The sequence below is a fragment of the Solanum verrucosum genome, unplaced genomic scaffold, assembly GCF_900185275.1.
Source record: "Solanum verrucosum unplaced genomic scaffold, falcon-dt-bn FXZP01000234.1, whole genome shotgun sequence".
In the NCBI taxonomy this organism is placed as follows: domain Eukaryota; kingdom Viridiplantae; phylum Streptophyta; class Magnoliopsida; order Solanales; family Solanaceae; genus Solanum; species Solanum verrucosum.
The window spans coordinates 1,165,045-1,237,133 of record NW_026020440.1 but is presented as its reverse complement, the minus strand read 5'-3'; the positions used below and the strand labels follow the sequence as shown (position 1 = coordinate 1,237,133).

The following is a 72,089-nucleotide window of genomic DNA, read 5'->3' as shown; positions in this document are numbered from 1 at the left end:
TTTTGATTTGATAATTCGATAATCGGTGAATCAAACTTCGATTCGATATGGTATTTGGTAATATCATATTGAATTTGTAGCCGATAGTATTACAAAGTTAATATTATTGCTCCAATTATTTTTATTTTTCTATGTAGATTCACGATATAATAGAAGATCAGAAACTAAGAAGAATAAAGAAAAATAAATTGACACAACTAAAAGACATATATATTTAGGTTGTTTATGTTTAGCATTTAACTTTTTCTTTGAACTTATACTAATTAGTTATGAACATATTGATATATGACCTTCATTAAGTAAATAATTTGGTATTCGAAAAATATCGAATACCAAATGATTCTAATGTCTCATCCAAACCCAAACCGAAATACCATAATTCTAAAATATTACTCCCCAATATCATATTAAATATCGAATTACCAAATATCAAATTATTAAGAAATTCAATTTGATTCGATAATTTAATTTTCGATATTTTATATCCAACCTTACTCCTCCTCTTGCCTTAAATATAGTGATTTCTCATGATAGCAATTCAAAGTGAGAATCTTAGCAAATAAACCTTGAAATGCAAATGTCAAATATCAGGAATATGACTTCTGATAGTCTAAAGTGTTTCACTTTAGCAAAGTTAAAGGGGATTAGAAAGGAGAAAATTACGTGGTTAAGTAAGTATATATCAGTTAGTTAGTTATCCTAACTATAGTTTTAATTAATTACCATTCGTAACGAACATTTAGTGATGATTACGTGGGCTGGGGTTTCGAGTTAGTATAATTCAGAATATGTATAATATAATTTGTTTAATTTTGTATAATGTAATTTGTATAACTGTTGAAAGTTCAGATGTTTGTGTTATATAAATTTGTTATTTCGAGTTTATACAAAAATAACTCAATTATACAAACATACCCGCAAATTATACAAACATACCCACAAATTATACAAACTCACCCGCGAATTATACAAACTCGTGAATTATACAAATGAAACAACTTAAATCGTAGCTCCAACCTGTAAATATGCAAACTATAGCTATAGATCATAATTAAGTTTATTGTAATGACTATTTGCGAAAATTCCTCCTAATTTTAGCCCAAAACTCAAAATTGATTGTCATTTGGGCTTCTTATTTAAAGAGAAAAGTGGCCCAAACTCCAGATAGACCTAATCATCTAAGCCCATTATCTAACTAAAAACGAGCCGTTTCTACCCTAAGCCCAGAGGGCTTTAGCGAATTAGGAACAGGGCCTTAAACCCTAACCCTAATTGTTGAGGCAAACACCTATATATACCTTTCAATAACTCAATAAATTCATCATCTTCATTCTCTCCTACAATTGTGTTTATGCTGAGTTGTTTGTGATTTTTGATTGATTTCTTCTTTAGATTCCTTTGATTTTTCTCTGTTGTTGAAATGAAATTTATGAATTAGTAGGCTATGATGCTCAAAATCTACCTATTTGCTGAAAGGAGAATTTCTCCGTCTGTGATTATACATTTAACCAATGGATCCTTCTGAGCCTACTCATATTTTTCGAAATTTTTGTTTTCTTTTATCGATTTCTAGTTTTTTCAAAGTTTGTTGGATTGTTCTGAACCATTGAAGTGACGAAATCCGATTCAGGAAAGTTTATATGTCGACCTAAAAAATCATTCAGACTACAATTATCTGATCAATGGTTCAGTTCATTTTCTTTTTTTTTTATAATTCATTTTACATGTTTTAGATCTAAGATTTGATGAAATTTTATTATTTTTTCTGATAAAGGACTTAATTTAAGTAAAAAATGTTGAATATTTTTGTTAAAATTTCTTGTTTATGCTATGAATCATTGAAGGGATGATATCCGATTCAGGAAAGTTTATATGTCGACCCAAAAAATCATTCAGACTACAATTATCTGATCAATGGTTCACCTTATTTTGTAACTTTGTTTGCTTCTTTTATTATGATTTCAAGAAAATGATAATATTAATTATTACTGCATTTTTGCTCTTTGATATACCACCATGATATGCAACAATTTTGGAATGAAAGTAGATATCAAATATGGTTCAACTTGCAGATGCAAGTTAAATTATAGGAATGTGAAAAACCAAAAGTTTTTGTTCAAAGTCATAACGGGACTAATAAGTTTTTGCTAATCAATGTTAATAGTTTGAAAAACTATAACAATTGTTATCTAATTTTGATATAAGAAAATGGACATCAGGCTATATAAAATCAAATGTTAATAAAATTTTATGATTCAAATTTTAAGCTGAAATCAATGAAATGATAATATGACAATTTCTTCACATTACTTATTTATGTAGATTAAATAATCTTCTTACATTTATATAGTCAATAATATGTAAGTGCATCAATTGTACTAGTACTTTTATTCATTTTCATGAAATTGAAGTTCAGTAAACAATGAAATTGCTTCAAGACCTTTTAAATCTAGGGTAATACTAAATAATTAAAAAAAATTAAAAGTGTATAATATCTATTTTATTTTAAAATAAATTGATTATTTTTTCATTTTTTAATTAAAAAGTATTAAAATTTAAAAAAATAAAAATATTTAAAAAGGTAAGACATCATAAGTAAAATATTATTCTAATCAAATTTTCTGACCAAAAGACTTTCCTTAAATTTATTAAAGTTTTTTATATAACTTAAGCTTTTCAGTTAAATATAATAATCATTCATTTTATATATTTAAGTATTTTATTTATTGTCTGAATGAAGTAGGTCTCATTGCATCTTGAGAATATATTTTTACTTAATAATGTCACGACTTTTATGCCTTGAGGTACAAAATTCATGTCACATTTTTTAACGAGAATCTAAATTAGATAATTCACCCACATGTAATTTTTAGTTGCTAGCCATACCTCCTCTAAAAGTTAGGACATCTAACATTTACCTTCAACCTTATTTGGGGATCTGTTTTTGTGTGTTGTAGAGCAATAAAATTATATGTGAACACATTAAGTTTTTAGATTGAAATTATTTGATTCCTTGACACTGAACCAATTGTGATGGGAAAACCTTGTTAGCTATGATTACATTTAAATAAATTTATCTCATAATAAATTTTATTTGAGAGTTTTTTTTCATAATCAATGAACTAATTATAATTGGAGACATAGAATTTTTGTTAAACCAACCAACATTATCAATATAATTTTATGATTTGAAATTGTGTTCTTAATTTAACAATTCAAACAATCTTACAAAAAATAATTTGTAAGTTGATAATAAGCGCACATATGACTATACCGTAGATTCATCTATTAAATCATAATAGTAAACGATCTACATGGTAGGTGAATAAGTCCATATTCACCTTTTTATAAGTTCCAATTAATTTCAGGGGATACAGTTCAAACCTTAGCTGATATAATGATCATTTTATCATGAAAACAAGTAACACAAAGAGAATTCTTAAAGAATCTTTCATTTCTTCAACATAAGCCACATGAATTCTCAATTTCTATCGCATCATATTTGAATCAGAATGCCAATGAATATCTAGTAAACTTCTAGTTTATTTTTGCATATGATTCTGTCACTCATGCTCATATTTGTATACAACAAACAAGAGGAAAAATGGATAATCTTATACATAAATATTTATAACCACTTCGATTGTAGTAATTGAAAATATTAAAATCTTTTCATAATTTATAGTCTCAATATAAAAAATAATTCTTTTCAATTTCTCACCTAACTTTAAAAGTTTCTTTTGAGACTTGTTACAACCCCAATATTATGAACAATTTAATTCATCTGGATAGTAACAAATTAGCCCTTTTGAAATTCTCAATTCATTTTTGTACTACCACATATTTCACAACACCATTCTTATGGTGACCATCTTCTTCAAGGAGAAAGCTATTATTCTTGTCATGGTTAAATCATTACATGCAAGACTTATTTTTTTGACAACCAATGACAAATTAGTATTGTCACACAACAATATTTATTTTGGTCATGACCACAAACTATATAGAAAAGAATTATTTCTTTCTTTTGTCCTTCGATAGGTCATAGTAAAATATATCACAATATTCGTATAGCCATTAAAGTATATGACCAAATTATCATTTATGTCAAAATATTTCTTTTCAACCTCTCAAACCTCCCGTAGAGGTGAGATGTGACATTTATCCAACCATACATGAACATGTCATTATCCATACGAACACAAGTCATATTTTCTTTAAGAAATAGTACAAATGCTCCATAAGTTTTTATTAGAAATTTATTGTCATGCTTTGGCATTATCAAATTTATGTGACCACCTCAACATCACTTTAAAATGTCAAATGTACTACCACTTTATACTCTTTTATTTTGATGGAGGATTTATAAAAAATTTCAAATTGGATTGCACCAATAACAATTTGCCCAATAACATCTGATACCACTTTAATAACCAAAAATTACCTTCACATTTGAAGGACCATCTTAAGAACTCATAATGTTCTTTCTTTTAATTACCACGATGATGATCATTAACATTTTACCACATTAATATTCATACATTCAACCACTTGTCATTTTTCAGACATATTATGCTTGCTACCATATTCACATAAGAGAATAGAGCAAATCAATTGGGTAGATTTCATGACTTTTAGTCAAAAATATTATTTTTTTTGCCTTAACATCATCATATCATCACTATGGCGCATTAGAACTTAAACCCAACGTCTTATCTATATAAAGAAGCCTTAGCTCATAAATCAATGGGACTTGAACCCAACATATTATTATCATGACGCTCCAAGACTTTAACTCGATGTCTTACTCACTTGATGCATGATATTTGAATTCGCCGTCTTACCCTCAATCAATGTCTTAATAAATCAATTGTGTTACTCAAAAAACAGATATCGAAAATCATAAATATAATCTGAAACTTAAAAGATAAGAAAAATGAAAAAAATTAATTAATTAGAACAACATGTTGGAACCATATAAAAGTCCCAAGTTAAAATAAATTAAAACTTTTTTCTACAATGAGACAAATGAGACCAACAACCATCTTTTTCTACACTGTAGAGTCACAGGTCAACTGTGGTCTCTGTTTTTTAGGCTCACTGGTAATAGCTGGACGATGCCAGAACATACTGCTGACCTGTTGAGTTGTTGAATCAGGAGAGGAGGCAGTAAAAGCAAAAAAAAAGTGATGGAGAATTATTCCAGCTTGCATATGGTGGTCAGTATGAAAGGAAAGAAATGGAAGATGCTATGAGAACAAATCAAACTCCATACAGAAAGTCAAAGAAAATTACATTGCATATTTGTATTTGTAGTGTAAATAAAAATGTATAGAGGTGGTAGAGCAACTAGGAGATATGTTAGGATCTTTGTAATTAGCCTTCCTAGCCCCTCTATGCACGAATTTTTGGAGGTCACCAACATATCCTTAATGCTAAGGAATACAACATTACTAATTTTTAAAAAAAATAAAAAATCCTTCCCAATATTGTTACGAAGATTAACTTAATTTACTAACCATTTTAAAATAACCACAATACAAACTTTGTCAGTACAAATAATATATTAATAACTCAACAAATAAATGTTAAGATAATGAAAAATAAAGAGGTACAAAAGTAACCAATAATGATGATCCAATCAATATGTATATGCCACATAACTCAATAACTTATCTTTTTCGAGTAAGCAACTAATTTGGAAAAATTACATACCTTACCTTTACTTTTCAGGAGGAGAAATGAAACTGAATTCAACTTTTTGGAGTACTATATACCAAAAAAATGTAGAGTACACTTACCAAAGTCATCATGAAAAATTTCAATATAATTACATACCTATCACGAGTGGAAAAAATCAAGTTGAAACTAAATTTGAAAAACTGGAGAATCATGTTGATAACGTATTATAAAACTAAAGCAAAATAAGACAAGAAATATAGAAGATAAAAGCAATAGAAATAAAGAAACGAGAGTTGCGAGCATTTTTTATTCTTCCAAGTATTCAAGTGTATCCAATATGAAGTCTTATGCCTCTATTTATAGTGTTACATAGAGGCATACAAAATGTTTGACATAAACATGACATTAACCATGAATATAAATGAGGAGATTATGGGGGTGTAAAGTTCCAAGAATGATGGTCATAAAGGTGGAGGTTATCTACATAATGGAGGAAAGTAATGGAGATAATTGGTGAGAGTAGCTTTTTGGTAATAGTAGACATCCACACCATAATATTTTATAACATAAATATATTATTTCAAATACTTATAAAATCATTATCTTCGGCAATCCACCTACCTCTATTTTACTATTCATTTTTTATATTTGGAGAGTAAAATAGAGAATGGACACTCTGTGTAGCTTTGATTTATTTTTGAGTCGGAATTTCTTTATTGATTATACAGAATGTGGATGTATACATGCACATTTTAAGTGTATACAAGTCCCCGACTTGTGCTCTCCACCAATTTGTGGTACGAGTCTGGCATGGATCGCCCTAGGCACAGCTGGATACACACATGAACAATATTTGGTGCTGCCTCTATGATTAATTTTTCTGCTTCTTCTGCAACTTTTATCGCATCCCTAGAAAATTAAGAAGTAGCCCAAGTAAAATCAATGACACAGACATCTGATACTTCATGTTAAGTGTACTGCTATTAAGTGAAGTGTTTTGAGCTATGTTGCTCGGACTCTTCAAAAATTAATGTTGACGGGTGTGTGTCGGATCCTCCAAAAACTGTGTATATTTGAAGGATCTGACACGGGTGCGGCAACATTTTTGGAGAGTCCGAGCAACTTAGGTTTTGAGTGGTTATACCTAATCAAGAGATCGGGAGGCATAGAAACTTCCACTTGAAGTAAAACCTGTCCTTGCAGTAGATGTGGAGTCACACGCTCAACAATCATCTTCTGAAAACCAATAAAAAGTACCTCATGTCAACAAGCAGGACGGAATGGAAACTCACTAAACTGTGTATGTAACAAAAGGTATATGTAACAAAAGAAGGCGACTTACGACAACTGAAGTGCATCAAGGGATCCAAGAGAAACTACGTGCACACTATATTATCAAAATTGAAAATGCTAAACCTTCTATTTGGGAAAAGGAACAAAAAGAAAATCTACAAAGAGATAGAAACCTGAGAAAAGTTTGTAGATAAAATGTTGCGAACTATATTTTCAATGTCTGCATCCATTGTGTTAGCAGTTCTCTGTTGAGACACAACAGCGGGTGGAATGTGTATAGTTGATGGTTCTACAAGTTGGAATGAACAATGTTAGCTAGCAAGGAAGCATCAACAATAAAGAAAAAGTTGACCCTGCAAATTGCTGTCAATATCTTTTCGTAATGACAAGATTGCATATGCCCGTGGATCACGAGATAATGGTAAACTACGCTGACAACTTGATCTTCAGGTTCCTCAACTACCCCACTGAACATCCAGAAGAAGTGGAATAACCAACCATGTTCAGCATTCTGGGTTTTCATAACGTTTTCTGTTTTCTATTTTAAGGCTGTCATTTGTTTAGCATTTCGTAACACTACTATAAGCAATTCTAAGCCTACATTAACATGTGTAGATGTGAGTAGACTCAACAGTACCTATGTGAATGAAGACTTCAGCTATTTCGGGATGTAATCGCTGGATTTCGCGGCTGACGTTTTCCCCGATCTCATGCGCAGCACTTACACTAGAAAAGGGGTCAACCTGCATATAGGAGGTGCATTTAAATCTGCCTGACATCCTCACGAATAAATAACTTGATAGGGAAATATCCCTATGATGAACTACTTAACATGACATGCATACTACCTCAACTATGACATCAAGATAGAGATATGAACCAGCCCTCCTTCCTCTCAGGTGACTACAACCCTGCAGAGGTCAAACAATATGTTTATTCATTGATATCATTCTCAGATATACAGAAAACATTGACCAACAAAGAAATATGCCGGAGGAACATGTGCATAATGCACAAAAACAATAAGATGTTGTGTTAAATATTAAGTTTCCCAAATGTTAATAGAGTACAAGAAAGAAGAGTAAATCACATGAAATATTGTGATAGAGGAGATGACAAATTTAGTCAATTGCATAATGTGGAACAGTGTCTGAAGGATTGAAGTGGAGTACTCCAACCAAACCTTCAACAAATATTTCTAAAATATCTCATAAGCACACATGATTAGGTTCTTGTACTCAAATATTGCTTCTTTCTAATAACAATATAAATTCACATAAGTATCAATCAGGTAAAATGTTGCTTGCTCACAAAAGAAACTACAATGAACAGTATTTTTTTTCTACTAGGAATACACAATTTGGTGCACTTAGATAAGGGCTTCATTAATCTCATATTGGTTGATTTGACCCTGAAAACTCTATTGTTTAACATATTTCTATGTCATCCTCACGAACGCGGGATGCTTTGTGCACCGGAATGCCATAATTGAGGTAGAAACTATTAAGGGGTAAATAAGTAGCACAGGATGACAAATAGATGCAAGAAAGGAATTGCTGACAGCAGTATCAACATCAAAAGACACAAAACTAAGTTGATAAAGTATTACATGAATGAAAGTCGAGGAACAGAAATAACATCGACTTCCTGGCAGGAAGAATAACTTGCCTCAACTCCGTCAACTTGTAGAATTGTGTGCTTGAAAGGCTCCAGGATATGCGAAGGAATAGCAGCATCAACCAATTCCAAGACACTATAATTTAGAAATGAGTAAAATATGAAAAAAGGATTGAGACAATGGTCAAGTTAAAGACTGGTAGCCTCCAAATAAAGCAGATGGGATAACATTAATCTTTGAAACACTATTTTACCAATTGGCGACCAATCGACCACTTACTAAGGATATCCATAAACTTGCAAATGGTGAGTTGAAAATCTTTCTAGAGTGTCTAGTACATAATAAATTAAGACCAGCTGACCAAAAGATAAACAACTAGTAAATCTAGAATATCAATAACAACAATAACATACCCAGTGTAGCCTCACAAGTGGGGTCTGGGACATCTAAAATCAATATTACGTGCAAATTTATACTCGACTCAAGGACAACCACTTCCACAATTTAGTGCCCACTGAAGTGCAAGGGGAGATTGATCCTACTTTCTTTTAAGAAAACACATGCTTTTCACTGAGAGCAGATCCAGAGACTTGACACATTACACACACTCACCCAACAACAACCCTTAGCCTTAGACACTCACACTACTCCAACAAAAGGGGTAAAGAATGAATGATTTATTCTTCTTTGTTCAAGTGCCCAACCAACAATGAGGAGATGAAGGATTCAGTTTATCATCCATTTCCGTCCCCAAACATAGGCTAAGTTCTATACAAGTTTATCAAAAGAAGATGATGACCAGGAAGACAAATTCAAAATAGCTAAGCAATTGGAAGACATGCCTCTGATATCCAGTTTCAAGTCCAGCCTTCATGATCATGCCTGCAACAGCCAGCCCAGCAAGTGGATCCAGGATCCTCACTCCAAGGATAGAACCACCTAATTTCATGAAGAATTCAACTTAAGAAGTGATGCATCTTCTAATCAACAATATCCAAAGTTCATTGAGTTGATAAGCTAATACCGATTTATTTCAATTCAAAAGCTTGTTTGACTTCTACGAACTTTTAGATAAATTGACTTTGAACAACTGACTTGGATTCGATTTTAAGAAATATCTCACTCAACTGCTCATAAAATATCATTGACTACACTTGAGCTTTAGGTTATGGAGGTCTTCTCTTCCCTTTTCAGGCATAGACTAAACACTAAAGCTTCTTTTATCCCTTATGTCCTGAGAGATCCTTTATCGTTTTATGTTCTATTTAAATATGTTATATATATAATGTCATTTTCCCCCTTCCTTGAAAGGGTAAGACACAGGTACTTGGTTCGCTTATAAGAGAGCTCTGGAACGATCTCAGAACTCTCTCTAGATTAGTATGTAAACTACAGAGGTCTCGACATATATCTCTTAAATTGAGGACGAATGACACAGGTTATGTACAATTGTTAGTTTGCTCTTAACCCCCTTTTGTGATCTTCTCAGTCAGCACCTTAAGCAAGCAGAATCTAGAGAGATATGTTGGTATTATATGAAGCTCTGGATTACTAAAAGTATAAAACAAAGGACATCCATCATGATCCTCTAATTTTTATTCATACTAGATCCTTGTAAAATTCAGAGGACATAATAATCTCTTATTATTTTTAAATATGGGTGGTGCACGGTAAGCTTGCCCGTACCTTGACTAATCAACTGGACGCCTGTCCACGGCCCACAAGTACATCTTATCAAGATAACTAGGCCTAGCAACACTGTACATACAATATCTTGGCATTTGGGTACAAGTACCATTGTTAGAGTTTAAAATAGCATTGCACCCCTCCCCAAGACCAAAACTTTTAGATTAAGAACTAACAAGGGCAAAAATTGCCAACAAGGTTAATGAGATGAATCGGTAGACCAAGTTCATGATCTAGATTCCTCCTACAAATGAACATAATGACACCAAACAAAAGGGAAAAATTTACCACCAGCTTAAAGTTCAATCTGTCAATCATACTAGCAATGAAAGTATAATCTGTTCTAGATTAACCAAAATAATAGTAATCACTATACATACTTTTTAGTCTGAAGGATTTTATATTATTGCATTTCAAAGGTACGACAGGAAAATAATATTTATGCCCTAACAACTAAAGATAGATATCTCAAACATCGAAGGCCCATGATGAAGTGTCTAGGGAGGTCATCTGGAGGTGTTAGGAGGCTAGAGGTGTGTCTATGTCTTACATTAAGGCAATTAAAGACATGTACGATGGAGCCAAGACCCTAAAAACAGTGAGAGGTGAATCGAAACACTTTCCTATCATGATGGGGTTGCACCAGGGCTCAACCCTCAGCCCATTCTTGATTGTCTTAGTGATGGATGAATTGACATGACATATTCAAGGGGAGGTACTGTTGTGTATGTTATTTGCACATGACATAGTGTTGATGACGAGACGCGTGGTGGAGTTAACAGTAGGTTGGAAGTTTGGAGGCTGACCCTTGAGTCTAAAGATATCGATGCACAAGTCATACCCAAAATAAAAGAAGAAGCTTCAAATATCTTGAGTCTATAATTCAAAGGAGACTGGGAGATTGATGATGATGTCACTCATCTTATTGGAGCAAGGTGGATGAAATGGAGGCTCACATACGAAGTACTGTTCGATAAGAATGTGTTGCCAATGCTTAAGGGTAAGTTCCACAGAGTGATGGTTAGACCAGCTTTGTTGTATGGGGTGGAGTGTTGGCCCATCAAGAATGCCCACATTTAAAATGTGAGTGTTGCAGAGATGAAGATGCTTAGATGGATGTGTGAGCATACTAGAAAGAGAGATGTGATTAGGAACGAAGTTATACGGGCAAGGTGGGAGTGGCTCCTGAAGCTAACAAGATGAGAGAAGCGAAAATGAGATGGTTCGGCCATATGAAGAAAAGGTACGCAGATGCGCCAGTAAGGAAGTGTGAGAGATTAGCTATAGCAGGAGTTAGGGGAAGTAGAGGTAGACCGGAGAAGAACTGGGATGGGGGAGGTGATTAGATAGCATATGGCATAACTCCAAATTACTGAGTACATGACCATAGATAGAAAGGTGTGGAGATCGCGGATTAGGGTAGAATGTTAGTAGATAGCCAAGTGTTGTCACTCATTTGATGGGAGAGACAGGGGCTAGTCGCATCCCACCCCTCTCCCCTAGTCTTATTAGTAGTAGTATCTAGTAATCACGTAGTTTCCTATGCTCCAAGGTGTTCTACAATCTATTGCTTCATTTGCTTTCTTTCTATCTTGATATTTTTGTTGTCATATTACCTTGCAACTCTGCTTCGATTACCTTCTCGTTCGAGCCGAGGATGTATCAGAAACAACCTCTCTACCCCGCAAAGGTAGGAGTAAGGTATGCGTACATCCTAACCTCCCTAGCCCCCACTTGTGGGACTATACTGGGTATGTTGTTACTATTGTAGACATTACATACATAAATGTACTTTATTAAAAAAACGATATTGTGAATATAAAACATCATAAACTATTCTAGACCAAACTAATAGTAATACTCCACAGTACATATTAGCATTTCATGCTTAAAGTAAAACCAGTACACACATTTTGTTTAGTTCTCAATGATACAATTAGACAAATCAATGGTGAAAACTCGTTTGCTAAAATAAAAGAGACATATTTAGGTCAAATTTGAGTATAAAGATCATTACCAACCCCTATGAGAGCAACAAAAGAAGATACTGCATCGGCACGATGATGCCAGGCATTGGCTTTCATTAGCCCACTGCCAACCCTTTCTCCCTCTCGTTTTGTTATCCAATATAATCTACAAGAAAAAAGTTGAACATAAATATAGGAACAAACTCAGAGCTTTCATTATTGGCTTCATTAATGAAGCTGCTATACTACATGCGCATCTGACAGAAAGTATAACAGCTTCATTGTTTGCTTTTGTAATCAATATAAAGCAACTGTATTTCATAACAACAAAATCAATACAATGAAACTGTCTTTCATTAAAAGTAAAATCAATACAAAGAAACTGTCTTTCTTAAAAATAAAACGGGCTTGAAGGTAATATGTATACGGATACATATAGAAAAGGTAACAAATTCTTCTATTTTTCTGATTGAAGGTGAAAATGACTTACCCTTCTTTAACAGCTATAGAGAGTATCGTCACACTCAAAGCAAGGATAGGGTGATCCATATCAATTCCATGGTGATGTTGCTCATGCACGTGCTGATGAGTCATTGACTGATTAAAAACTTCAGGCGCTGCAGACCACAATCCCTGCAAGAAATGTTTCAAAAAAATTCAAACAATAGGGAATATAGACTCCTAGATATAATGAATACCAGCGATAGATACATACCAGCAAAACATCTAAAGCATGCCATCCTATGCCACCAGCAGTAGCCAACAGCACACCAGAAATTCCAAGAGCTCCAAGAGTCTCAAATTTACCATGTCCTGTTCATGTAAAAAGTAAAATCAGATGCAAAACCAGAAGCATGATTTGATCAGACAACATAGTGGTTTTAATAAGTAATCTAGATATTGGTACCAAAGCTACCATAGGACAGCACTGGGCAATTATATTTGGAAGAGACACACAGGTAAAGGAGTAAGGAAAACAGAGAATCAACAGGGTAGAGGATAAAAGGCATCTGAACAGTATATCTGCAGAAATGTTACATTGGACTGTCTTTATCTCAAGCAAGATCCACTATGTCTTCTTTCTATTTGGGGGTGGGGGAGTGTTCAAAGTGTTAGACTCTATTTTGCTAACTTATGATTTATGAACCATTACTTTGATGTTTTTTTTCTACTACAACTAATATAATATACAAGTCAACATTTCAAACTCCTTTCCCCCAATCAACTGTGTCAAACAAAATATAATAAACGGAAGGAGTACATGTCTCTAGGGCTGACTACCTTCCACTAAGTTGTAAAGTTCAAGGAGCCGACAGTGATAAGATTCATATTCATTGATAAATATAGAAGATATGATATAAGTTTCATATCATGTCAGCTCTTTTACAATATCATATATTGGTTAATTTTATCAAATCAACCACAGGAACGAACAATCCTCAGTTAACTAAATCTAATTAGGTTGGCAGCTATTACGTTCACCTATTACACAAGTAAACACAAGCACAAAATCAAAAGGTAAAGCCATGTAGACAAAGTGATGTAAGATCAAAAGAGTTAAAAGTGTAAATACAAATCAAGAGTGACCATAAGGATGTTCTTTGTCCTTGGGAACCCTTGCAGCTTGAAAGGACAGCAATGATACACCACTCAGAACCTGCAAAGGCCATAACAAAGCATTAGAAGTAGTTCACTGTGGCTCAATCCACTACAGAGGCAGAATTTGTGGCTGCAATAGCAGCAATGAATCAAGTGTTGTGGTTGAGGAAAATATTGTTGATATGCATATGAATCAAACAAAAGGAACTGAAGTATTCGTGGACAACCAATTTGTGATAATAATTTCTCACAATCCTGTATTTCATGGTAAAACTAAACACTTCAACATCAAGCTTTTGTTCTTGAGAGAAATGCAAAAAAAGGTGATGTGACTGAGGAGCATCTAGCTGATATCTTCACCAAGCCTTTACCAAGCAACAAATTTCAACATCTTGGGCAAAAACTTGGAGTTTGCAGCTCTTAAAGCAAGGAGTGTTCCAAAAATGCATAAAAACTGCAACAGTCTAAGTTCGCTGTAATCTGTGTAGCAGTTTTATCCCTAATTCTTAGGAGTTTTTTTAATTTATTTATTTATTTCAGTTGAGATTGTGAACTCTATAAATTAGTCTGCAATTTATAATGAAGAATGCAGTTTGCTTTCATCAATAGTTTTTTTGCTCGTTTATCAAATTCTATCAAACTTATGTTCGGCTTGTTTAATAGCAAGTAAAACCAGATTTTATGTTCTTCATTTTCTGGAAACTCACAATCTCTATTGTCAAATGGTCAACAGATACAAGCAGAACAAACTGAGAGTTCATTTTATAGAATAAATCTAGCTAAACAATATACATGACTAGATACATCACACATACCACATCGGAGATAGAATGAGCCGCATCAGCAATAATGGCGGTGCTTCCACATACATAACCTGTAAAAGCTTTACTAGCGGCGAGGCCAATGTCAGCAGCAAGTCCAAGCCGAAAAATCCTCTCGCCGTCTTTACCGGAGCGGAGATCGTGATGATCATGATGATCGCCCGTATGCCATCTCTTCTGCAGCATGAAACTCGGATTCACAACACGTGTAGCCGAATCGTCATCCAATTGCAAATAAGGAGAAGAATATAGAGAAGTGAAATCGTAGTTGTGCCTACTGAGAGTTGTTGATGCTGAGTAGGTTTTTCGTATTCGATTGAGATTGCTTGTGATGAATCTAGCTACCATGTTAGAGATTCTTCAGCTGGATCAAATTGGAGAGTCGCTCCGACTACTGTTGAAGTTTCCGATGAAGAAATGATGTGAAACGCCGGCGAGGAGTCGTAATTGGTTCAGTACCGATTTTCGCCGTTAGTCGTTAGTATGTGCAAGAAAGAATCAGATACTTCGCCAGCTCGCCTATAAATAAAAGGTACTACAAGCTGTAACTGATAAGTTTCAGAAAATTTATTCAATATATTAAGCTTTGGCGCTTGAAAAAGTATTACTTTTAGCTTAAAAACTACTTCCTCGGTCAGTCCCAGTGTGACACAAAACTTGAAACGGACGAAGTACATAAATTCAGCTAATTCAAATGGTTTTAAGTCTAACTGAGATCATGAACTTCATTTTCTTCTGCCAATAATAATTACTTTGTCTGTCTCAACTTATATATAAAAATTTGATATTCAAAATTTCAAATTCGTCATATAAATTGATACATAAGAAGTATTAAATATTAATACTAGTGTAATACTCCCTCCGCCCTCTATATCAATTTGTTTGACATATTTTCTGTTTAGGAGCGTGCATTTATAAAAGAATGACTCTTTTATTTTTTAGTTTAATTTCAAATTTTCACGTAACGTGTTTAATAAATCACAAGATTAATGTCATTTTGATATATTTGACATATATTTAATGTAAGACTACAATAATCTTCTTTATTTTTTTATACTCCATGTCAAATTAAAATAGGTCAAATAAATTGAAACATGAAGGTAACTAATTATCTTTAAGAGAAGTCATTTGATATGAGATATAACGTTTACTAATCCCACGAATAAAATAAAAGGTTATTTTATCTTGTGTTTGACTGGAGGTATTAGACAGTCCTAAGAATTTATACCTTAGTAATGGAATAAGTTGTCCCATATATGATGGAATAATTTATCCCAAGATAATTGATCTCGAAATAACTTATTTTCAACCAAACGACCCCTGAATTCTAATGAAAGCTGCACATCATTTCAAATAGGGACTCAATCAAGACATAGCAAACCCTTGACTAGGATAAATTTCTTCTTTTTTTTCTAAAAGATTCTTGGAATGATCCCAAGTGAACCGAGTTCCCATTTTCTATTTTGCTGTTGACAGGTATCAATTGAGAAACAAAATAAAGTAATGTGACATGCTGACAATACAAGTTTACAACCATTTCATGTTGCAAAATGCAACCCCCTCTCTGAGAACGTTCTACTCTGATGTAAACACTAACGAATCTCTCGTCAAAAGAATCAAATGGCCAGGCGTTTGACGGTTATCTTCTCCTTCTCCTGTCACCCCGCCTCCTACTCACACCATCGGCACGACCACGATAACCAGAATAATGCCCAGGATCACACGATGCAGACCAATCAGGTCTGTAGCGGTCTCTCATATTCATCTGAGGTTCTGCGTAGTTCCATCTTGCTACCTGTTCCTGACGCCTAACAGGTCTATTATCAAGACTCCAAGATTCAAACCCAGCTCCCTCGCCATAGTTGTTGTTTCCTCTCCATGCAGCCTGTTGTAATCCTGGTTCAACATGCCCGGCAACATGTGGATTGTAATGGTTAGGAATGGCATTTTCTGGATAACCCCGATTTAAAGCAGATCCCGGTATAGTCCCCCACATATGTTCAGGTGCATATCCAGGTTGCCTCTGTGTTTGTAGTTGTGGCCTTTGTGGTGACATCTGAGGTGCATGTAGGCTAATAGTTCTTTGTTGTATATTAGCTATAGGCATTTGCGAAGATCGAATATTACCATATGTTACACCTTGGATTCTTGCTGCTGCAGTGGCACTCTGTTGATTGTATTCCGTCAATCCAGAGAAAGAGTAATTATTTCTATTTACTGCTGGTCCTGAGGCGGCGGATAATTGTGAACGCATAGGATTTGCAAGGACTGTCTGGTTTATACTAGGATTTAGTGGAGATGGTCGATGATCATTTCCATAAGACCCTGCAGCTTCCTGAAGCAGTGCAGACTGTTGGGCCAATTGTAGCGCAAGGGGCATCTGCTGATGCACAAAACTGCTAGCTTGATGAATTTCCTGTGAATGGACCAACGGGGCGTGTTGGGGCACACCATAAGACCCTGCAGCTTCCTGAAGCAGTGCAGACTGTTGGGCCAATTGTGGCACAAGGGGCGTCTGCTGATGCACAAAACTGCTAGCTTGATGAATTTCCTGTGAATGGACCAACGGGGCGTGTTGGGGCACACCATGAGCCCCTGCAGCTGCTTGAAGCAGTGCCAACTGTTGGGCCAATTGTGGCACAAGGGGCATCTGCTGATGCACCAAACTGCTAGCTTGATGAATTTCCTGTGAATGGACCAACACCGCGTGTTGGGGCACATCATTTGCTTCTGGAACCACCATTGAACTTCTCTGTGAGAAAGGATTTTTAACAAAGTTCTGCATTGACAATCCACTCTGCATGAAAGACAAAAAAAGTTAAAAAAGAATTAGAGCCCATTTCAGAAAAGAACTAAGATGTCAAGAAGATAGTCTAGAACAACAATTAACCCAGGATATTAGTTAAGTATCTTGTTTTATTTTTCATGAATAAGTGAAACATCCTTGTTTGAATTAGGGGGACCTCGAACTAAGCGGAGATTCTCAAAGTACAGTGCTAACTAGGAAGACAACTTGTATTTACCAACGTGATTCAGAGTGCAGGCTTCATTTGCTTTATGATTATTTTATTTATTTGTTTCTAGTTTACTTGTCTGGAAAAGCTAAACGAGAAGAAGTGGAGAAAAAAATGGGAAAGAGAGAGGAGAGGAGACAACTGAGGAAGAAAGCCCCGCCCAAATTCCATAATAGTTAAAATCTGTACAAAATGTGACTAAATAACGCACCGTTCCAGGATCACTGGAAAGAGTGAGGGATGGAAGAGGAACTTCAACTTTCTTCTCAGCGTCTCTGGCTAAATTTGTTTGAATGCTCAGTGAATTCCTCTCATTGGCTTTGATCGAATCAAGCAGCTTTACAATTTGCTCACTGGACAAGTTTCCACCTTGGCCAGACGTCAAATCATAAACCAGCCCTGGATGTTTTAGCAGTATAGCAAGCAACTCTAAATCCGGTTTTGCTGTAGTTGCAATGCCATTTGACAGTATAGCAAGCAACTCTAAATCAGGTTTTGCTGTAGTTGCAATGCCATTTGACGTACTAGCCAATGCAGCAGCTTCAGTTTTTCTGTCCTCCTGCGGCAAAACAGCTGTTTCAGCACCTTCCGCATCTGGTAATTGCACAAGCGGGAGTTCGGTGGTTAATGTGTCATCAGGCTTCATTTCAGGATCCCAAGGCTCCTTGGGGTTCAATGGGATTTCCTGGACTGTCCTGTAAATGGCTTCCGTCTCTCGATGGACTCTCCAATTCTGAACGTCGACTTCTTTACTCTCACCCCCTGCACAAACCTTCCATGCATAGCTGAGCTGCAACCCTGCATCAAACAGGAGAGGTTAAAAAAGGATAACTGCATAATAAGGATGACCATTAACAGACAAGAGTTCCAACTTTTCCATGCGTACATTATCTCCCAACAAGAAACTACCAGCTGTGGATGATTCAAATTTGTTAAACCGGAAGTCAACATATACCACTTAGAAATGCTGTTTTAAAAAGTTATTTGCAACTTCGGACACAGTAAGACATACTGAAAAGTAACAACTTGGTGATCAGAATCGGAGCTATTTTTTATTCTTGATATGAAGAGGATGAGTCTACAACTTCCACATCCTGGATTTTCTACACATTGAGCCGTGAAGGAGGGGGAGGGTAGAAGGACCAGAATTATATGAGTTTCAAAATTGAATAATTAGATCCAACGACACACGTAAACAGATCAAGACCTTGGGCTACATAAAAAAAGTGCTGTTTGTCACCCCTACTTTCGTCTCCGCCAAGAGAATAAAACAAAATAATCACATGACAGTCCAACATCAAAAGTATAACCATGTCTGTACCACCATTAACATTTGAAACACTTGCTTGTTTTCCCAGTCCACAGAGTTGGAGCTCAACAAGAATCAACCAATCCCATATCAAACTACAAATTGACCAACTTTTTTAGTGTGTTAAGCTTCAAATTTGGAGTTGGCCTCTTGGAACCGTTGTTTCCTCTTGTTTAGTCTGATAAATGCCACCCCACTGGCCCCCAAGCCCTAGCTTGAGTGGCAAAAGGTGGAGGATTTGTGGCTTAGGTCGCAGGTTCAAGCCCCACACCATGCAAAGCGAAGCCTGGTATTTAAGTGGAGAAGGGTAGAGGGGCGGGCCCATTATCCACCGAGTTTAGAAGGCTGTGATTGGTCCAAAGGGCGGGTCACAGACGGATTTCTCGGTTATCAAAAAAAAATAAAATGCCACCCCACTGGGCAAAGTGGGTTGGGGTTAGTCAGCTATAGGAAGAGCAGGCAATTACTTGTTCATGCATTTAAAGAAGACATTTTCTTTTCTAAGGTACTCTTTGTACAGAGAAAAACGTTTTAGATGAAAATACTTTTTGTGAAAAGCGTCTTTAAGTCAAGTCAGGTCACCATATTTTAGATCATCTCCAAATTTTGTGGGTTAAAAATAGATACGTGCTATGTGCAAGACTGCAAGGTATGCTATTAGTGTTTTGACGATATCTTTTAGAATTAGATACTGAAATATTATCTGAGGGATCGTTTGGTTAAGTAAAAGAAAAGTATTGAATATGGTGTATTAGTAATGCTGGGACGTGGTATTACTTATGTAGAATTTTAATACATGCATAATTCACCTTCAAATCAGCTACCAAACTACCCTTAGTGTTGATTGAATGGGTGGAATATTTGTAAAGAAAAATAAACTGATCACTACAAAATATTTTCCTTGACTACAACATTTTTTGCGAATATCTTTCCCATCAGGGCCAAACACACCAATATCTTAGCCATTTTTGTCAAAAACAAAAATAAAATCCAAACACCAAACAATGGGAAAATAGGAACATACATTTGGCTTCATCAACATGTCGTCCCAAACTAGCTTCAGTGTTTGACCAAACTAAAATTCTGCTAGATAATAACACCCTGTAATAATATTACATTCTCTAAGGATCGCCTAGTCTACTGAACAAGCATAGATAGTCCAGAGGTAAAATTTAGTAGTGCCTTATTCCTTGTTTGGGTACTAATCAACGATAAGTTATGCAAAAATTAGTAATTAGTACAGAAATAGATTATCCCTACTGGAGGGTGGAATAGTACCGGAATAAGTTATTCCGGGATAAACAATGAAAATGACAAAAATACCCATGAGGTCCCTCGAACCCTTTTACAACTAAATAAGTTGAAGGGTATTTTTGTAAACAATTAACTTAAAAATTATGCAATATTGCGATGCATGTTACAATATTTAATTCAAGAAAAATGAACAGTCAATAAGAAATTATACTAGGATAACTAATAGAGGCATAACTAACCCCAACATAACTAACACAAACGACCCCTAAAAATTTTGCAGGACAACTGGTAGCTATGGTAAGGGATGATAATAGTGTGTAGATGTGAAACTAGAAGAGAGTAAAATTCTTATGATAGAAAGAGTATCACAGCAGAAAATGACATGTTTTTATCCTTTTTGTGTAAGCCATTGTCCACAAATTTAAAAACAACCAAAGACCAAAAACAGAGAAAACAAAAAATTACTGAACTCCATACTGTTGAATAATAACTGAAATTACTGAACTCCTTTCGTAAAAAGCATATGGCTACGAAGAGTCAAAAGTATAAAAGACTATGAGGTACAGTATATTCCAACCTAATTTATCGTGTTCTGGCCTGTCATACTGATCATCTATGAAAGCCCACTATAAGCAGTTAACTTGAAAAATAGATTGATATCTTCCCAAAATATAGATTGATATCGTCCCAAGACAGGCATTAACCTTTACTTCACAGCTTCTTTTTCTGATTATTCCAGTCTGATTGATTTTAGGCAAAATGTGGACGTTTTCATCCAAGTGAGGCAAAAATTTTCCCTTTACTTGCAAGTAGAATTTCCTTCACAATGAGAAGGCACACTTGGCAATCAACTGCTCCACAGAAAACCCATAATTTCCAAGAGATTTTTAAAATACAACATCAAAAACCAAATGGAAACAGTTACTTATTTTGACTAAAAGATCAAGACCTCACTCCTAAGATGCTCAATTGATAGTTTAACAATAAAAACTAACTGTTAAATTCAGAGATATTTCGAGAGTTGAGCTAGTAGTTTTACTAAGCAACATCTATATTTCCCCAGTAAATAGTTCCTAGAATAATGAATTTATGGAAGACAACAGAAACCTGATCGTCTTTAACTCGACTACCATGAAAATAAAATTAGACAGGAAAGCTCAAAAAGATCATTTTCCTTTTCTTTTCTTTTTTCTGACAAGTTGAAGACCATGCTAACCATATTTTATGGCAAGTTAGAGACCAAGGTTGAGTTGCTAACTACTTTACTAGAGACATTCTCACAGTTGAATCTTGTGTATTACTCACTCCCGTCCCAATTTATGTGGCACCATTTCACTTGGCACAAAGTTTAAGAAAGAAACGAAAACTTCTGAAATGTGTGGTCTAAACCTTGACCATTTGTGTGGCTATAAATCATGTCAAAAGGGTAAAAGGGGAATTTTAAAGTTAAATAGTTTCTAATTATAGAAAGGTGACATTCTTTTTTAAACAGACTAAAAGGGAAAGTGTGTTACATAAATTGGGATAGAGAAAGCAAAAAGAATAATGAAGGGAATTGTGGAGAAAAAATTGACCAATAATATTAGACAAGATGGGTGAGATTGCCTTTCCAACCTATTAAAAAAACTAATGTTCTTCCTTTCCTGAAATCTACAGATTAACAAGAACGGTCTTTCAGCAACAACAACAGCAAATTTACCTGGTGGTTTCCGCCAAGGGATCTGCATTTTCTTGCACCTTTTCGATGGAGGTTCCTCTACGTCAAAACTCAACTTGAGATGATTTTCAAGCTGACTGGGCCCTTTAGAGGCAACACTATTGAGCTTTTCACATTCCTCAACTTTAGGCCGATCTTGCAATTTTGGAGCTCCAAGCAAGATACCATTTGATGAAGAGGTAATTCCATTTGGAGCTTGAGGCTTCACCCGAGAACTCTCATCATTATTAGTTTTCCCATATTTACTCTGCATAAACTGTGCACGCATTTTTGCTTTTTGGATATCATCTGCTGAGAGTGGGCGGCCTTGAGTTGCCGGTGCTGGTCTTCCTAGGCTTCTTCCCATTGTTCTTTGGCTTGGTTGTTCCATTAGCTGAACTTTTCTGCGCTCTCGAGTTTCTGAAGTAGTTAAGGCATTCTATGCAAGTGTAAGAAATCAGAAAAGGAGAGGAAAAACCATAGCGATTTTCCTTACCACGCTCAAATCTATTTGATGAGTATGTCATATGGAAACTTCTGAATACCAATGATTCCAAAGCATGGAAACAAATGAGAAATCAAAATTTCTTCCAACGACAGTTTATTGTCCACGGAACGAGGAGCCATCATTCAATCGAGATAAATGAAGACCTTACACTGCAAGTTATTGACAAATTGAATTAACCATAGGGGAATACAAGGATACTAGTCACCAAAGCTCCTTTAAGCATCTTGTTAGAGTCATCTGAAGATGCCATAAGCAATTTAACTGGCTGTGGAGAATCCAAATTCCTGAAAGAGAGGTGTGTGCTTAGAAATTCATCAACAATTACAAAAAGCAAGGTAGTAAGAACACACCAGACCTTGAATTCTCTGAGGTCCCACAGAGGTTTGCACGAGCGTCTTCCTAGAATACCAAACAGAAGGAAAATGATCAAGTAAGAATAAAAATCCGCTCTTCTTTTTTATTCAAAAAAACCAGCATCTTCTAAACCAAATACATTTAAGTTCGCAATAAACGTACAACGTCCTCAATTTTTGAGTTCCAAACTTCGTTACCCACAACTTCGCTAATGCTGCAAACAGCAACAAATGTGTTGATAACTGAGAAAAGCCATAAATGTATTTTTGAGGCACGACCTAAGCTTACCTCTGCTGCAATAACAACTCATCATGCATATCACTAGCAGATTTAACCCCATTACGTTTCTTCATAGCCTGGCTCTTTGAAAATATGTTGCTCCATCTTGCAAGCAAAATACTTGCCCTGTCTGAGATAGCTGATCTTCAAATGAGATGAATGAGATCCAAAATACTGATGGAGCTAAAGAAGGGTTTCTCAACCACCCTTCACCCCCTCCCCATCCCAAAAAATACAAATATAGTGCAGTACAGAAGCCAGCTATCATGAAAATACAGTATAAACCACCCCGAAATAGCAAATTACTCTGACCGGCTGATAGAAATAAATGAAAATGCAACATCATCTATTTTAGTAGTGTCTTCTTATCTAACAAATTTTATATTACTGATGCAGTCTAGAAATAAACATATTTATTCGATGATGCTTTCCATTGTCTCTCAGAATATGATCAGTTGAAGTATCAAATCAGGATCATTAAAAAATTTACAGATTGAAAGTCCAAAAATTCATCTGAAGTTAAGAAAGATATAGTTGAATGTATTGCCAGTGAAATAGTTTCCAAGAACACTGTCCTATTTGACAGCAAAAACACAACAGATCGTCTGAGATAACGAAATACTGAAAATGATTGCATTGCCAATACAGTGATTTCTGAAAGTAATGTCCTAATATGACATGCCATATACGCATAATTATTAAGAGCAGCACTATGTAATGTGTGATTCACTGAGTAAATAGTTCAGTAGAGATGCCACTGCTAGTATAAAAAGCTGTGCTTACTTTGATTGACATGTTTCCTAAATATCCAACTAAGTTTCAGGAAATTCTGTAATGCGGCATAATATCAATAATACTCAAGCTTCAGACAAGCTACCAGAAATGTATAAGCCATGGAGATGAGCACATTAAGTTTTTTAATGTCTTTTTAACAGAAAGATACCTAAAAATAAAATAAGGAGTTGTTGAATGCGAGGACAACACACCTGGAGTCCGATAAAATCGCAGACTGTTAACACTCTGCAGTATAGCAGACATATGTCCAGGAAATGCTTTGTGTAAAGGAAGATGGCAGAGTACCTGATAACCAAGTAACAATTAGAACAACAATATTCTAGCAGAAAAAATGACATTATGGGCCAATGATCTAAAATTAAAGGATCAATATGGACCTTCAGGATGAGATGAAGAACGCTGGTTTGCTCTTCTCCAGCTGCTTCACTCAACCATGCAGATAAGATCATTACACCCCCTTCAGTTAAAAACCTACAAATATGTTATTAAGAAAACAAATTATATTCGCAAGTAAACTAGAATACAATTAAGAAAACAAAGGAGTAAACTAGAACACAATTAAAATTCAACGACCACAACTCTTACGTACCAATATAGCACAGAGGGGTTTTGTAATTCCAAGATCCAGTCCATCAGCTTAACCCTCCCAGAAAAGGTTTCTTCCTTACACATTAAAGTAAGGATATTATCAACAAAATGCCTATCCCTCTCCTCTATGGCAGTTAGGACCTCATCTTGTGTCAAATAAGGTGGCCCCTCCTCTGTACAGGTTGGAACTGCACTATCTAGGGGAACTGGTTCTGTTTGTGAACTAGGATCAGAACTTAATGGGATCAGACAAGGCCCTTCAATAGATATATTGGTTATGATAGGCTTCTCTCTAGACAACCTCAGGAACTTTCTAACTCTTGTGCGCTGAGCTGTAAAGAAGTCCCGAACCTGCAAATGCAAAGATGATATTCAAACAAACAACGTGAAAGTTGTCAGAGAAGATGAAATCGGAGAATGCACAGATCTTATATCATCTTCCAGCTTAAATTGCACCAGGGAAAGCTACTGAATGTCTATGCAGAAGGGATTAAGGAATCTTTCCATACCTAAACCACCCAAAAAAGCAAAGGAGAAAGGGGAATGTATTTCTAAGGACCAAGGAGCTACATCATCAAACACAAAAAGGTGCATAATTCCATAATAGCCTGTTCTCGAAAGCACTAGTGTGCTCCTAATATCCAAAATAGCAAAACTGAACTAAAGAAAGATGGTGCAACTAGTATGCAAATACCACCAACATATGCTCCTTTCATAGTTTTTGAGAGTGACATTCCACGGAAAAATTCTTTTGAACAATGACGACTCATGAGCATAGGATTATTGCACTTCATAGCATCAAACAAATGTGAGATACTGAAATTTACAAGTCAAACCATTGCTCATGAAACAAATAAGAGATACTGAGATTTACAAGTCAAACAATTGCTCTTCTTGATCTATGATCTTAACTCAAATTCTAGACAAGGAATCCAATCACATTTAAAATAATCGACATTCACTAATGTAGAAAAGTTTTAAACAAAATTCAAGCCAGATAGAATGGAGAAATAATTACTAAAAACTGTGAAAAAGCAACACACCTGTGTGACTGTGACACCAAAAAGAGCACTAATTTCACGCATTTCCTTCTTGTTGATTGCGTCTTTGACAGAGAAAATAGATTGCATATACTTGATTGCCTTGGGGTTTAGGAGATCCCTTGGCCTTTTGCCTGCAACAGATGATGTTAAACTAACAGAATACAAATGGAATCAGAGTAGCTCGCACAAAAATTGAAGAAGTCAAGAGCGTCATTTACGCTAATAACTAAAAGAGGCGTTACATATAATTTGGATCAAAGCATCAGCTTGTAAAAATAAGATGACAGTAGCAACTTAGATTGTTAAGCAAGTTCACCTTAAACATCGAGACAAGTAATTCTGGTACATAAAAGCAATGTTGTACTTGGCAACAAAAAAAAACCTACTACTAAAGCAAATAATTTTTTTAAAAAGATGATACGTAAAAAGCAAATAAAATAAAAAACAAATATACAAGTAAAAAGCAAATCAAACAGAATAAAATGAAAGAACCACCCAACAAAAGCAACATGCTTCACGTAGTATAATCAATGTGCAAAAAAATAATAGAAGAGTAACAAATGAATATGTCATATTTGCTCCTGTGTGTTCATTCTCAGAAGGGATCCAAGTCAACTAAATTTTTTACTCGACTACACAAGCATCATGATTTTAATTTAGGCCAAGGAGTCATACCAATTTTTATTGAAAGAGATCCTGCAGCCTGCACAACGGAAGAAAAATGAATGAGCCATCAGCAGAAATAAGTTCCCAAATCACCCAATGTAATGAGATGAGGTTTGATAATTGTAGCCTATGTATGTACAAATCCAAGAATAGAAAAATTAATTCAGCAGAGGAATCTCATTTTTGTGACCAACTTATAAATCATGTATCGTGGTAGTATTTACGAGCAAACAAACTGGAGAAATTGATCAAAACCTTTCTAGGGAAGAAAGGAAGGGAAATTTGGTAGAGAGGATACAGAGAGAGGTTAGGAATCAGGAGATAGGGGTGTGGGCTCATTATCCCCGAGTTTCGAAAGTTGTGGTTGGTCCTAAGAGTTGGCTCCACACGGATTTCTCTGTATCAAAAGAGAAAAGAGATAATTCACCTTCAATACAGCACTTCTAAGAAGATGATTATGGGGATAATCTCAAGAGGATAATGTGTCATCAAAAGATATTATATCTACTAACTACATGTTTGGTAAACACATAAATTGCTTATAAGCCAAAATCAACATAAGACACAAGTTGGTCACCTCCAACTTATCGCTTTTCGGCAAACAGCACTTCTAATTTGCCTAAAACTATCTAAATTTTCAAAATTCTCCTCTCAAAACAGGACTCTTAAAATCGCTTCCATTACATTCTGTTGTTTGTTCTTCTCCTTGTGTACATACTTTTTAATATATAATTTTGAAAATAACTTTAAGGATATATTAGTCATTTTAATGGAAAAATTATTTATCAACACTTTTTAACCAAACATTTCAACTGCTTATTATCAATTTTAGCACTTCTACACGATCACATAACTACTTTTTTTAAGGAGAAGAAAGATGATACATTACAACTTATTTATAAAATCAATTTCAGCACACAATGCTTATCGGCTACTTTTCAATCCGTTAACCCATTCAAGCTCTAAATTTTTTATGACACTGGTGTCTAGGGGAGCTTAGTACTTGCAAGCTCCCACAAACACAAGTACCGAGTAAGTCTATACAGGTATCGGGTAATTTCATATCTACTTAAAATGGAATAGCACGTGGTGGATGATTTCTGGTGAGGGACTGAGTGGATAGCTGTATTGGCTCTAGGATGAATGATGACTCTAGTGTTAGGTTTTGAAAGGATGTATAGTCTGAAGGGATAGCCATAGAGAATGCATATACACATGTAAATGGATTAGTAAAGAGAAAGATACTTTGATAACTGATTACTTGACTGAGACCTTTAAGGGTATCAGTATAAGTTTTAGGAGGGTCATTAAAGATTGGGAAAGGAATGCAGTCAGGGAGTTCTTCCATTAAAAATTAAACTGGAAAGTTAAGGAATTCTTTCATAGAGTATGTAATGATACATGGAAGGGTGAAATAAAATGAAATGAAGGAGGAAGGGACAAGGTCTTTATAGATAAAAACTTTTATTTGGACCTTTAGGTTGGGAGACGGGAGGGATGGGTGGAAAATGTTATGACCACTAAGTGATGGGAAGAAAGTAGCTCGCTTTTTTTATGTACGAGGTGCTACTTCAAGTGTGGACTGTTTAAGAAAGAGGCAAGGATACTTGTAAGTTAGCGTTGCACATGTCAAAAAATCTGGACAAGATACTAACGACTTATTGTTGCATGCAGGTTGGCTTTAACAGCTGTGAAATCTTGTATTCTAATTAACCAAGGACACCTAAGAAAGCAATCATGTGTTAGAAATTAGATACACTTGGAAATAAAAAGGAGCAAGCATGGAAGATGGGACTTTCTTGTCTCTTTTGGAGCATATGGAACAAAAGAAATAAAAAATTATGCATAACAGCAAGAATGACAGAAAGCCTTTAAAAAGTTCTTTTTAAAAATTTAATCCTTCAATTGTACAACCACATATAGTATGTTACACTTATGACTTACATAAACATAAATTCATTACCATTTCTGTACTGTAAAAGGTGAATCTAGTTAACCATAAAACTTAATGAACTGTCAACTTAACCAATGCTAGTTCCTACATTTCCTAAAACAATCATTACCAACTAAGTACAAGAGGCAAATTCAGAAATTTAAGAGAAACAAGTACTCAAATAAAAAAAACTTCAGAAAAAAACAAAGATTAAGAAAACGAACCATCTCTTGAGAGAGGGGATTGACGCCAGTGAGGTTACATTGTTGTACAACGATGTTTTGGAGCTGATAAATCTGGCTATTGAGAATTTCCTTCTGTGAGTCGAACAAGCTCAAGAACGGTGTCGTAGGACTGGTCAAGGCCAATTGTAATTGATTTTCCATTGTAGACTCCGCCAATCGAAAATTCCAACCGACCTCGAAGCAATAGATCGAACCAATTCACGCATCAGATTCAACAACCAATTGAAAAAGAGGAACAAAGCTCAATTCCATCAGGATTAATTCTAGGGTTTCCACAGCAGCTACGTAAATGGGGGAAGAAGAAAAAGAGGATTGTTTTGTTCCCCACCTTGTTGATGAAAAGGCAAAGAGGGACGTGACGTCCGTAGATGAAAAAGATTTGACAAAGGGGCGGGCAAATTGAGAAATTGAGAGAAGAAAGGAGGTAGAGGCAGGCTGAAGAAAAAACTGGGATGGGGGAGGTGATTAGACAGGATATAACATAACTCCAAATTACTGAGGACATAAATAGAAAGGTGTGGAAGTCAAGAATTAGGGTAGAATGCTAGTATATAGCCAAGTGTTGTCCCCTATTTTTAGATGGGAGAGACAAGCGCTAGCCACATCCCCCCCCAATAGCCTTATTAGTAGTAGTATCTAGTAATCACGTAGTTTCCTATGCTCCAAGGTGTTCTACAATCTATTGCTTCATTTGCTTTCTTTCTATCCTGATATTTTTGTTGTCATATTTCCTTGCAACCTTGCTTTGATTACCTTCTTGTTTGAGCTGAGGATGTATTGAAAAGAACCTCTCTGCCCCGCAAAGATAGAACTAAGGTCCGCGTACATCCTATCCTCCCCAGACCCCACTTGTGTGACTACACTGGCTATGTTGTAATTATTGTAGACATTACATACATAAATGTACTTTATTAATAAAAAATGATATTGTGAATATAAAAAATCATAAACTATTCTAGACCAAATTAATAGCAACACTCACAGTACATATTAGTATTTCATGCTTAAAGTAAAACCAGTACACACATTTTGATTAGTTCTCAATGATACAATTAAACAAATCAATGGTGAAAACTCGTTCGCTAAAAGAAAAAGATACGTAATTAGGTCAAATTTGAGTATAAAGATCATTACCATTGTTAAGAATTCATCACCAATTTAATTATTTAAGTAAGATAAATCAAGAAAAATCTAGAATATTTCGGAGTTGTAGAGAATGGAAGGAAGATCTCTAGAATGAGTATTCTAGAGAGAATAGTCTTAAAATGTTCTAGAAAAGGTAGTTCTAGACAAAGATAGCTAGAAATATTCTAGAAGAGAGTAGTATGTATCTCTATAGATTCTTCCATCACCTCCTATAAATAGAAGTGGTCCATTTGAGTTGTAACCAAGTAAGCAAGCAAGTAAGTAAGAAAGCAAGCGAGCAAACAAGTGTGTGCTCAAGTAAAGAGTGTTGCTGAAGCAAGCAACAAGTGTGATAAAGATTGTAAGACTAAAGCGGGTCCTTACTTTGATATAATAAAATCAAGTTGTGAGAAGTCAATTGTGCCCATCGTCTCAAACAATATTCAACAAGTGGTATCAGAGCCTTGTGGATAAGACCGAGGTAGTAAAGAAGATCTTAGAAGCTATTGTCATAGGCTACAAGTCGTGAGGCACTTATCAATGGCAGATTTCGCAAGCACTCTCAATAACGTTGAGAAGCTCAACACAAGCAACTACGGATCATGGAGCAGAGAATGCAATATTACTTTCTCGGCTAGGAATTATGGGATATCATCAGTGGATCAAACACCACACCACCAATAAATGTTGAAGCAGCAAAAAGGTAGAAGGTCAAAGCTGGAAAGGCCACGTATGCTCTCACTGTAACCATCGAGGATGAGTTCCTACAACAAATTAAGAATGCCAAGGCACCCCAAGAAGATTGGGAAATCTTGACATCGATTTTTACAAAGAAAAATGATGCGAGATTACAAAGACTTGAAAATGAACTTTTGTCGATCTCTCAACGGAATATGACGATCAGTCAATACTTCTCAAAGGTAAAATCTTTATCTGATGAAATATCAAAATTAGATTCAGAGAATGCTATCACAGAGACAAGAATGAGGAGAATCATTGTTCTTAGTCTAAGGCCGGAATGCAAAGGCATAATTACAGCTACACGGGGATGGGCCACAGAACCAACTTTATCTGAGTTGGAAAATTTGTTGGCAAGTGAAGAAGATTTGGAGAAGCCATTATAAAGTCTCACTATAAAAGACGAAGATAAGGCGCTTTTCAACAAAAGGCAAGACTATCAAAAAAAGAGAAGCTCGCGGCCAGGGAGAGACAAAAAGAATCAACATCAAAGAACTCAACGACAAAACAAGTAGGCGAAAGGCTTCAACAACCGAAAAATGGAGAAATGCTACAATTGTGGAAAGAAAGGACACTATGCTAGGACTGCTGGTACAGGAAAGCTGAAGGTAATGTAGATACTTCTACTCAAAACAAGAAAGATGAAGAAATTTGGGATTTCGAGACCTCTTATGCAGTTGAAGAAACTAATCAACAAGAGGATCTTGTCATATGTCACCCTAACAAAGAAGAAGAGATTGCACTTGCAATTGTAAATGAGAAATTGGTCGATTATGAACATTATTGGATCGTTGATTCAGGATATTCCAATCACATAACTGGTGATGAGAAAAATCTCATTAACATGAGTGAATGTAAAGACGGTTAAGTAATGGTAACTGCAAATAATTCAAAAATGTCAATAACTCATATTGGCAAGACGGTGTTTGTGTCTCATCATAGCTCGAGACAAGTGGAACTTCAAAATATCTACCATGTTCCAGGTATGAAGAAAAACTTATTATCTGTATCGCAACTAACAGATTCTGGTAATTATGTCTTGTTTGGGCCAAATGACATAAAAGTATATCGAAACTTAAAAGTTACAAGCACACCAATCATGGAAGGAAGAAGATTAGAATCAATCTACGTCATGTCAGCTGAGACAACTTATGTTGAGAAAACTCGAAGTAATGAAACAGCTGATCTGTGGCATACACGTCTTGGGCACATGAGCTACAACAAACTAAAAATCATGATGCAGCAATCAAAATTAAAAGGTCTTCCCAAACTTGAGATTATAGGAGACACTACATGTGTTGGATGTCAATATGGGAAAGCACATCAACTTCCCTATGAAGAATCGAAGTATCAAGCAAAGAAGCAATTGAAGTTAGTACACTCAGACGTGTTTGGACTAGTGAAGCAGTCCTCCATTAGTGGTTACCGTTACATGGTAGCATTCATTGATGACTTCTCATGGTACGTATGGATTTACTAATTAAAAGAGAAATGAGAAGTATTTGAGAAGTTTAAAGAGTTCCAATGTAATGTGGAGAATGATACTGGAAGAAAAATCAAATGTCTCTGTACGGACAATGGGGGAGAATACACGTCACGAGAGTTCAATGATTATCTTAAAAAGTAGATGATAAGACGACAATTAACTTGCCCGAATACGCCACAACAAAATGGAGTGGCTGAAAGAAAAAATAGACATTTGGCAGAGATATGCAAAAGTATGCTACATAGTATGAATGTACCAGCAAGGTTTTGGACAAAATGCATGAAAACTATTGTCCACATCACCAACAGGTTGCAGCAGGAAAGATTGAGATTCATCTCACCATTTGAAAAACTTAAAAAAATGATCCCTATTGTAAGTCACTTTTGAGTTTTTGGTTGTGTGTGTTATGTGTTTGTGCCAAATCATCTCCGCAGCAAATTTGATAAGAAAGTTGTTCGGTGCATCTTTGTTGGATACGAAGAACAAATAGAAGGATAGAAGTGTTGTGACCTTGCCACAAATCGGACATATGTGTCAAGAAATGTGGTATTTGACGAAGCGTCATCTTGGTGGTCCAAAGAAGTCTCCCTGCCAGACTCGATAGCTCTTGAGCAAAAGCTGCAAGATAAGCTCAACGAAGTAGAACAAGGGAACAAGATTGAAACTAACCAGGAGGTATCTCCACAAAAGGAAAAGAAAAGCTTATGGCAAACTGGAGCTTGTGAAACACCAGACGAGTTGCAAGAAGAAAAGTCCAAAAAGGGTCACAATGGCAACTGAGGAGGTCTACTCGACTAAAGCGTCCAAACACCAAGTACATAGATGCAGCATTAATGAGGTGGTTAACATCAAAGAGGCTACTACCTTTGAAGAAGCTTCAAAGAGTAGGGATCAAAATAATCCGACGAAAGTGGAGATCCTCAAAGGGCATGGACGTCATGATGCTTGCAAGGTTTTAGGAACCGCTCACAACAAACGCAAAGAAAAAATTAAGTTGGTGTTTAGGGGGAGTATTAAGAATTCATCACCAACTTAATTATTTACTCAAGATAAATCAAGAAATGTAGAATATTTCGGAGTTGTAGAGAATTGAAGGAAGATCTCTAGAATGAGTATTCTAGAGAGAATAGTCTAAAAATGTTCTAGAAAAGGTAGTTCTAGAAAAAAATAGCTAGAAATATTCTAGTATAGAGTAGTATGTATATCTCTAGATTCTTCTATCACCTCCTATAAATAGAGGTGGTCCATTTTAGTTGTAACTAAGTAAGTATTAAACCAAGTAAGCAAGCAAGTAAGTAAGAAAGCAAGAGAGCAAACAAGTGTAAGTGTGTGCTCAAATAAAGAGTGTTGCTAAAGCAAGCAACAAGTGTGATCAAGATTGTAAGACCGAAGCGAGTCCTTACTTTGATATAATAAAATTCAAGTTGTTAGATGTCGATTGTGCCCGTCGTCTCAAACAATATTCAAGAACCATCCCCTATGAGACCAACAAAGGAGGATACTGCTCGGCACGATGATGCCAGGCATTGGCTTCAATTAACCCACTGCCAACCCTTTCTCCCTCTCTTTTTGTTATCCAGTATGATCTACAAGAAAAAAGTTGAACATTTATATAGGAACAAACTCACTGATTCATTATTTGCTTCATTAATGAAGCTGCTATACTACCGCACATCTGAGAGAAAGTATTACAGCTTTTCATTATTTGCTTTTGTAATCAATATAAAGCAACTGCATTTCATAACATAAAATACAGTTGATGGTGTCTGGAATATGGTCATGGAAATTCGTTGATGGAGTACAAATAAACTTTCATAAAAAATAAATCAATACAAAGAAACTCTCTTTCATAAAAATAAAATTGCTTGAAGGTAATATGTCTATGGATACATAAAGAAAAGGGAACAAATTCTTTTAATTTTCAAATTGAAGGTGAAAATGAATCTTACCCTTCTTTGACTGCTATAGAGAGTATTGTCACACTCAAAGCAAGGATAGGGTGATCCATATCAATTCCATGATGATGTTGCTCATGCACGTGCAGAGGAGTCATTGACTGATTAACAACTTCAGAGGCTGCAGACCACAATCCCTGCAAGAAATGTCTCAAAAAATTTCAAACAATGGGAATATAGACTCCTAGAAATAATGAATACTAGCCATAGATACATACCAGCAAAACATCTAAAGCATGCCATCCTATGCCTCCAGCAGTAGCCAACAGCACACCAGAAATTCCAAGAGCTCAAAGAGTCTCATATTTACCATGACCTGTTCATATGAAAAGTAAAGTCAGATGCAAAACCAGAATTATGATTTGATCAGACAACATAGTGGTTTAATAAGTAATCTAGATGTTGGTACCAAAGCTACAATAGGACAGCACTAGGCAATTAGATTTGAAAGAAACACACAGGTAAAGGAGTAAGGAAAACAGAGAATCAACAGGGTAAAGGAAAAAAGGCATCTGAACAGTAGATCTGCAGAATTGTTACATTTGACTGTCTTTAACTCAAGCACGATCCACTATGTCATGTAAGAAGTTTGTGCGTCAATTAATACTCCATCCTTCCAACGTATATGATATTCTTTCTAATTCAAACTGTTTGACTCTATTTTACTAACAAGTGTATTATATTATACAACTTTAAAATATTGAAATTCATTTACTATAGATATAAACTTTGCTGTAATGATTTATCTATCAAACTAACTTATGAACCATCACTTTGATCTTTTCTTCTACTACAACTAATATATTATATAAGTCAACATTTCAAACTCCTAGCCCCCAATCAAATGTGTCAAACAAAATATAAACGGAAAGAGTACATGTTTCTAGGGCTGTCTGCCTTCCACTAAGACGTAAAGTTGATAAGATTCGTATTCATTGATAAATATAGAAGATATGATATAACATTCATATCATATCAGCTCTATTACAAAATCATATATTGGTTAATTTTATCAATTCAACCACGGGAACGAACGGTCCTCAGTTAACTAAATCTAATTAGGTTGGCAGCTATTACATCCACCTATTACACAAGTAAACACAAGCACAAAATCAAAAGATAAAGCCATGTACAGAAAGTGATGTAAGATCAAAAGAGTTTAAGTGTAGATACAAATTAAGAGTGACCACATGGATGTTCTTTGTCCTTGGGAACCCTTGCAGCTTGAAAGGACAGCAATGACACACCACACAGAACCTGCAAAGGCCATAACAAAGCATTAGAAGTAGCTCATAGTGGCTCAACACTACAGAGGCAGAATTTGTGGCTGCAATAGCAGCAGTGAATCAAGTGTTGTGGTTTAGGTATTTTTTTCATGATAATCAATGAAGTAGCTCATTGTGGCTCAATCCACTACAGAGGCAGAATTTGTGGCTGCAATAGCAGCAGTGACTCAAGTGTTGTGGTTGAGGAAAATATTGGTTGATATGCATATGAATCAAACAAAAGGAACTGAAGTATATGTGGGCAACCAATTTGCGATTGCAATTTCTCACAATCCTGTATTTCATGGTAAACCTAAACACTTCAATATCAAGCTTTTCTTCATAAGAGAAATGCGAAAAAATGGTGATGTGAGTTTTCTCTATTGCAAAAATGAGGAGCAGCAGGCTTATATCTTCACCGAGCCTTTACCAGGCAACAAATTTAACTTCTCATGGAAAACCTTGGAGTTTGCAGGTCTTAAAGCAAAGAGTGTTACAAAAATGCATAAAAACTGCAACAGTCTAAGTTCGCTGAAATCTGTGTAGCAGTTTTATCCCTAATTCTTAGGAGTTGTTTTTATTTATTTCAGTTGAGATTGTGAACTCTATTAATTAGTCTAGAATTTATAATGAAGTATCCAGTTTGCTTTCATCAATAACTTTTTTGCTGGTTTATCAAGTTCTATCAAACTTATGTTCGACTTGTTTAATAGAAAGTAAAACCAGATTTTATGTTGTTCATTTTCTGGAAACTCACAACCTCTATTGTCAAATGGTCAAGAGATGCAAGCGGAACAAATTTCGCGTTCATTTTTATAGATTAAAGTTAGATAAACAATAAACATCAATAGATACGTCACACATACCACATCGGAGATAGAATGAACCGCATCAGCAATAATGGCGGTGCTTCCACATACTTAATCTGTAAAAGCTTTTCTGGCGGCAAGGCCAATATCAGCAGCAAGTCCAAGCCAGAAAATCCTCTCTCCGTCATACCGGAGCGGACGTCATGATGGACATGAAGATGAGAATATGAATCGCCCGTCTGCCATCTATTGTGAAGCATGAAACTCGGATTCACAACATGTGTAGTTGAATCATCATCACCGAATTAGAAACTCGGAGATACATATAGTGATATAGAGGAGTGAAATCGTAATTGTGCCTACTGATAGTTGGTGATATTGAGTAGGTTTTTCGTATTCGATTTAGACTGCTTGTGATGAATCTAGCTACCATATTTAGAGATTCTTCAGCTGGATCAAATTGGAGAGTTGCTCCGACTACTGTTGAAGTTTTCCGATGAAGAAATGATGTGAAACGCCGGCGAGTAGTTGTAATTGGTCAAGTACTGATTTTCGCCGTTGAGAATTAGTCGTTAGCATGAGCAACAGAGCAAGAGAGAATCAGATACTTCGCCAGTTATAGCCTATAGAAGATACTAGGAACTGTAACTAATAAGTTCCCTAAAGTTTATTCAAATATAACTTTAAAAAAATCATGAACTTCATTTTCATCCGCCAATAATAAAGTATAAATTTGCCACATAAACTAGTACAGAATGAGTATTAATACTACCTTTAGCCTACATTTCAATTTGTTTAACATACGTTCCTTTTTAGTGTGTTTAAAAAAGAATGACACTTATTTTTTAACAACTCTTTAATTTTACGGAAAAGGGTCAAAATTGCCCCTGAACTACGCGAAATAGACCACTTATACCCTCCATTACATTTTGGGATCAAAAACCCCCCCGCTGTTATCCCAAGAGACCACAAATACCCTCAAGAGTTAACACCCCAAATTTTTAGTGACGTGGCAAGCCACATGGGACTAATCCCTCCACTTAAGCATTGCCAACTAAGATTCACCACAAAAGAACTTGACCTTTAGTGGCGACAAAGTTGCCACAAATTCCCAAAATATTGCCACTAAAGGTTATGAGTGATTTTTAGTGGCGACTAAGGCTCCAACAACCATTCGCTAGTAAACCTATTTTTTCAACAAAAAAATATTATAATTAATTTTTGATTGCAACCTAATTTTCTAAAATAAATAACTTGCAATATCAATATTAAAAACATACAATATTATTACGAAAAATCATCAAAATTACTTCTCGATTCAAATCTCCTACTATATAATGCATCATTGTACATTTTATATATTTACATATATCATAAAAATAAAACATGCAGTGTCTTCAAACTCCTACTTAATCGATATCATTTTTTATTTTTTAAAAACAATGAAGAAAAAAACACAAAATTAGAATTTAATGTTAAAAACTTTTAGTGACGATTTTCTAGGCTTTTGTGGAGACTGTTGTTGCCGCTAAAGGTCTAGTTCTTTTGTAGTGAATCCTAGTTGGCAACTGTTGAGGGTATTTGTGGTCTCTTAGGATAACAGCAGGGGCATTTTTTATCCCAAAATTGAAGGAAGGGTATAAGTGGTCTATTTCACATAGTTCAGGGGCAATTTTGACTCTTTTCCGTTAATTTTAAGTTCATAAAAAGTCATCCCGTGTAATATATAACATATAATAATCCCACAAATACAATGCAGGATTTTATCTTGCATTTGATTATCTTGATTAGAGATATTAGGCAGACCTAAAAATATTTATCATAAGTTATTCCATATACATGATGAAATAACTTATTCCAAAATAATTAATCTCGAAATAACTTATTCCCAGCATTTTAAGTAGGGACACAACCAAGACATAGCAATCCCTTGACTAGGATAAATTTCTTCTTCTATTTTTCTAAAGAATCTTGGCATGATCCCAAGTGAACTGAATTCCTATTTTCTATTTTTCTGTTGACAGGTACCAATTGGTAAACAAAATAAAGTGATGTGACATGCTGACATTACAAGTTTACAACCATTTCACGTTGCAAAAATGCAACCCCCTCTGAGAACGTTCTACTCTAATGTAAACACTAATGAATCACTCGTCAAAAGAATCAAATGGCCAGCCGTTTGAAGGTTATCTTCTCCTGTCACCCCACCTCCTATTACCACCATCGTCAGGACCACGATAACCAGAATAATGCTCAGGATTACGCGATGCAGACCAATCAGGTCTGTAGTTGTCTCTCATATTCATCTGAGGTTGTGTGTAATTCCATCTTGCAACCTGTTCCTGACGCCTAACAGGACTATTATCAGGACTCCAAGATTCAAACCCAGCTCCCTCGGAATAGTTGCTGTTTCCTCTCCATGCAGCCTGTTGTAATCCTGGTTCTACATGTCCGGCAACATGTTGATTGTAATTGTTAGGAATGGCATTTTCTTGATAACCCCGATTTAAAGCAGATCCCGGTATAGTCCCCCACATATGTTCAGGTGCATATCCAGGTTGCGCCTGTGTTTGTAGTTGTGGCCTTTGTGGTGTCATCTGAGGTGCATGTAGGCTAATAGTTCTTTGTTGTACATTAGCTATAGGAATTTGCGAAGATCGAATATTACCATATGTTTCACCTTGGATTCTTGCTGTTGCTGCTGCAGTGGCACTCTGTTGATTGTATTCTGTCAATCCAAAGGGAGTGTAATTATTTCTATTTACTGCTGGTTCTGAGGCGGCGGATAATTGTGAATGCATAGGATTTGCAAGGACTGTCTGGTTTATACTAGGATTTAGTGGAGATGGTCGATGATCATTTCCATAAGACCCTGCAGCTGCTTGAAGCAGTGCCAACTGTTGGGCTAACTGTGGCGCAAGGGGGACCTGTTGATGCACCAAACTGCTAGCTTGAAGCATTTCCTGCGAATGGACCAACGCGGCGTGTTGATGTACACCATTTGCTTCTGGAACCACCATTGAACTTCTCTGCGAGAAAGGGTTTTTAGCAAAGTTCTGCATCGACAATCCACTCTGCATGAAAGACCAAAAAAAATAAGTTGAAAAAAATTAGAGCCCGTTTCAGAAAAGTACTAAGATGCCAAGAAGATAGTATAGCACAACAATTAACCCACGATATTAGTTAAGTATTTTACTTTACTTTTCATGAATATGTGAAACATCTTTGTTTGTGTTAGGGGGACCTCGAACTAAGCGGAGATTCTCAAAGTACAGTGCTAACTAGGAAGACAACTTGTATTTACCAACGTGATTCAGAATGCAGGCTTCATTTGCTTTTATGATTAAAAAAGTTTATTTGTTTTATTTGTTTCTCGTCTATTTGTCTGGAAAATCTAAACGAGAAGTGGAGAAAAAAAAATGGGAAAGAGAGGAGAGGAGACAACTGAGGAAGAAAGCCCCGCCCAAATTCCATAATAGTTAAAATCTGTACAAAATGTGACTAAATAACGCACCGTTCCAGGATCACTGGAAGGAGTGGGGGATGGAAGAGAAACTTCAACTTTCTTCTCAGCGTCTCTGGCTAAATTTGTTTGAATGCTCAGTGAATTCCTCCCATCGGCTTTGATCGAATCAAGCAGCTTTACAATTTGCTCACTGGACAAGTTTCCACCTTGGCCAGAAGTCAAAGCATAAACCAGCTCTGGATGTTTTAGCAGTATAGCAAGCAACTCTACATCAGGTTCTGCTGTAGTTGCAATGCCATTTGATGTGCTGGCTAATGCAGCAGCTTCAGTTTCTCTGTCCTCCTGCGGCAAAACACCTGTTTCAGCACCTTCTGCATCTGGTAATTGCTCAAGCGGGAGTTCTGTGGTTAATGTGTCATCAGGGTCCATTTCACGGTCCCAAGGTTCCTTGGGATTCAATGGAATTTCCTGGACTGTCCTGTAAATAATTTCCCTCTCTCGACGGATTCTCTTATTCTGAACGTCGACTTCTTTACTCTCACCCCCAGCACAAACCTTCCATGCATCGCTGGGCTGCATTTCTGCATCAAACAGAAAAGGTTGAATAAGGATGACCATTGACAGACAAGAGTTCAAACTTTTGCATGCGTACATTATCTCCCAACAAGATACTAGCAGCTGTGGACTATTCAAATTTGTTAAACCACAAGGCAACAATTACCACTTAGAAATGTTGTTTTTAAAAGTTATTTGCAACTTCAGACACAGTAAGACATACTGAAAAGTAACAAAACTGGTGATTACACAGCTATTTTTTATCCTCAAAATGAAAATGATGTCTGCAATTTTCCATCCTGGATTTTCTACACATCGAGCCGGGAACTGAAAGGAGGAGGGGAGGGTAGAAGGGCCAGTATTATATGAGTATCAACGTTGAATAACCGGACCCAACAACACACGGTAAACTGGTCAAGACCTTGAGCTACATAAAAGAGCTGCTGTTTGTCAACCCTATTTTTGTCTCCGCAAAGATAATAAAACAAAATAATCACATGACATCCAACATCAAAAGGATAACCATGTCCGTACCACCATTAACATTTGATTGTTTTCCCTGTCCACAGTTTTGGAGCTCAACAAGAAACACCAATCCAACATCAAACTACAATTTTGTTAAGCTTCAAATTTGGAGTTGGCCTGTTGGAATCATGTGCATGGAAGAAGTTTGTTGGATGTTAGTATTGCTGCCTACATATGCAGAAGACAGATTGCATTTGGCCTTCAGAAACGTACATCTACAGGCAGCACCTACATGTTGCTTTTATGAGTTTATTTACACCTTTTCTTTGCTACAGTGTGCTGACGTTGTTTGTGGGGTGTGCGCGGGGAGGGGGATAAGGAACTGACACTGCAAATATCCTATCTCTACAATTCAGACCCACAAGAAAGATCTTATAATCTGCCGCAACCGTTGTTATTAGTCTGTTGAATGCCACCCCACGGGGGAATGTGGTTGGGGTTAGTCATTCTCTGCAGATCAACAAATCTCATAAATCCATCCTGCTTTCAAATTTTCTTTTTGGAGAAAGAACCCACCCACCCCTCACGCCAATCTCTAATATGATCTTTTGATATCTAACCAGTATATAAAAAGTACAACAACAAACCCAATGTAATCCCACAAATGAAAGCTAAGGAGGGTAAAGTTGTTTTTGATAGACAAGGTAAGAAACTTATCAATGAATTACATAAAATTTCATCATCCCAAAATTTTCCTTCATGCGTTCTGTGATTGGGTGAAGGTGAGGAAGAGTTCAACAGCAAGAGCTGATGAAAGGGAACAGTCATTGATGACAGTAAGGCAGCTATAGGAAGAGCAGGCAATTACTTGTTCCCGCCTTTAAAGAAGACATTTTCTTTTCTAAGGTGCTCACTGTACAGAGAAAAACGTTTTAGATGAAAATACTTTTTGTGAAAAACATCTTTAAGTCAGGTCACCATTTTTTAGATCATCTCCAATGTTTGTGGGTATAATAATAGATAGTCGTAGTAATCGTGCGATGTGCAAGACTGCAAGGTATGCTATTAGTGTTTTGACGATATCTTTTAGAATTAGATACTGAAATTATATCTGACAGATCGTTTGGTTAAGAATAAGAAAAGTATCAATATGGTGTATTAGTAATGCTGGGACATGGTATTACTTATGCAGAATTATACGTGCATAACTCACCTCCAAACCAACTACCAAACTACACTTAGTGTTGATTGAATGGTAGAATATTTTGTAAAGAAAAATAAACCCATTAGGCATAAGATATTTTCCACGATTGAATGCAATTAAGCACTACAAAATATTTTCCTTGACTACAACATTTTTTGCGAATATCTTTCCCATCAGTGTCAAACACACCTATATCATAACCATTTTCATCAACAAAAAAAAAATTCAAATCCAAAACAATAGAAAAATAGGAACACACATTTGGCTTCATTAACATGTCGTGCCAAACTAGCTTCAGTGTTTGACCAAACTAAAATTCTGATAGATGATAACACCCTGTAATAATATTACATTCTCTAAGGATCGCCTAGTCTACTGAACAAGCATAGATAGTCCAGAGATAAATTTAGTAGTGCCTTATTCCTTGTTTGGATACTAGTCTTGGGATAAGTTATGCCGAAATTAGCAATTAGTACCGGAATAGATTATCCCTACTGGAGGGTGGAACAGTACCGGAATCAGTTATTCCGAGATAAAAAAGGACAAAAATACCCATGAGGTCCCTCAAACCCTTTTTCAACTAATAAGTTGAAGGGTATTTTTGTAAACAATTAACTTAAAAATTATGCAATGCATGTTATTTGTAATACAAAAAAATTGAACAGTCAATAAGAAATTATACCAGGATAACTAATAGAGCCATAACTAATCCCAACATAACTAACACAAACGAACCCTAAAAATTTTGCAGGACAATGGGTAGTTATGGTAAGGGCTGATAATAGTCTGTAGATGTAAAACTAGAAGAGAGTAAAATTCTAAAGATAGAAAGGGTATCACAGCAGAAAATTACTTGTTTTTATCCTTTAGTGTAAACCATTGTCCACAATTTTTAGTGTAAACCATTTTCCACAAAAATTTTAGTGTAAACCATTGTCCACAAATTTTAAAACAAACAAACAGAGAAAACAAAAAATTACTGAACTCCATACTGTTGAGCCTTTTGTAAAGAGCATATGGCAATGAAGAGTCAAAAGTATAAAAGATTATGAGGTACAGTATATTCCCACTTAATTTATCGTGTTCTGGCCTCTCATACTGATCATCTATAAAAGCACACTATAAGCGGTTAACTCAAAAAATAGATTGATATCTTCCCAAGACAGGTCTCCCATAAAAGTACCATTAACCTTTACTCCACTGCTTCTTTTTCTGATTATTCCTGTCTGATTGATTTTAAGCATAATGTGGAACGTTTTCATCTGTGTCAGGCAAAAAGTTTCCCTTTACTTGCAAGTAGGATTTCCTTCACAATGAGAAGGCACACTTGGCAATCAACTGCTCCACAGAAAACCCATAACTTCCAAGAGATTTTCGAAATACACAACAATAAAAACCAAATGGAAACAGTTGCTTATTATGATTAAAAGATCAAGACCTCACTCCTAAGATGCCCAATTGATAGTTTAACAATGAAAACTAACAGTTCGCTTCAGAGATATTTCTAGAGTTGAGCTAGTAGTTTTACTAAGCCACATCTATATTTCCCCAGTAAATAGTTCCTAGAATAATGAACTTATGGAAGACAACAGAAATCTGATCGTCTTTAGCTCGACTACCATGAAAATATAATTTGAGAGCAAAGCTCAAAAAAAAATTATTTTCCTTCTCTTTTCTTTTTTCTGACAAGTTGAAGACCATGCTAACCATATTGTATGGCAAGTTAGAGACCAAGGCTGAGTTGCTAACTACTTTACTAGAGACGATTCTCACAGTTGAATCCTGTGTTTTACTCACTCCCGTCCCAATTTATGTGGCACCATTTCACTTGGCACAAAGTTTAAGAAAGAAACGAAAATTTCTGAAATGTGTGGTCTAAACCTTGACCATTTGTGTGGCTATAAATCATGTCAAAAGGGTAAAAGGAAAATTTTAAAGTTAAATAGTTTCTAATTATAGAAAGGTGACATTCTTTTTCTTTTTTTTTGATAACCGAGAAATTCGTCTGTGACCCGCCCTTTGGACCAATCACAGCCTTCTAAACTCGGTGGATAATGGGCCCGCCCCTCTACCCTTCTCCACTTAAATACCGGGCTTCGCTTTGCATGGTGTGGGGCTTGAACCTGCGACCTAAGCCACGAATCCTCCACCTTTTGCCACTTGAGCTAGGCCTTGGGGGCAGGTGACATTCTTTTTTAAACAGACTAAAAGGGAAAGTGTGTTACATAAATTGGGACAGAGAAAGCAAAAAGAATAATGAAGGGAATTGTGGAGAAAAAATTGAGCAATAATATTAGACAAGATGGGTGAGACTGCCTTTTCAACCTATTAAAAAAACTAATGTTCCTCCTTTACTGAAATCTACAGATTAACAAGAACAGTCTTTCAGCAACAACAACAGCAAATTTACCTGGTGGTTTCCACCAAGGAATCTGCATTTTCTTGCACCTTTTCGATGGAGGTTCCTCTACGTCAAAACTCAACTTGAGATGATTTTCCAGCTGATTGGGCCCATTAGAGGCAACACTATTGAGCTTTTCACATTCCTCAACTTTAGGCCGATCTTGCAATTTTGGAGCTCCAAGCAAGATACCATTTGATGAAGAGGTAATTCCATTTGGAGCTTGAGGCTTCACCCGAGAACTCTCATCATTATTAGTTTTCCCATATTTACTCTGCATAAACTGTGCACGCATTTTTGCTTTTTGGATATCATCTGCTGAGAGTGGGCGGCCTTGAGTTGCAGGTGCTGGTCTTCCTAGGCTTCTTCCCGTTGTTCTTTGGCTTGGTTGTTCCATTAGCTGAACTTTTCTGCGCTCTCGAGTTTCTGAAGTAGTTAAGGGATTCTATGCTAGTGTAAGAAATCAGAGAAGGAGAGGAAAAACCATAGCTATTTTCCCTACCATGCTCAAATCTATTTGATGAGTATGTCCCTACGGAAACTTCTGAATACCAATGATTTCAAAGCATGGAAATATATGAGAGATCAAAATTTCTTCCAATTATTGTCCACGGAACGAGGAGCCATCATTCAATCGAGATAAATGAAGACCTTAGACTGAAAGTTATTGACAAATTGAATTAACCATAGGGGAATATAAGGATACTAGTCACCAAAGCTCCTTTAAGCCTCTTGTTAGAGTCATCTGAAGATGCCATAAGCAATTTAACTGGATGTGGAGAATCCAACTTCCTGAAAGAGAGGTGTGTGCTTAGAAATTCATCAACAATTACAAAAAGCAAGGTAGTAAGAACACACCAGACCTTGAATTCTCTGAAGTCCCACAGAGGTTTGCATGAGCTTCTTCCTAAAATACCAAACAGAAGGAAAATGATACAGTAAGAATAGAAAATCCGCTCTTCTTTTTTATTCAAAAAACAGCATCTTCTAAACCAAATACATTTAAGTACGCATTAACTTACAACATCCTCAATTTTTGAGTTCCATATTTCATCGCCCACAACTTCGCTAATGCTGCAAATAGCAACAAATGTGTTGATAAATGAGAAAAGTCGATCAGGTGTTTTTGAGGCACGACCTAAGCTTACCTCTGCTGCAATAACAACTCATCATGCATATCACTAGCAGATTTAATCCCATTACGTTTCTTCATAGCCTGGCTCTTTGCAAATATCTTGCTCCATCTTGCAAGCAAAATTCTTGCCCTGTTTGAGATATCTGATCTTCAAATCAGATGAATGAGATCCAAAATACTGATGGAGCTAAAGAAGGATTTCTCTCTCTCAACTACCCATCCACCCCCCTCCCCTTCCCAAAAAATATAAGTATAGTGCAGTACAGAAGCCAGCTATCATGAAAATACAATATAAACCCCACCGAAATAGCAAATTACTCTGACCGGCTGATACAAATAAAAGCTAATGGTACGACATCTATTTTAGTAGTCTCTTCTTATCTAACAAATTTTATATTGCTGATGCAGTCTAGAAACAAACATATTTATTCGATGATGTTTTCCATTGTCTCTCAGAATATGATCAGTTAAAGTATCAAATCAGGATCATTAAAAAATTCACACATCGAAATTCCAAAAGTTCATCTGAAGTAAAGAAAGATATAGTTGAATGTATTGCCAGTGCAATAGTTTCCAAGAACACTGTCCTTATTTGACAGCAAAAACACAACAGATCGTCTGAGATAACGAAATATTGAAAATGATTACATTGTCAGCACAGTGATTTCTGAAGTAATGTCCTAATATGACATGCCAAATACGCATAATTCTTCAGAGCAGCACTATGTAATGTGTGATTCACTGAGTAAATAGTTCAGTAGAGATGCCACTGCTAGTATAAAAAGCTGTGCTGACTTTGATTGACATGTTTCCTAAATATCCAACTAAGTTTCAGGAAATTCTGTAATGCGGCACAATATCAATAACACTCTAGCTTCAGACAAGCTACCAGATATGTATAAGCCCTGAAGATGAGCAGTTTAAGTTTTTTAATGTCTTTTTAGCACAAAGATACCTAAAGATAAAATAAGGAGTTGTTGAATGCAAGGACAACACACCTGGAGTCCGATAAAATCGCAGACTGTTAACACTCTGCAGTATAGCAGACATATGTCCAGGAAATGCTTTGTGTAAAGGAAGATGGCATAGTACCTGATTACCAAGCAACCATTAGAACAACAATATTCTGGCAGAAAAAATGACATTATGGGCCAATGATCTAAAATTAAAGGATCAATATGGACCTTCAGGATGAGATGAAGAATGCTGGTTTGCTCTTCTCCAGCTGCTTCACTCAACCATGCAGATAAGATCATTACACCCCCTTTAGTTAAAAACCTATAAATATGTTATTAAGAAAACAAATTATATTAGAAAAGGAGTACACTAGAATACAATTTAAATTCAACGACCATAACTCTCACGTACCAATATAGCACAGAGGGGTTTTGTAATTCCAAGATCCAGTCCATCAGCTTAACCCTCCCAGAAAAGGTTTCTTCCTTACACATTAAAGTAAGGATATTATCAACAAAATGTCTATCCCTCTCCTCCATGGCAGTTAGGACCTCATCTTGTGTCGAACAAGATGGCCCCTCCTCTGTACAGATTGGAACCGCACTGTCTAGGGGAACTGGTTCTGTTTGTGAACTAGGATCAGAACTCAATGGAATCGGACAAGACCCTTCAATAGATAAATTGGTTATGATAGGCTTCTCTCTAGACAACCTCAGGAACTTTCTAACTCTTGTGCGCTGAGCTGTAAAGAAGTCCCGAACCTGCAAATGCAAAGATGGTATTCAAACAAACAACGTGAAAGTTGTCAGAGAAGATGAAATCGGAGAATGCACAGATCTTATATCATCTTCCAGCTTAAATTGCATCAGGGATAGCTACTGAATGTCTATGCAGAAGGGATTAAGGAATCTGTCCATACCCAAACCGCCCAAAAAAGCGAAGGAGAAAAGGGAATGTATTTCTAAGGACTAAGGAGCTACATCATCATACAGAAAAAGGTGCATAATTCCAAAATAGCCTGTTCTCAAAAGCACTAGTGTGCTCCTAATATCCAAAATAGCAAAACTGAACTAAAGAAAGATGGTGCAACTAGCATGCAAATGCCACCAACATAAGCTCCTTTCATAGTTTTTAAGACTGACATTCCACGGAAAAATATAAATCTTTTGAACAATCACGAGTCATGAGCATAGGATTATTGCACATCATAGCGAAACAAATGTGAGACACTGAAATTTACAAGTCAAACCATTGATCATGAAAGCAATGAGAGATACTGAGATTTACAAGTCAATTGTCAAACCATTGCTCTTATTGATCTATGATCCTAACCCAATTTCTAGACAAGGAATCCAATCACATTTAAAATAATCGACATTCACAAATGTAGAAAAGTTTTAAACAAAACTCCAGCCAGGTAAAATGGAGAAAGGATTACTAAAAACTGTGGAAAAGGGACGTCACACACCTGTGTGACTGTGACACCAAAAAGAGCACTGATTTCACGCGTTTCCTTCTTGTTGATTGCATCTTTGACAGAGAAAATAGATTGCATATACTTGATTGCCTTGGGGTTTAGGAGATCCCTTGGCCTTTTGCCTGCAACAGATGATGTTAAACTAACAGAATACAAATGGAATCAGAGTAGCTTGCACAAAAATTGAAGAAGTCAAGAGCATCATTTACGCTAATAACTAAAAAGACGCATTACATATAATTTGGATCAAAGCATCACCTTGTAAGAAAAAGATGACAGTAGCAACTTAGCTCGTTAAGCAAGTTCACCTTAAACATCAAGACAAGTAATTCTGGTACATAAAAGCAATGTTGTACTTGGCAACGAAAAAAAAACTACTACTAAAGCAAATAAAAAAAAAAATTAAAATGATACGTAAAAAGCAAATAAAATAAAAAACAAAATGACAAGTTAAAAGCAAATAAAACAGAATAAAATGAAAGAACCACCCAACAAAGGCAACATGTTTCACATAGTATAATCAATGTGCAAAAAATAATATGAGTAACAAATGAACATGTCAATATGACCTACTGTCTTTTCATTCTCAGAAGGGATCCGAGTCAACTAAATTTTTTACTCGACTACACAAGCATCATGATTTTAATTTAGGCCAAGGAGACATACCAATTTTTATTGAAAGAGCTCCAGCAGCCTGCACAACGGAAGAAAAATGAATGAGCCACCAGCAGAAATAAGTTCCCACCAGCAATTGAACTGGAAAGTTAAGGAATTCTTTTCTGTGAAATAAATTCTGCCACACAAACCACACCGGAGATCTTAAATTAATAGAATGTAAATTATGCCAAAAGGTAGCTATTGTTCTTACTATCCTTCTGGATAAACAGAAACTATTAAGACATGCTAGTCCTCAACTCAAAAAAATGGATACACGCTGCTAATCTCCAGTTATTTATCAATCCTTCAACTGTACAACCACATATAGTATGTTACACTTCTGACTTACTTAAACATAAATTCATTACCATTTCTGTACTGTAAAAGGTGAATCTAGTTAACCATAAAACATAATGACCTGTCAACTTAACCAATGCTAGTTCCTACATTTCCTAAAACAATCACTACCAACAAAGTACAAGAGGCAAATTCAGAATTTTAAGAGAAACAAATACTCGAATAAAAAAAAACCTCAGAAAAAACAAAGATTAAGAAAACGAACCATCTCTTGAGAGAGTGGATTGACGCCAGTGAGGTTACATTGTTGTACAACGATGTTTTGGAGCTGATAAATCTGGCTATTGAGGATTTCCTTCTGCGAGTCGAACAAGCTCGAGAACGGCGTCGTAGGACTGGTCAAGGCCAATTGTAATTGATTTTCCATTGTAGACTCCGCCAATCGAAAATTCCGACCGACCTCGAAGCAATAGATCGAACCAATTCACGCATCAGATTCAACAACCAATTGAAGAAGAGGAACAAAGCTCAATTCCATCAGGATTAATTCTAGGGTTTCCACAGCAGCTATGTAAATGGGGGAAGAAGAAGAGGATTGTTTTGTCCCCCAACTGTTTGATGAAACGGTAAAGAGGGACGTGAAGTCCGAAGATGAAAAAGGTTCGATAAGGGGACGGGCAAATTGAGAAATTGAGAGAAGAAAAGAGTGTATGTTAACTGAATTATACCAACAAAAAAATAAAACAGGGGCTGCGCCAGCGTTTTGGGCAAGTTGGATGCAGATGTCCAACTTTAGATGGGCTCGGAACTCATTGTAATCTATTTTGGTTCGATTTAATTTAATTGCTACTATTATTAATTATATATAAATATTTTTTTTTATGTTACTATTACTTGATATATAGTGACCACGTGTCAATTTTTATGAAGTAAAAATTAATATCATTTTGGTGAAATATATTAGTGTAAGTTGAATATATTTTAATAATGTAGTATTGAGGATTTTAATGTGGATGTACTATTATGTGTAAAGCTAAAACAATCAAAAGCTAAAGATTATTGAAATTTTGTTTTCCTTATAATACAAGAAAGATTAGTTAATACTTAATCCTTACGACGAAAGAGATATAATTGAATTATGTGAATTTTATGATAATTATAATATATTTTTAAAAGTTATAGCACGAATAAATTAAAAAAATAGTAATTTTGGCTCTCAAGTTATTATTATATTACAGTTTTGGTTCTTGTGTTATATGACTTAACATATTTGACCTTCTGTTATGAATGGGCCTAGACAAATATTCACAAAGCCGCCCAAAACAGGATTAAGTGGCTATGTGTGGGATCCAGGTTGATAAATAGAGACTTGAGAGAGCAAAATAGTATTATGCAAATTGTTGAGAAAATATCCAAGTCCTCTCATCCCTTTTCTATGAGTTCTTCTTCCCATCCCTTTCTTGTACTTGTGTTCTTCCAATTCTATTTAGTTCTTAAATTCCTTTGTAATTTCAATTACGATTTAGTGAAATAGACTTGTTGGTTGTTTGAATTTGAATTGAGTGGTCTTGTTATTGGGTTTGTTACATTAGTGCTTTCATTGATTTGTCTAACATGGTGGACAATTCACTCACCTCCCTCAAAGAATCTATCCGTGCATTCTGCCAACAGTTCGATTTAATCCAGTCGTCTCCTGTTCTGCCCCATTTAACTCCATCTTGTTCTTGTGTACCGAATTCAGTCTCTCTTCCACGATTTAGTGGTGATAACCCTACAGTCTGGGTTCTTCAGGCGGAGAAGTATTTCGTCTTCCATAACATTTTATCTGATCATAAATTGTCATTGGCTTCATTCTATTTTGACGGTGAGGCTTTGGAATGGTATCGATGGTTGTTTCGCAACAAACAACTGGCTGGCTGGGACCATTTTGTGGACAAATTGTTGATTCATTTTCGCTCCCGTCCTAGAGACAAACAACGCGAGTTCTTACCCATTCCCAGAAACATGAATCATAGGGCAGTGGACTACTCTTAGGCGAACTTGAATGAACACTCAAACCGCAACAACCAAAGCCTAGCACACACAGTGTTCAAGGAGATGTCGGATAAGGAAACTAATGTTAAAACTATGGTGTTACCAGCGATCCAGGTATGTCCTCTTGCCGAACAGGACAACACCTTCACTTCACTTGAAATTCAATACGATGTCCTTGCTGGAAATTCTGAGGTAGACCACATGTTCGATAAAATGCCCGAGAAGAAAATTGACATGGAAATCGAACATCCAGTGATAAATGATTCAGCAAATCTGACATCCCATATGTTTGACGAAATTTTTCAAACGGTTTCTACATTTAAGGGAGAGTACGGCGACCTCCTCATGTTTGATGATAATTTTCTTGCACTACCTTGTTGGCCGTCGGTTTTTAGTCACACCCGACTTAGGGGTAGATCTATATTTGATTACTTCAGGGAATTCGATCATGCTAACCTCCCATTATCGTTGTATCGATTTCCACCTGATCAATTCGAGTTCAGCTTTTCATTTGATCCTGGTTCTAGTTTGCTCCCCGTATTTTTGGCGCTGCAAACTATTATTTACGCATGGTTGTGGATGTTTTCAAGGAGATCATTAGGATATTCACATCATATCAACCTTCTTTGATGATGCACTAATCGTTGATGACCAGTGACGTCTTTGATGATTCACTAGTCGTTGTTTTATATCATAATATTCTAAATGTTGCTGGCCAAATTCACAGAGACAGAAGTGCACAAATCCTTCAGGGGATGAACATCCTGAACTGCATTTGGAATCTGTCCAAATTGGTGGTTTCAATTAATGCCACTAAGAATGTGGATACACCATTGGTGTCACAAAGTGTTATATTGCACCAAAAGGGCGTACGAAGTTGCTAGTGAGTGTTATATCATATATCTACAATGTTAAGATTATGTTCCTTGAGTCACTTTATCTTCTAAAAACTGAAGGTTGGAGTTTCCCTGTGATAATTTGGAGCACTGTACTGCTCATTTTGTAAAGTTGTAGAGAACTGCCTACACCTGCTTCTAAGTTGCTAATGTTAGTGTGTATAGCTTCCTTAATAGCTCCAATGAGAATCCTCACAATGATATCAATTTTGTACTACTTGAACCTTGAGGACAAGGTTCTTATTGGGGTCGAAGGTATTGTTATGAATGGGCCTAGACAAATATTCACAAAGCAGCCCAAAACAGGATTAAGTGGCTATGTGTGGGATCCGGGTTGATAAATAGAGACTTGAGAGAGCAAAATAGTATTATTCAAATTGTTGAGAAAATATCCAAGTCCTCTCATCCCCTGTCTATGAGTTCTTCTTCCCATCCCTTTCTTGTACTTGTGTTCTTCCAATTCTATTTAGTTCTTAAATTCCTTTGTAATTTCAATTACGATTTAGTGAAATAGACTTGTTGGTTGTTTGAATTTGAATTGAGTGGTCCTGTTATTGGGTTTGTTACACCTTTAATTAATTAAAATGTGTTATTTTAGTTCTTAAAGCTAATGAATATTTAAAAAAATTATTAAAAACACAATCTATATAATAGACTCTACATAAGAGAATAGTTAGAGGCAAAGAATGCAATATCATATTGTGATTTGTTAAATAGAAATGTGTGTAAATAGATTCTTTCAATCTTTGATGGTGAAGTATGAGTTAATGATGAATGTACAATCAAATGTGAATCAGATGGAATTTTTTAGACATTAACATCATGAAATAAAGTAATATATTATCGCAATGAAGAGGTAAGATATATCGGAAACAAAAAATAGGAAAAGTACGTACATTAGGGTCTCGTCAATCGCCAAAAAAATAATTTTGATAGTATATTAGATATTCACTCCTAAAATAAGATAACAATTAGGTGTCAATAAAAGTAAAAGGACACCTAATAAATATTATGTGTGTGTGTGAGTGTGTTGCTTGAGTTAATAACTCTCAAATTTGTTAACTTTAGAGGCTAAAATAGCATATTTTAATTATTAAAGGTTAAATATATTAAGTCACATAACATAAGGACCAAAACTGCAATAAAACAATAACTTGAAGATCAAAATGATTATTTTCCCAAATAAATTTGCAAATGAAACTTGCATTGATTTTTAAAAAATGGGAAAAGAACACTTATACCCCAAAAAGGCAAACTATTTACAAGCGGCTATCCTCTTACTTTCACACCCTTCATGTTTTTAACTACTAATTCGTGTTTACTGTTTGATATCATCAAAGTGTGTGTGTCTATATATATACACACGAACACTATGATGACATCAATGAGGAAGAGGTAGTGTTTCAGTGAAAAGATTGTTCGATTACTGCTTGATACCATCATATACTCCGATGATATCCGTGGTGGTTTAGTGAATAGAACAAGAAGGTAGTCAGGTAAATAGTTTGGATTGTGAGTCCAATTAGAATAAATATATTGAGTTATGGGTCCAATCAGGATAAATATATTGGGTTGGATTCAATTTGAGTAAAAATAGCACTAACTAAAATTAACTTAAATACCCAAATATTAATTACCTTCCCTTTTGATCTCTGCACTTTTAGTAAACCCAATCTTACGTATGCTATATGTATTTTTTCATCATATTGATATGCAAAAATTTGAAATTTATAGAACTTTTCGCATAGTTTTTGAATATTTAAATTTTTTGTTTAAAATATCGAATTAATGTAATCTAATTTAACTTTGAAAATTAGTCAAATTGACTTTCGAAATACATAACATGACAAATAAAAGTGGACGGAGGGAGTAACATTAACCAAATTCATGTGATAATTATCAAATACATATAAATAGTCATTGTTTACTACTATAAATATAAAAAATTATGGTTCAAATAAGTGCTTCAAGTTTAGGTGAAAATAAAGACAAAAAAGATACCATTGATTAGTGAAGATGAGAGCATAAGGACTTGGGGAACGTGTTTTTCATTATGTTAAGTAACTTATTACAAAATTGTAGCATTATCATAAAGTCTTTGAGTATATATGTTGTTGTAAGATAATTGATTAGTTTCAAGAGATCTTGAAATAGTTGAGTCATAATCAATTGTACGTAATTACCATTTATGACTATTTTTAATATAGTTTTCCGTTTATGACTAAATAGTTGAGTCATAATCAATGGTACGTAATTAGCATCTATGATTATTTTTTACTAATATAGTTTTCCGTTTATGACTATTGTTTTGTCTGTAGTAAATTAATACTAATACTAATTAATGGTTGTGTATTCTTAAAAAAAACTCAAATTAATAATAGAAAGGAAATCTTCAAATACTTTTTCAAGCGAAATCTGGACTCTGGAAGTGTAATTTGGTTGAAATTCAACCGCCTCACTGTCTACCCTTTTTCTCTATAAAAATATACTGATTCTAAAGGTTTTGAGAGTTTCTCTTTTTATTCACCGCATTGTTTCAGAGTTTCGAAAAAATAGAATTCATTCATCAACGGGAGGGTGAGAGGGCGATTGTGATTCAGGTCTCCGGTGATCGATTCTTTTCTCCGGTAAGCGATTAGGAGATTATGATTTAGCTTTGTTTTGCTGATTTTTGTGGTTGTTAACTTTTCTAGGGTTTAAGATCGTGCTAACAACTTGTTTTGTATAGTCGTTACTCATCGTTTCATCGTGTATCGTGTTTGAATAGATAGGATCACTCGTTGTGGTTTATCAGCGTTTTTCTTGATGATTTTGACTGTGTTTAGGGTAGAACAATGACCTAATATGTTTATATTCTCATAATAATTATGCGTTTGATTTAAATTCATGCAAATCCTAATGAAATTAACCAAAAAATCTCAATCAAAATCAGAAAATAGAACTTTGGCATTAATTAATACTTAGATGGAGAACGATAAGAGGGATGAGAACAAAAAGGTAGCGGAAAGCGAACCAGAAATCTGAATTGGAGATGTCTACTGGGGTATGTGATGGAGTTCAATCGAAAAATAGTGTAAACTAAATAATGAAAGTTTATGAGTTATGACTTTGGAGCTCTATTAATGCAAACTGTGTTAGAAAATTTTCTATCTTAAAATGCTAGAGTGCTGATAAATTTTTGTGAACCTATATTAAGCTAACTGTAAAAGTTGTTGCTTTTTGTTGTCACCTGAATACATTGATTATAAACAACTTCTTTATCATTGAAACTTGAAAGTTGAATTGGCATTGTATTTTTAATTGATTATTAATTGAGAAGTTGCTTCTTGTTGTTGCCACCTATGTACATTGAGGATATTTTTTTCTTCTTAATCGGCATTGTTTTTGCTAATGATTACTAGTTGGGTTGTGATTAGCTTTTTCTGTATGGTGCTTGTTATATGGTGTAGCGTTGTGATACATGTAATTTTCAATTGGTCATATAGGTGGACGTAAAATACGTGCTTCTAAGATGGCAATGAGCCAACTGAAGATTATTGAGTTGGAGGAAGGATGGGAATTTATGCAAAGGGGAATCACTAAATTGAAGAAAATTTTAGAAGGACAACAACATTCTTTCAGCTCTGAAGAGTACATGATGCTCTACACGTATCCTTAGGGTTTCGTGCGCTTGAAATTTGTCTTTATGTATAAAATATTTGTTCTTTAATATATATGTACACACATTGTTTTATTTTTTTCAATCTTTAAAATATGGTAAACCCTGCCTACAACCGCTTTGCTCTCATGGTGTCTTAAACAACTAACTTCTTGGTTATTAGTGAACTACACTTAACATGGAAGAAAGTTTTTCCTTAATTGAAATGTAGAATTATATATAACATGTGCACACAGAAGCCGCCAAATGATTACTCACAACAGTTGTATGAGAAGTACAGGGAAGCATTTGTAGAATATATCAATTCTACGGTAAGAAGCATTGACTTTTTTTCTCATGATAATTGAAATTTACTCTACTTGCTCTTCTGTTACTGTTCAATTTTGCAATTTGTATTTTCCTTTATTAGGTTCTGCCTGCTTTACAAGAGAGGCATGATGAGTTTATGTTGAGGGAGTTTGTGAAAAGATGGGCGAATCACAAACTTTTGGTTAGGTGGCTCTCATGGTTCTTCCATTATCTCGACCGTTATTTTATTGCCCGAAGGTCGCTACCTGGACTTCATGAAGTTGGTCTGATGTGCTTCCGTGATCTGGTTTGTTTCTTGCATCTCCTATATAATTATTGACAACATAGTTGTATCTTTTCTTTTTTGCTTTCTTCATATCTTTGTTTTGTTGGTAATTTATTTATGTTTTTGTTGACAATAGATTTATCAGGAGTTGAACGGTAAAGCTAGAGATGCAGTTAATGTGTTGGCAAGTATCATATCCTCTTTTTTTTATGTTTCTTCCTACTGTCAGTTGATCCCAACTCTTGCAATATTATTTTAGTTATGACGGTCTGATTAAGAGTCCTTTTGTATTAGATTGAACAAGAACGTGAGGGTGAGCAGATTGACAGAGGTCTACTGAAGAATGTGCTTGAAATATTTGTTGGAATTGGTATGGGGAAATGGAGTATTATGAGAATGATTTTGAAGATGCAATGCTTAAAGATACTGCAGCTTATTATTCTCGGAAAGCTTCAAGTTGGACTGTGGAGGATTCTTGTCCAGATTATATGTTGAAGGTACAATTCATTTTTACAGTTGATGTGATTTCGTAAATTATTTGGTTATTGCCTTAAATTGTCACAGTAAATTGTGATACCCGTGCTTTGCTAAATCAGGCATAGGAGTGCTTGAAGAAAGAGAAAGATAGAGTGTCTCATTATCTCCATGTTCTTAGTGAGACAAAACTTCTAAAGGTCAGCATCTGAATTTGCTTTAGCAACTTGAAATCTTAACTTTTGAAGAACCTTTTTAAAAAAAAATTGAGCATAGATAAATACTATGTGATTTTGTGTTATGCTGGGGGAGGTAGCAGGTGCCCCGTGGAATTAGTCGGGGCCAGCACAAGCTGGCTCAGACACTACAATTATATATTGAAAAATGTGATTTAGTTGTTATATGTCTGTGTAATGGATGCCTTTCAAGTTCTAATATTTTTTCTAAAACCTTTTAGAAGGCAAGCTTAAAATGATTACCTCCTAAGGTTTTATGCATTTCTATTTTTTGGTTGGCCGTATCCTTCATTTTATGTCTGTTGCAATTCGATTGTTTGCTCTCTTCTAATAAATTATTCAACTTGTCAAAAAGGTTGTTTACAGTTTATTTCTCTTCGAAGGGGGAAGAGTTATTAATGCTCAACACTTTGATTGACTACCTGCTTTCCTTTTTGGTTTAGAGTCGAAGTTGCAAATATAGTCCCACTCCTTGACAGGGTAGATGTTGCCTTTTTGTTTATGTGATAGTAGTCTATGAGTATGTGGTTTGCCCGTGTACCTCATAACCATGAGTGCACAATTCTAAGGATCATATATATAATGTGTTTGAGTTATAAAATAAAATCCACAAGTGTACAATTCTTAAGTGTTCTATTTCTCTGTTCGAGCGAAAACGTACCGAATAAACAGTGGTCTTTTCAATTTGTTCAGGGAAATAAAATATGAAAAGTAAAGTTGGCAATTTCATTTTTCTACGATGCACTTATCATTTATTTCATTGCTTTAAAGTTTTCTCCCGATATATACTTAAGTTTGAATGCTGGAAATTCAGACTTTTTACATGTTGACAATATTCCTTTAGTTGGATTTGCTATCAATGTTGAGACCAAATTTGTGCCTGCAGAAAGTGCAAAATGAATTGTTGGTTGTATATACCAATCAGTTACTTGAGAAGGAGCATTATGGATGCCGAGTATTGCTTAGAGATAATAAGGTATTGAATTCTTGTGTTGCTTTTCATCATTTTTGGGAAGTTTCAATGTATTTTACATGTAATTCAATGTTCTTCTCTTTTGCCCTTACTGCCGACTCTCTTTTGTACACTCAGGTAAAGGATTTATCTCGAATGTATAGGCTATTCCATAGAATCCCCAAGGGATTGGAACCTGTTTCAAATATGTTTAAGCAGGTATTTTTATTCTCTATCACTTAATGCCAGTCACTGAGCAGCAAAAGAATTATTTATTTAGTTTCCTAAGTTCGCTAAACATCTGCTGCAGCATGTCGTTGCTGAAGGCATGGTCTTGGTGCAACAAGCTGAAGATACGACAAATAGCAAGGTGAATTGTCCATGTTCTTGATTCATATTTTTAATGGTTTCACTTTAAAACGATGATTATCTACTAATTACATGTGAGTATAAAGTCCTTTTAAATTGTGAATAGGAGAAATCAGCAGGGGAAGGGGTAATGCATGATACACCATTTAAATAACAAAACTTTTTAGCGGAGTTGAAAGCATTTATGTAGAAATAAGTACACATATATATATGTGTGTGTGTGTGTTAAAATGAGAGGTTTGAGAAGACGAAACCTCCATTGATGATGAGAGCATAAAGCTTGATTAGAGAAGAAGAATGAAATTCTGCATTCTGAATTAATTGTGTACAATGGTAGTTCAGACTGGTATTTATACAACTGGATGAGAAAAATATCTAAAGTCTAACTAACTGAAAGAAAGCAACTACCACGTGATTTGACAGCTAACTAACTAATTTTAACAGACTCGATGAATTAATTAATATGACGTCTACACTAAATTAACTAATTCTAAATGTATCCATTCCTCTTAATCTCAATACCCCCCCTCAAGTTGGAGGAGAAGTAATCGAAGCCAACTTGTCCAAAAGAGTAGAATGTTTAATCCCAGTAAGTGCTTTGGTAAGGATATCAGCTAACTGAGCAGTAGTGTCAATGTGATGCAATGTAATGAGCCCCTCTTGAAGCTTAGTCCTTACAAAATGGCAATCCACTTCAATGTGCTTCGTACGTTCATGGAATACAGGGTTCCTTGCAATGTGAATGGTTGCTTGGCTATCACAATATACAGGGAATGGTCCATTTTGAGGTACAGTCAATTCCTCAAATAATTTTTGCAACCAAGTCAGTTCTCCCACTACCTTTCTCAAAGACCTGTACTCTGCTTCAGCTGAGGAAAGGGAGATTGTTTCTTGTTTCTTGGACTTCCAGCTAACAGGACTATCTCCCAACAATACAATATAACCACTAACAGACTTCCTTGAGTCAGGGCAGGCAGCCCAATCAGAGTCACAGTAGGCTTGTACTCCGAAATTGGCAGACGAGGACATAAAAACACCAAGAGTAGGATCCTTCTTGAGATACCTTAGCATGTGAAAAGCAGCTTGTAAATGAGGCTCCCTGGGATCCTGCATGTATTGGCTAAGAAGTTGCACACCATAAGCAAGATCAAGTCTGGTGTTTGTAAGAAAGTTCAGTTTGCCAACTAATTTTCTATAGTAAGTAGGATCATCCAGGGCTTTTCCTTCATGTGATCTTAGCTTAACATTTGGATCAAGGGGAGATGATAAAGGAGTCATGTGAACACAGTTGAATTCCTTGAGGAGGTCTAACACAAACTTCCTTTGAGAAATCATAATCCCATCATCTTTGTACAAAACTTCCAGGCCCAAAAAGTAATGCAGTCTGCCAAGATCTTTGATTTTAAACTGACTGTCAAGGAACCTTTTAAGCTTATCAATTTCAGCAGTGACTGTTCCTGTGAGTAGGATGTCATCAACATAAACACCTAGGAAGACAGTAGATGCACCTCTTTTTCTGTAAAACAAAGAGTAGTCATGGAGGGAATGAACATAGCCTCTTGTGTGAAGTGCTTCAGTCAATTTCTCATACCATTGTCTGCTAGCCTGTTTTAGACCATATAATGACTTGTTAAGTCTACAAACTAGACCTTTGTGAGGGGTGGTCAAACCTGGTGGCACATCCATATACACTTCCTCATGTAGATCTCCATGAAGAAAAGCATTATTAACATCAAGTTGATATATATTCCATTGTTTCTTTGCAGCAGTGGCAGTGAGTGCCCTCACAGTTGTCATCTTGACAACAGGTGAAAATGTCTCTGTATAATCTATGCCATGATGTTGAGTATATCCCTTTACCACCAGCCTAGCTTTATACCTTTCTATGGTCCCATCAGCCTTGTGTTTGACTTTATAAACCCACCTGCAACCAATGGACTTCTTACCCTTTGGCAGAGTTGTGAGAGTCCAAGTATTGTTGTCATGCAGGGCAAGGAACTCTTGTGTCATAGCCTTTTGCCATGCAGGATCCACAGATGCTTCCTCAAATGAGTTAGGTTCACAATCATGAGAAACATTCATTACAAAAGACTGACTGTCAGGATTCAAAACAACAGGAGAAATATGATGTCTAAGGGTAAAAAGGGCACTAAGGGATGAAGATTGTGGTGTGAAGGATGTACCTGAAGATGGTAGTGTGTGAACATAGTCAGACAAATATGTAGGGACTTTATGAGTTCTTTGGGATTTTCTAAGGGGTGGTATGGAGAGTGTATTAACAGGTGAAGTATGGTCAGCAGTAGGTACAGCAACAGGTATATTATTATTATCTAGTTGATCTTGATCACAATGCACAGCAGGGGAAGAATTATCATTAAAAGACATGGGATAGTCATGTAGGGTCACAGAATGAAAAGGGAATGATGGAAAATGAGTAGTATCCTTAGTCATGGCAAAAGGAAAAATGGTTTCATGAAAGATGACATCCCTTGAGATATGGATTTTCTTAGTGGACAGATTTAAGACTTTGTAACCCTTTGTAGCATAGGGATATCCAACAAACACATGTGGTACAACTTTAGGTTCAAATTTGGTTCTGTGAGGTTTTGGAATGGTAGGATAGCAAAGACACCCAAAACTCTTTAGATGTGAGTATGAGGGTTGATATTTATATAAAATCTCATAGGGGCATTTATTGTGGAGAGGGGAAGAAGGTAGTCTATTGATGAGGTATGTGGAGGTAAGTATGCATTCACCCCAGTATTTCACTGGGAGTTTTGATTGAAAAAGGAGAGCCCTTGCTGTTTCAAGAATGTATTTGTGTTTTCGTTCCACCACCCCATTTTGTTGTGGGGTATATGGACAAGATTTTTGGTGAATAATTCTCTTATTCTGGAAAAACATAATGGATTCATTGTTGGTGAATTCCAGTCCATTATCTGATCTAATTGTTTTAATGGTGGTTTTGAACTGGTTCTCAACCATGAGGACAAAGGCTTTGATGATATGGAGGGCATTACTTTTACTGCTAAGAAGATGTGTCCAAGTGGACTTGCTAAAATCATCTACTAAAGTAATGAAGTATCGAAAATTGTCATGAGTTGTTGTTTGGTAGGGACCCCAGAGATCAACATGTAGTAGTTCAAAAATGCTAGTGGTAGTGTGGGATTTTTGTGGAAAAGGTAATCTTGATTGCCTGGCCATTGGGCATATGGGGCAAAAGAAAGGTTGTTTTGGTGAGAAAGTCACACGTATAGAGGATATGCCTTTCATTTTTACAAAGGGTACATGACCAAGTCTATAGTGCCACAGTAAATCCATGCTATCAGCAGGAAAAGAAATGAAAGATGTGCCAGCAACATTATCTTTATTACTAACAAGAGAGGAACTGATTACATTTGAGTGAGAAGTACATGAAAGAGGAACACATTGAATCTTATTGCTAGATAAAGGAAAACAAGAAGTAGGATGTTGTTGTTGATCATTGTGGCTAGTCTTTTGTAAACAATCTGAGCAAAGGAAGTAGAGACCATCATGTACTTTACCAATCTCCAGAGGCCTCTTCAGTGAAGGGGCCTGCAGTAGACAAGAAGTGTTAGAAAAAGAGACGGTACATTTGAGATGATTTACTAGAGAATTGATGGAGATTAAATTGTATTTGAAAGAAGGGGCATAAAGTACTCCGGACAAAGTGATCTTGGGGGTAAGATGCACACTACCAACCTCAGTAACTTTAACTCTATATCCATTTGGTAATCTGACTAACATAGGACAGGGTAGAATGATCATATTCACAAGATGATTTTTGTTAAAAGTCATATGGTGGGATGCTCCTGAGTCTAATATCCATAAATCAGTCCTTGTTTTGAAACATTCACATGAGAGTTTAACAAAATCAGGAGAGGAAGAGCAAGCAAAGATACCTGCAAAGTTCACAGCTCCACATGCTCCATCATTTTGATCTGCCACAGAGTTAGAGTCCTGGAACTGGTTCAACAAATGAGCAACTTGGTCATATTGTTCCTTGGTGATACTGATATTTGCATTACCTTGAGCTTCACTATGAAAATCTAATTCCCTTTTCTGTCCACCAACAGCTTCATCACAGGATATTCTTACAGAGTTTGTTGCTCCACCCTTAGTGTTATGCCTTTGATTTGAGTAAGTATTGTGTGCCTGATTTCTTGAATTGTACTGATCACGATTAGGAGCTTTCTGATGCTGGTTTGTACTATAATACTGATCATGATTAGGAGCTTTCTGATGCTGGTTTGTACCATAATTGTTTGGGTAACCATGTAGCTTGTAGCATTTTTCTTTAATGTGACCTGACCTTTTACAGAATTCACAAAAAGGTCTCCCTCTAGGTGTTGTGTTGGGAACAGAATAATTTGTTTGAAAATTTCTTCCTCCTGAACCTGATGAACTTGCTATGAGGGAACTACTTTCAGCAAACATTTGGTTGTTGTTGGGCTTGAATTCCCTTTGTTTCTCCTCTTGTACTAACAATGCAAAAGCTTGTGCCATAGAAGGTAAGGGATTCATCATCAAAATACTTCCCCTAATTGTGGTATACACGACATTCAAACCCATGAGAAACTGAATCAGACGTTTATCTTGTTCTGCCTTATGAATATTAGCCTTAGCTCCACACACACACACACAATTGCACTGACTTAAAACACATAAATTGTTCAGCTCTTCCCAAAGCTTCTTCATGCGAGTATAGTATGTAGTGATATCGAGAATACCTTGATTAAGATCATTAATTTCCTTCTGAGTCTGATATAATTTTGCTCCATTTGTTTTATCATAACGATCCTCCAGTTCTGTCCATAGTTCCAGAGCATCATTGACATATTCAACACTGTCTGCAATATCTCGACTTAGAGAATTGAGAATCCAAGAGGTAACCATATCGTCGCACCTCACCCATTGACGATAAGTGGAATGATTTGTATCTGGTCTCTTACACTCACCATTGATAAAGACTAGCTTGTTCTTCACCAACAAAGATCGAAGCACACTACGGCGCCAAGAGTGAAATCCAGTGCCATTAAAAGAAACAGGTACAAGTACTGCACCAGGACTATCTGAGGGATGAATGTAAAAATGACTTCCCGTATCAATTCCAGATGAGGTAGTGCTAGCTGAATCAGTGCTAGCAGATGTGAGATTTACCATTTCTAATCAGAGGAAAAATCGAAGAAAAATTGGGGAAAAGAGAAGATTTTGATGCAGAAATTAAAGACGAAGAGAAAGAGGAAGAACAAAGTGTCCTAGCCTAGCTCTGATACCATGTTAAAATGAGAGGTTTGAGAAGACGAAACCTCCATTGATGATGAGAGCATAAAGCTTGATTAGAGAAAAAGAATGAAATTCTACATTCTGAATTAATTGTGTACAATGGTAGTTCAGACTGGTATTTATACAACTGGATGAGAAAAATATCTAAAGTCTAACTAACTGAAAGAAAGCAACTACCACGTGATTTGACAGCTAACTAACTAATTCTAACAGACTCGATGAATTAATTAATATGACGTCTACACTAAATTAACTAATTCTAAATGTATCCATTCCTCTTAATCTCAATAGTGTGTGTGTGTGTGAAGTTCCTTTGCAGCCTTGCTGTCCTCGTGGGTTCAAGAAATTTTTGTTCCTGATAATTCTGCTGGTGTTTCTATTTGAAGTGTTTATGTGTTTTTTGTACAGGCCAAAAGTTCAGGCTCATGAGAGCAGGTAAAACCATATTCCTTTATTCTGATTTCACTTTTATGTAATGTAAATATATTTACCATGGATTCCATCCCTTCCGCAAGTCTTTGTTAGAAAGTTGATTGAGTTTCACGATAAGTATATGGCTTATGTTACGAACTATTTTGCTAATAACACTCTCTTTCATAAGGTATATTCCGTTGTTAACAATTGTATGTTGATCTTTTTTACTTCAAAGTTATTTGTCAGTGTTTCTGATGTCTAAAGTCTGACATATACAGGCTCTCAATGAGGCATTTGAGGTCTTCTGCAACAAGATTGTATCTGGTTGTTCAAGTGCAGAGCTCCTTGCTTCTTTTTGTGATAATATTCTTAAGAGAGGTGAGAGTGAAAAACTCAGTGATGATGATATTGAGGAGACCTTGGATAAGGTATAGCATGCACTTCAAATCACTTCATTTCCTAGAAGTCCATCTTTCAGCCAAGTGATGTTATCATAATAATGGTTTGAATTTTTGTAGGTGGTCAAGCTTCTCGCTTACATTAGTGACAAGACTTTTTTGCGGAGTTCTAAAGGTGGGTTAGATAGTCCAACAGTTTATTGATATAGTTACCTTAGTTAGGTTGAATCTTCATTTACCGTTTGGAATGTCCATTGTCTTGGTGTGATAGGAAGATGCTTTCTCGTCGATTGCTCTTCGATAAAAGTTTCAATCAGTGGCGGACCCAGGATTTTCATGAAGTGGGTTCAAGATATAAAAAATAAATAAGCAAAAATGCAAACAAAACAAATTTTGATTAATTAAAATATGTCATTACAATTCTATTCTACGAGTTTTTATTTCTTGAAACCTATTCATAATACTCTCATTAGAAATAGTATTAAATATTCTTTTCTCTACATAAGGCACCATACAACTACTCAGAAAATCATCATCCATTCGATTTCGCAATTCACTCTTGATCAACTTCATTGCCGAGAAAGCTCTTTCAACTGTAGCAGTAGCAACCGGTAGGAGCCACGCAAATTTTATAAGGCGAAACACAAGAGGATAATTTAAATGCTTCTTTACCTTAACTAGCATTTCAGAAAGATCGCCAAGCCCTTTTAAGTTGGAGAACATTTTATCAACATCATGGACATCAACTATATAAGTCTCTAGCTGATTCCTAAGAGTAACCATTGCATTTTCACCAAAATCATCAGGATATAATTCAGCCATTCTCAATATGTTCTTGATGTCAAAACTAGAAAATGAGTCAACTGGATTTAAGCAAGCAACTTCAATAAGCAAATCTGTTCTAACCTCATTAAAACGATCATTGAGTTCTTGAAGCTGCCAATCAATAATCTTAAAAAAATGCTTCCACACGATAGTGATGTGAAATAGTATACTCAGCAACTTTACGTCGAGATCTTCCAAAATTAACATAGAACTCATCAAAATTAGGTATCAAAATATCATACTTGACACAAAATGTAGACACATTCTCGATAAGTGAGTCCCATCCTTCATTCCTTAAATCTTGCAATTGTTTCTTCACCACTTTAACAAGTAGAATGGCATTTGCAATATCTTGTTCTTTCTTTTGTAAAGACTCATTAAGCTCATTTGTGATCGCTAAAATATCTCTTATTAAATGCAATATGAAAGCAATCTCAAATGTTTGACAAACTTTAAGATATCTGGTTGCCTTAGTTTTTTCTTCAACAGATTCAGAATCAACAACAATAGTATCAAGAACCTCAGTAATAGAGCCAAACATACTAATGAAGTTCTTAAAAGATTTGTAATGTGAACCCCACCGAGTATTGGCAGCTTTAGCAAGACCAAGTTCTTGATTCAATCCCTTACCACTTTCAACCTCACCCATATCAAGTGCCACTTGAACTTTTTTTGCTTGAGATTCTCGAAGTTCATCCATACGTTTAAAAGAACCTCCCACTATATTTAAGACATTAGAAACCAACAATATAAGTTCTCCAACTTGAAGGCATTTTTTAGATACCCCAACAAGAGTTAACTGAAGTTGGTGAGCAAAACAATAAATTGCATGAGCTGATTTACTTTGTTGTTGAATCAAAACTTTAAGGCCACTTAAACGCCCTTGCATGTTGCTAGCTCCATCATAGCATTGCCCCCGTATAAAAGATAAACTCAAAGAATGTTGCACAAGATAGTTAACAATAGCTTCTTTCAAACATAAAGCACTAGTATCATGAACATGAATAATTCCTATGAACCTTTCCACCACAGACCCCTTTCTATCAACATAACGCAAAACAATTGACATTTGCTCCTTACGTGATATATCACAAGATTCATCAACTAACAATGAAAAATAGTCACCGTTTAGATCCTCCATAATAGCTTTAATTGTTTCAAGCTTACATGCAGTGACTATATCTTTTTGAATTTTATGAGAAGTCATCTGGTCATTTTTTGGAGCCTTTTTCAACACAAGTTCATCAATTTTATCACACCGCTTCGCATACCATGAAAGAATTTCAAGAAAGTTACCTTTGTTTAGCGATGATTCATCTTCACGATGTCCACGAAATGCCAATCCTTGATTCAAGAGAAGTCTCGCCACTTCAATTGAAGCCTTTAAGCGAATTTTGTGCTCAAGCTTGGTTTGATTTGATAGCTTAACAAATGCGGCTTGAATTGATAGTTCTTGTCGCATTAGATCTTCACACTTCTTCTTTGCCTGATTATGAACACTGTTTGACTTACCAATATGCGTATCTAATCTTTTCTTTTTGTGCGAACTCCTGAACCCTATACTTGAAAATGTTTCACCTCCACCTTGATGAATGCTTTCATCTTGAAATAAATAACAACACAAACAATAAGTTGCATCTTCAGTCACACTATACTCCAACCAATCATGACATTTTTTAAACCATTTGCGATTAAAACGGCGTTTTAATCCAAAAAGATCACTTTGAGGAAACTCGCGAATTCGAGGTTGATGAGGACCTCTTTGGATATATGCTCGTCTAATCTCATCACGTTCATCCGGATGATAGTCTCGAATGGGTATTCTTTTCTTTGGATCTGCCGATAAAGAATCCAAATCTACCCCTTGTTTCAAACTTTTAGGGGAATGATGAGTTTCTTCTAATTGGTTCAAGTTTTCTTCCACCCGAGGAGCATTTTGAGCGGATGAACTTGATTGTGGCAACTTGGAGGATATAGGAGAGAAAAATCTCTTCATTTGATATTCAACTTGTATTACCAAATTAAAATTCTAATTAGAAAGTAACTAAACAAAGTGTTGTTAAATAAATGGAATTTCAATTAAATGATCTTGCAATTTGCATTGCTTAACTTTAATAAATTGCCATAGCATCTTATTAACTTGACATTACTATGTCGAAAGCATTCTCCTCAAGTTAGATCAATAAAACAAAAGACTACAATTTAGACAATGCCCTTTTATGAGGCTAACATCATACATATCTAACTATACTAAACAATGTTAATACATTTGAAAAAAAATTACATTGACTTATGAATGAGACGGTAAATAACAAGATGGACGAAAAACTAGGCTTCAATATAAACTAAGAAGATAAAAGAATACTATGAATGATTTCTCTTCATTCAACATTTAACAAATAAAAACAAAATATTAAACAAAATAATTATAACCTTAATTTCAAAATCGAATACATAGAAATATACCTAATATTATTTGTAATTTTTTGTTGATTTTAGAATGATAAGGAATTTTTTAGTTGAAGAAATAAAAAATAACCACAATAATCATATATGTATATATAAAGACTAGAATCAAGAGCGAAAAACATACTTGTGCGAGATTTGAGAGACGAGGAGAGTTTTTTTCCTTCAACAAAAAAATATACTCAAAATTTTGGGGGGGAAAGTAAGAGAGGTTCAAGAAGATTTCAACAAAGAAGAAGATAAAAGAGTTTTTAGAATTGAGAATAATAGGGATTAGTGCCTTTTTGGTTGAGTTTTTTTAAAAAAAAAAAAAAACTAAAAACAAAAAGGACAAAAGTTGTTGACTATTGGACTTTTAAATGTAAAAGTAAAAAGTTGTTCTACTTTTTATAGTTTCTAAGTAACTAAAAGGACAAAAGTTACACCTACTTTGAGGACAAAACGTGTGTGAAAGTTTATATATAAAAAAAAAACGAATTAAAACTAAAATGTGGCTATAGGGATTCGATCCCAGGTTGGCTGGGAAAATTGAACCCCCTCAACCACTCGGCTAAGCTTCAGACTTGTGTTAGTGGGTTCAAAATTTAATATATACATATAAAATTTTAAAAATTGATTAAATATACATATATATACAGTGTTATTTTTCAACGAAGTGGGTTCATACCACTGTAGGTCCGCCCCTGATGCCAATGATGACCACGAAAGGCTTATCTTAACAAAGCTAAAGCAACAGTGTGGTGGGCAGTTCACATCAAAGATGGAGGGAATGGTGAGGAAACATAATATCTTTTCATAGTTTATCCCATTCCTATTAAAATGTTTTATTAAAACTTGTGGATGGCAACTCAAAAACAGGTGACAGACTTGACTTTGGCTAGGAAAAATCAGAACCATTTTCAAGAATATCTCAGCAACAACCCTACCGCGAGTCCTGGAATTGATTTAACTGTCATAGTTCTTACAACTGGGTTTTGGCCTAGTTATAAATCTTTTGATTTGTGTCTCCCTGTGGAAATGGTAAGAGGAGCTTTTCTTGATAATTTGAAAATCCACTTTCTGTTTGCTTATATGAGTTTTTTCTTCTGAATTAATGAATGACGTAACCTTTGTTGTGTTATTTGCCTCAGGTGAAGTGTGTAGAAGTCTTCAAGGAATTCTATCAGACAAAAACGAAACACAGGAAATTGACATGGATTTATTCATTGGGTACGTGTAACATCAACGGGAAGTTTGATTCAAAAACCAATGAACTGATTCTGGGAACTTATCAGGTGACTACTCTGTCTAATGATTCCATTGAACTATCCCTGCTGGTTACAATACACTTATGGATTTATGATGTCCGCTTTTTCAGGCTGCTACTCTGTTATTGTTTAATTCTTCAGATAGATTGAGTTACTCAGAAATCAAGAGTCAGTTAAATTTGGCTGATGATAACTTGGTCAGATTGCTTCAATCCCTTTCATGTGCCAAGTATAAAATTTTGATCAAGGAGCCTAGCAATAGAATTGTTTCGTCTTCTGATCATTTGGAGTTCAACTCCAAGTTCACTGACAGGATGAGGCGGATTAGGGTATAGATAAAGAACTCTATTTTTTTAGTGATGCTTCATGAACACACTATAGACACCTATTCCTAATGGCATGTTTTATTTGTACTATCCAGGTCCCATTACCTCCTGTGGATGAAAGGAAAAATGTGGTCGAGGATGTAGACAAAGATAGACGTTATGCAGTTGATGCCTGTATCGTGCGCATTATGAAGAGTCAGAAAGTTCTTCCCCATCAACAACTAGTGTTGGAGTGTGTTGAGCAGTTGAGCTGAATGTTTAAGGTATGCACCCTTCTATTTATGAATTTTCTTTAATGAAATAGATCACTTTTGGAAGGTTGATATGATTTTCATGCTCTATAACCATGACATTCAATTTGATACTGGAGGGCTATTTATGACACTGTGTTGTGGACGTTTTCCAGCTTGCCAGTAAACAAATTGAAGGATATTACCTTCTGGGCTCATAACGACAGATAATGTAGCAATTTTTTTCTTGTTTTGACAAATTGTTAACAGCTTGGATTACACTATTGCCTCATTACTTGACAACTTTCTTTCAGGATCATGGTCTTTAGGGTTCTTGGTGTTGAAAGTAATCTTAAAAATTTAATTATCGGGAATAGTGTTTGGTAAAATAGTTAGAGGGGTTGCATTTAGTTGTACTCTATTTATCCTATTATATTTTAAAACATAGTCTTATTTGACTTGAGTGAAATTAGTGGTTTTCTTTCCCAACGAATATAACTTGACAGAATGACAGAAACACCAATTTTACCTTTTCCTTCAATCTTCTAAATGTCTCCATCACAATTTGTTCCATAATTTTGCTTTTTGAGACCAGAACTCATTTGAAATTTCTTGACCTCGACTTTTTTGACATTTATTGTTGAGATAGAGAATCTTTAAGTTGAGATATCTTTCAGTAGTTTCCAAACCTCTAAATATACTATTTGGTGACAATCTTCCACTTACAATTTCCTTATGTGAATTGGTCAGCAGTTTGTATAAATGGTTCGTTCTCTTCTTCTCCGTTTGCTTCTCTATCATTTTCATTTTCTTTTGAACCGATGTAACACAAAAGATGACGGGAGGAGGCAAATCATTTTTTTGTCTGTAGTTACTTTTTGGGAAACATCCATGTTTCAACTTCCTCAATGGATAAAGTTATGTTGGTCCTAAAAGAAATGGTATAACTTGCGGGAAATAAGTTTTGAGTTATGTGATTTAGTCTAGTTCATGACCTTGAGGATTCATATTTCTTGAAAAGCTAGAATTTACCCTACAAATTCAAAACCTATGTGAGCTGAGATGAACAAGGACAAAATATGATTGGGCTTTGTGCTTAAATTTTTAACGATCTTGCTTTGCCATGTAATCAGTTATTTATGGGCTCTATTTCCTTTGCAAGTGTCTACTGCAATCTTGGACTTTGCTTTATCCTGAAGATAGCTATTGGCTCTAGTTATAGAGATTGATAATTTTATATTAATAACATCATTAATTTTGCGTATTTGTGCAGCCTGACTTCAAAGCAAACAAAAAGCGAATTGAAGATCTCATCACTAGAGATTACTTAGAAAGAGACAAAGAGAACCCAAATTTGTTCAAGTATTTAGCCTGAAGCAATAATGTGGGTGCTCGGCTGAGATTTTTTTTGTTCTCTGCACATCACATTGAATACAACTAACTTGCTTCTCCATGTCACTTGATAGGGATATTGTAGCACAAATAATTTTTCTAACTTTTGCCTATAAGTAGGGAACTGTGCCAGTTCTTAGATATCACACCACCTTTATTTTTTGTCAAGAAGTTGGCGGAAGCTTTGCTGTTTTTACTAATACATTACATATATGTGGGCGCTTTCATTAGAGTTCCAAAAGCTATGGATGGCAATGGGGCGGGGTGGATGCGGGGTGAATTGAAGAGAGTTTTTTTAAAACTAATGTGGGTTGTGGATATATGTGATTTTGTGTGGGTTCAAACTTAATTTTAATTTTTTACATATTTATTAAAATAGTTTCTCTAAAGCTACTAAAGTATTCAAGATAGTTAATGAAAATGGTTCAATAAAAAATAATACAAATTTTAACATGTTTTCCAATTGATCTCTAAAAAATAATTTTTTAAGTCACTATCCTATTTAAACTTAATGAAATAATGAATTTAATTTTATGAATTATATTTCTAGTATCAAATTTAACTAGAAAAAGAAAATATTAAAAAAATTATGTGGGGGCGGGTCTGCCAGGAGGGGTGGGGCGTGTTAAGAATGAAAAAGGCGGGACGGATTAAAGATTTTGCGGGTTAAACTCAACCCGCCCCATTGTCATCCCTACCAAATGTAGGTATAGGCTGTAACAGTGTAATAGCCCACAGCCCAACAAGAGACATACTCTACAGTCTACACCTCGTAAATAAGTTCTTTCAGCTTCTCTATCTATCGTTTATGCATCTTTTTTTCGCTGATTTTTCAACTACTTAGAGAACAATTCACTCTTTTCTGAACCTTGGCTTTGAACCCATGTTTCTTTGGATTCCACATACTACGTTACATTTTGTCAGGTGTAACGAGCTGTCTATGTTATTTTGTTTTTTCTTTTAAAAAAAAGGAAAAAGGGTCAAAACACCTCTAATCTATTGGAAGTAACTTAATAATACCATTCTTTTACCTTTTGGTCTAAAAATACCCTCCACCTTTATTTTTGGTTCAAAGATACCCCTCAATCCACCTTTTTGTCTAAAATACCCTCAACCCAAATTTAATTCTTTTGCTAATTAATTACTTTGTTCTACAAGACAAATTATTTTTAAAAAAAATCTTAATATTAGAGCATTCCAATATTATGTAACATAAAATAAAGATTTTATTGTGTAAAAAAGAAGAATAAAATTCCCAAAAACTATTATTCTAACTATTATAATAGCACAAAAACTCATTTTAAAAAATCTTAAAATAACACAATAAAATTCTTATTTTTCATTTCTACACAATATAATCTTATTTTATTTTACGTTTTATACATTATCATTTTAATAATTTTTTTAATTATATTCAAATCATCATAATAAATAACATTTGCTAATTGATTTCCCAGTTATCATTTCATACCTTTTTAGGCTATACGAAACGACTTTGAACAAGAAGTAAAAATTGAAATTATCTGTTCAAATTAACTGTCTTTAACTTCTTTTTTTCCCAGGTTCTTATCTATTTCAAAAATGGGAAAGTTCAAAGTGTCAATTTTGAGAAAGGAAATACAGATTTTTAAGGGGTTAAAGATCCATATCTCAAAATTTCTTTAGAATAAGTTAGCTCCAGCCAAAAGATCAGTTCCACAAGAGTGACTGCAAAAATATTTTTTTAATTAAATTTTAACATGACAATTTGACTATAATATAAAATAGCAATCCGAATAAATTTAAAATCATTACACTAATCAAAGCATAAAATTAGTGTATAAAACGTAAAATAAAATAAAAAAATTATTATATAAAAATGAAGAATAAGAATTTTATTGTGTTATTTTAATAATAAGAATTTTATTCTTTATTTTATTTTATGTTAGTCTTAAATATTTTGGAATGAG

General features: G+C 35.4%; 3 protein-coding genes, 3 non-coding genes and 1 pseudogene across 7 annotated transcripts; 4 read left to right on the top strand and 3 right to left on the bottom strand.

The window, feature by feature from the left end:
* Nucleotides 1-1,435: 1,435 nt before the first annotated feature.
* On the top strand, nucleotides 1,436-1,532 carry LOC125808329 (small nucleolar RNA R41). Its single transcript, XR_007441723.1, has one exon. It is a non-coding gene; the product is annotated as a small nucleolar RNA R41 (small nucleolar RNA).
* A 72-nt stretch (nucleotides 1,533-1,604) lies between these two features.
* LOC125808326 (small nucleolar RNA Z155) lies at nucleotides 1,605-1,685 on the top strand. Its single transcript, XR_007441720.1, has one exon. It is a non-coding gene; the product is annotated as a small nucleolar RNA Z155 (small nucleolar RNA).
* A 151-nt stretch (nucleotides 1,686-1,836) lies between these two features.
* Nucleotides 1,837-1,917, top strand: LOC125808330 (small nucleolar RNA Z155). The gene has a single exon (XR_007441724.1). It is a non-coding gene; the product is annotated as a small nucleolar RNA Z155 (small nucleolar RNA).
* Nucleotides 1,918-6,322: 4,405 nt separating this feature from the next.
* On the bottom strand, nucleotides 6,323-15,133 carry LOC125808289 (metal tolerance protein C1). The gene is made up of 12 exons (XM_049488009.1): nucleotides 14,661-15,133; nucleotides 13,834-13,903; nucleotides 12,962-13,059; nucleotides 12,737-12,879; nucleotides 12,297-12,412; nucleotides 9,436-9,532; nucleotides 8,644-8,728; nucleotides 7,824-7,886; nucleotides 7,613-7,718; nucleotides 7,149-7,264; nucleotides 6,827-6,918; nucleotides 6,323-6,591 (listed from the first exon to the last, which is right to left on the bottom strand). Exons 1-12 carry the CDS (start codon nucleotides 15,012-15,014, stop codon nucleotides 6,435-6,437), a joined length of 1,497 nt encoding a protein of 498 aa, XP_049343966.1. The 5' UTR covers nucleotides 15,015-15,133; the 3' UTR covers nucleotides 6,323-6,434.
* Nucleotides 15,134-16,295: 1,162 nt separating this feature from the next.
* LOC125808298 (homeobox protein LUMINIDEPENDENS-like) lies at nucleotides 16,296-28,530 on the bottom strand. Its single transcript, XM_049488023.1, has 13 exons — nucleotides 28,330-28,530; nucleotides 26,182-26,209; nucleotides 25,507-25,637; nucleotides 24,465-24,814; nucleotides 24,253-24,346; nucleotides 24,067-24,160; nucleotides 23,090-23,219; nucleotides 22,964-23,015; nucleotides 22,803-22,846; nucleotides 22,646-22,731; nucleotides 21,943-22,359; nucleotides 17,892-18,478; nucleotides 16,296-17,463 (listed from the first exon to the last, which is right to left on the bottom strand). Exons 1-13 carry the CDS (start codon nucleotides 28,489-28,491, stop codon nucleotides 16,306-16,308), a joined length of 3,333 nt encoding a protein of 1,110 aa, XP_049343980.1. The 5' UTR covers nucleotides 28,492-28,530; the 3' UTR covers nucleotides 16,296-16,305.
* Nucleotides 28,531-37,715: 9,185 nt separating this feature from the next.
* LOC125808283 (homeobox protein LUMINIDEPENDENS-like) lies at nucleotides 37,716-48,991 on the bottom strand. 2 transcript variants are annotated; one of them, XM_049488003.1, is made up of 13 exons: nucleotides 48,608-48,991; nucleotides 48,055-48,082; nucleotides 47,380-47,510; nucleotides 46,323-46,672; nucleotides 46,139-46,232; nucleotides 45,953-46,046; nucleotides 44,968-45,097; nucleotides 44,842-44,893; nucleotides 44,683-44,726; nucleotides 44,526-44,611; nucleotides 43,829-44,245; nucleotides 39,243-39,775; nucleotides 37,716-38,802 (listed from the first exon to the last, which is right to left on the bottom strand). In XM_049488003.1, the coding sequence occupies exons 1-13, from the start codon at nucleotides 48,767-48,769 to the stop codon at nucleotides 37,915-37,917; spliced, it is 3,009 nt and encodes a 1,002-aa protein (XP_049343960.1). In that variant the 5' UTR covers nucleotides 48,770-48,991; the 3' UTR covers nucleotides 37,716-37,914. The 2 variants fall into 2 exon arrangements, with proteins under 2 accessions (XP_049343960.1, XP_049343961.1); XM_049488004.1 differs by having other exon boundaries at nucleotides 44,845-44,893.
* A 4,662-nt stretch (nucleotides 48,992-53,653) lies between these two features.
* On the top strand, nucleotides 53,654-70,213 carry LOC125808261 (cullin-1-like; annotated as a pseudogene).
* Nucleotides 70,214-72,089: the final 1,876 nt, after the last annotated feature.

Bases quoted from the DNA above. Each gene is read 5' to 3' on its own strand.
- LOC125808298 (XM_049488023.1), bottom strand. From the start codon at position 28,491: ATGGAAAATCAATTACAATTGGCCTTGACCAGTCCTACGACACCGTTC. The intron at 24,347-24,464 runs GTACGTAAGAGT...ACATATTTGTAG, and splicing joins AACCCCTCTGTGCTATATTG to GTTTTTAACTGAAGGGGGTG. The intron at 22,847-22,963 runs GTACGTTTATTG...TTGGTATTCTAG, and splicing joins ACTCAAAAATTGAGGACGTT to GAAGACGCTCGTGCAAACCT.
- LOC125808283 (XM_049488003.1), bottom strand. From the start codon at position 48,769: ATGGAAAATCAATTACAATTGGCCTTGACCAGTCCTACGACGCCGTTC. The intron at 44,612-44,682 runs GTCTGGTGTGTT...CCTCTCTTTCAG, and splicing joins GGGACTTCAGAGAATTCAAG to GAAGTTGGATTCTCCACATC. The intron at 38,803-39,242 runs GTGCGTTATTTA...TCTTTCATGCAG, and splicing joins CTTCCAGTGATCCTGGAACG to AGTGGATTGTCGATGCAGAA.
- LOC125808289 (XM_049488009.1), bottom strand. From the start codon at position 15,014: ATGGTAGCTAGATTCATCACAAGCAATCTCAATCGAATACGAAAAACC. The intron at 7,887-8,643 runs GCAAGTTATTCT...TGACCTCTGCAG, and splicing joins TACAAGTTGACGGAGTTGAG to GGTTGTAGTCACCTGAGAGG. The intron at 6,919-7,148 runs GTTTCTATCTCT...ATTGGTTTTCAG, and splicing joins TATCTACAAACTTTTCTCAG to AAGATGATTGTTGAGCGTGT.